This window comes from Paramormyrops kingsleyae, chromosome 13 (genome assembly GCF_048594095.1).
Source record: "Paramormyrops kingsleyae isolate MSU_618 chromosome 13, PKINGS_0.4, whole genome shotgun sequence".
NCBI classification, from domain to species: Eukaryota; Metazoa; Chordata; class Actinopteri; order Osteoglossiformes; family Mormyridae; genus Paramormyrops; species Paramormyrops kingsleyae.
This window is the reverse complement of record NC_132809.1, coordinates 6,056,369-6,128,457: the sequence shown is the minus strand read 5'-3', so window position 1 is coordinate 6,128,457 and position 72,089 is coordinate 6,056,369. Positions and strand designations below refer to the sequence as shown.

At 42.2% G+C, this 72,089-nt stretch overlaps 2 protein-coding genes across 2 annotated transcripts; both read left to right on the top strand.

Moving 5' to 3' along the window:
• Positions 1–37,029: 37,029 nt before the first annotated feature.
• Positions 37,030–39,674, top strand: LOC140578256 (sterile alpha motif domain-containing protein 3-like). The gene is made up of 4 exons (XM_072698680.1): positions 37,030–37,756; positions 37,904–38,062; positions 38,237–38,329; positions 38,795–39,674. The coding sequence occupies exons 1-4, from the start codon at positions 37,196–37,198 to the stop codon at positions 39,116–39,118; spliced, it is 1,137 nt and encodes a 378-aa protein (XP_072554781.1). The 5' UTR covers positions 37,030–37,195; the 3' UTR covers positions 39,119–39,674.
• A 25,877-nt stretch (positions 39,675–65,551) lies between these two features.
• LOC140578142 (uncharacterized) lies at positions 65,552–68,769 on the top strand. Its single transcript, XM_072698087.1, has one exon. The coding sequence runs from the start codon at positions 65,588–65,590 to the stop codon at positions 68,702–68,704; it is 3,117 nt and encodes a 1,038-aa protein (XP_072554188.1). The 5' UTR covers positions 65,552–65,587; the 3' UTR covers positions 68,705–68,769.
• Positions 68,770–72,089: the final 3,320 nt, after the last annotated feature.

Below are 72,089 nucleotides of genomic sequence, written 5' to 3'. Positions count from 1 at the left end.
GTTGTTGTTGTTGTTGTTGTTGTTGTTGTTGTTGTTGTTGTTGTTGTTGTTGTTGTTGTTGTTGTTGTTGTTGTTGTAGATCTGTATTCTGTTTACTCTCCTAGTTTTTGGTATTTAGTTTTTGTTAATTAATCCCTCTTTAGTTTTTGACCCCTCGTGGTCCTTTTTGCTTTTGTAGTTTTTTTTGTTTTATTTAATAAACCCTGTTTTTGAATTCTCGGAGCCACCAGTGGGTCGTCCGCCCCTTTCTGTGCCTGCACCATGCTACGCTCCCGAGCCCGAGCCGCCTGGATCCTTGACCGGAACGACTCCGTATGAATTAGTAGGAAACATAGCAAAAGAACAAGACATGCGATTGTTGTTAATTAATAAATTGAAATGATGGACATGTTCTTTCAAAAAAGACTTTCATTTAGAAAAAGCCACATTGGTCTTATTCATTTGCTATTGCTTTTTCTCACATTTCAATTGCAAACAAGGAAATTTCCAAGTGATCTCAAACATTTGAACAGTAGTGCACTTAAAATACATGTCCCTAAATGCTCACACACCTCCTTACATAAGAGTTAGACATGAATTATCATCACCTTAGCTTGCACTGGTGGTGGTGTGTCGATGTCAGTTGAGACATCGGACTCCTCACCATACTTCTGTGGGGCAACCGCCACCCTCTTTGTCAGTTCTTTTTCCTCCCTCGTCAAGAATGAGCTGAGTTTTTTCAAACCGAGAAGCTAGAGAGGAAATCAAATGGTCATACACCCACAGATGACTCCAAGCCAAATATTCAAGTTGATTGCCTCCTCTCGTTTGTATAGTTCTTATGTTCTACATGGAAACACTCACATGCTCCTCTTTAAGTCAGTTGACAATTATATTTTACAGTCATGTAACTAGCCAATAGATTAAATTCTGCATTATGTTGTTAAAAAAAGAAAATAAAATTTATACTCGTGTACAAAACATCTATAAAGCTCTTACCACTAACAAAAACTACATGACCTCTGTAATGGCCTCCTATTGGCTTCCGACTATGGCGCCACTCGATATAGCAGAATATTTGGCGATGGGGTTTCCATCGTCGTGTCGTCATACCCCTGTATGGCATCCATTTTAACGTCGCTGTACTTCCCCACATCCTCCCCTTCAGTCCACTGTACTTCAGCAAACTTCCTCCCCTCGCTTTCTGAAATAATAAAAAATATATATTACTTTTAACTTAGTAACCTCTCAGTGATCCTCATGCAAAACGTTAACAAGCTAAGGATAGATTTCGACTATTATACCCTGGAGAACTGCAATAAGGGCAAGGGAAAGAGTACAAACCAACAGCACTAACAGATAAAGACCTATAATGAAAAAACGTTTACCTTTTTATGAAGATCGTGTATTCATGCATTGCACATTTGAAAATGACCATGCATGATGCACTGTGTGGCTTAATGTTAACCTTGCTAGCAGCTACCCATCATGTTTTGTAAAACACGCCACTTGAGCCAAAAATAACTTCCAGAATTTCAAGATAACACAGCGAACACTGACTGGCAAGAAAAAATAGATTGAGATAATCGGTTACTAGCCAGAATACCGAAATATGGCACCTTTTTTCTGCTTACCTATACTTTCACCAAACTGCGCCATTGAATGTTGCTGCTTGTACCTGCTCGTGATTATCTTCAGCTGTGATTCAAAACGAAACCAGATCTCGCAATGTTTTAAGAGACGTGGGAACTTGGATGGAGGCTTACGCAGAGCGGTAGAGAAAACCTTACGGTTAAGAATTTTTCATTCATTCTTCTCATTCTCTGGATGTCTCTTCAATATGAAAAGGAAACACTCGAAAATAAATGATTGGGAGAAAGAAAATATTCCACAACGTACTCTATCTCGATGGAAAAAAAGGTGAGTGCCACTAAATAAGCAGCTTTCTAATGTAGGATTAGTTCGTTCTCATTTAATGTTCGGCCTACTGTCCACTTTCTAGGAAGATCAACAAAAGTTTGGCAGAGCTCACCGAATGCTATGTGCAGCAATATGTAAGTTTAAAAGTATTTTGCAAGTTCACGCTTAACATGAGTTAGTTCACTGTTCATTTCATACTGTAAAAATATTAATGATGTCAGTTCACATTAATAGTTCATGTTCAAGTTCATTCAGCCTAACATTCTTTTTGAATAGTAAAAAATAAATAGGATGTCAGTGAATGATTTCTTTGCTTCTCTTTTTAAATAAACCCTCTTCTGCCCATCTCCAACAGTTGAGGATATTATTGTTTCATTCATCATAAGTAAGGTGGTATAAATTTTATCTGGACTTAAACAGTGCTTCAGAATCTCACAAAAATCTGAACTAGTTCAATTTCTTTCATTATAAATGTGTCATGGAAAAATGAAGTTCTGCGATTAGTTCTTGTGAACTAGGTTGTACACAACACTGGCTTACTCTGGCTATCCTTCTTTTCAAGCACTGTGCTCAAGCTGATGGCTATTCTGTTGCTCTAATCAAGTGTGTAATCTGTGTGGTGCGAGTAGCGGCACTGTTTGCGAAATTGGCCTACTCACAAAATGTGAAATTCAATTGAATACTTTGCTTGCAGAAGTGCTTGCAGAGTTTGGTTGAGTGCCCCTCCCTCAGTCCCCCTCAGCATTGACTGAACGCCCACCAGTCAATTTTTTTTTTTTTAATTGATCTAACAGTGAGGACACCAGCCAAATAGAGATCATGCCCCCCTCTCTATCTCTATAGCCTGTCTTTTAAAAAAAATTATCTATCCTTAGGAAAACAGTGAGGATACCAACCAAAGAGAGAAGAATTCAGAGTCACTCACTCCAGTACAGGTGAGACAAAAATAGGCCTATATTCAAGTTAAGTAGCTTACATGTTTTTTGTGTGCCATTAAATGACAGACTTACAAATAGGACAATGATAAAATGTTACATTTCTAAAGTTTGTTCCTGTTCTCTTTTTTGTTTCCTGCATGTTCTTGCTCCATGGATTCTATTTAGAATCTGCAAACGTATCTCAGTGAAATTACTGATTCGTGTCCCCTCCAGGAAAACATATCCAGCCAAAATGCCAGCCATAGAGACGAGGTAGGAGCAGAGCCTTTCACATTGATCCAGGTGAGGCAAAACTTCAACTATCCCATATCCAAAGCTATACACATTATCACATTATCTCTCCCTTTCACTCACTCAGTCCCTGTTTGTCTGTATCTTTCTTTCTCGCGAAAATGTTGTTGCTGTCCTTAGGAAAGCATAGAAGACACCAGACAAGACCAAGCAGAGCCATTTACTCTTGTGCAGGTACAACATATACAAATAGTAAGCTATAAGGGCAGCCAGGGCCTATGTGTCTTTTAAAGATTTTTGTGGTCTATCTTTAGGGAAGCAATGAGGGTACCAGCCAAATAGAAGAAGAGAATGGTTCTTCAGTCCAGCACAGGTGAGACAGAAATACAACTTGCACAATTAGGTTGTAAATATACACTGGTGGCATCAAATTGCCACGAGACAAATAACACATTATACTGCACAAAACAAATTTAGTGTTTTAGTGTACTTGGCACTTTATTGTTTTAACTATACGTTAATTAGATCAACTAAAAGTTTAAATAGGCTATATAAATATACTGGGCTGGAAGTAAAGGAGGGGGTCATAGTGAGTTAGGTAATTATTGGGCCAGCTCAGTGTTGTGTCGGACGTCGTCTGCGAGCGATGTAAGTTAGTGGACTCACTCATGGTCCATGTTCGTGACCTCGAGGAGCAACTGGCTCTCATCCAACATAACAATGAGTTAAAGGAGAGAGTTAACACGCCTTTTAGGGAGACTGTGTGTACGTCACAAGCGGGAAGGGGGGAGAATGATGAACAGGTAGGTCGAGAGAACTGGGTGAACGTAGGTCGTAGAAGTAGAAGAGGGCGTACACAATTCACAGAGGCGGCATCACCTGCAGTGACGGTGTCTAACCACTTTCAGGTGCTTCCAGCTTTAGAGCCGGAAAAGACTGGGGAGGCAGGTGGGCCCTTGGGCACCAAGGAGCCGCCTACCCCCAGGAGGAGGGAGGTTGTGGTAGGGGATTCAATTATCAGAGGTGTAGATACTTATGTGTGCACCCGTGATAGAGGGTCCCGTACGGTGTCTTGCCTGCCTGGTGCCCAGGTAGGGGACCTTCCGAATCGAGTGGACATGCTTTTGGCCCCAGCCGGGGTGGATCAAAATGGTCATGCTGCATGTTGGCACCAATGACATAGGAAAGGGCAGGAGGGCTGTTCTGCGGGATAAATTTATAGAAGTCGCGGATAAGCTTAGAAGCAGAACATCCACAGTGGTATTCTCTGGAATACTTCCAGTGCCACGTGTGAATCAGACTAAGTTAGCTGAGATAAGGGGATTAAATGCATGGCTAAAATGGTGGTGTAAGAAAGAGGGGTTCAGGTTTATGGGGCACTGGAAAACCTTCTGGAACAGGTGGAACCTGTTCAAGCCGGACGGGTTGCATCTGAACCATAGGGGAACCAGTGTATTGGGGAGGCGTATGTGTAGAGTAGTTGAGGAATGTTTAAACTAGGGACTGGGGGGGCAGGGAGGTCAGTTAAGAATTTATGTGGGGAGAGACAGAAAGCCCAGATAAATATTAAAAGTGGGCACTGTAAAAGGCCTACCATTTGTGGTCTGTATTTAAATGCTAGGAGTATTAGAAACAAAATTAATGATTTAGAGGCTTTAATTTCATCGGACACTTACGACATTATAGGAATAACTGAAACATGGAGGAGTGACAATGATGGGGAAGAATATAATATGGATGGTTAAACGTTGTTCTGTAGAGACCGGATAGGCAAGAAGGGAGATGGTGTTGCAGTATACGTAAAAGAAAACTTGCAGGCAAGGGAGCTCACTGATAAAAATAAAAGTACAGAAGCTGTATGGATAAAACTGGATGCTAAAGACTCAAATGGCCTCATTGTCGGGGTTTGTTATAGAGCACCTAATGTAGCTGCAGAGGAAAGCAGAATGTTATATGATGATATCAGGATTATGAGTAATAAAAATGATGTGGTGGTTATGGGTGATTTTAATTTACCTGAGATACAGTGGGACACAGTCTCTGGCTCTTCTGTAAATGAACTTGAGATGGTGGAATTACATAAGACATTACATTAGTACAGGATTGATTTTTTTACTCAGTTTGTTAATACCCATACCAGGGGAGAAGCCCTTCTTTATCTTGTTTTCTCTAATAACCAGGACAGGATTGGAAAATTAGAGGTTTTAGAACCATTGGACGGTAGTGATCATAATATGGTTAAATTTGAGGTTAATTTTAGTGTCAGAAGAGCAAAGTTGAAATTAAAAGTATACAATGTTAGGAAGGATAACTTTAATGGTATGAGACGGAAACTAGAAACTGTAAACTGGACGGAGTTAAATAGCAAAACAAGTTGAAGAGGCATGGGAATTTTTTAAAAGCACATTGTTGCAAGTGCAAGAGGACTTTATACCTCTTTCCAGCAAAACTAAATCTAGGAAATGACAACCAAGGTGGTTTACTAAGGAAATTAAGAATAAAGTCAGGAGGAAAAGGGCTCTGTTCCACAATTGGAAAATAACTAATGATTTCTAAATTAAGCAGGAGTATCTAAGTCTACAGGTAGAGTTAAAAAATAACATTAGACTGTCCAAGAGGAATGTAGAAAGAAAAATTGCATTGGAGGCTAAGGATAACAATAAAAGTTTCTTCCAATACTTTAACTCCAAAAGAGCTCTAAAAGATGAAATCACTAATTTGCAGGATAGTAAGGGCCTTATAATTGAAAATGAAATTAATATAGTAAGTGAAATGGTTTAATGATTATGTTTCATGAGTGTTCACATTACAGAACACAAGTAACTTACCACCAATTAGTACGAATACAGTGTCGTCTATGACCAATATATGTATAACTGAGGCTGATGTGGTACTAAGCCTAGGTAAACTCAAAATAAATAAATCACAGGGCCCTGATGGCATCTTACCTATAGTTTTAAAAGAGATATTATTAGCCAACCTTTAACTTTAATATTCCGGAAATCGTTATCTGCGGGTGTGGTACCTTCAGATTGGAAGCATGCTAATATAACACCCATATTCAAAGAAGGGGATAGAAGTAATCCAGCAAACTATAGGCTAATCAGTTTAACTAGCATTACTGGAAAAATAATGGAAGCTATAATCCAAGTGTAAATGGTAGATTACCGGGATGTAAATAACATTCTGAGGGATAGCCAACATGGATTTAGGAGAGGTATATCCTGTTTAACGAATCTACTTGAGTTCTTTGAGGAAGCTACAAGTGAAATTGATCACAAAAAGGCCTACGATATGATCTACTTAGATTTCCAGAAGGCCTTTGATGTTGTCCCCCACAAGCAGCTCTTGCTAAAGCTCAAAGCTGCAGGGATTTTAGGAACTGTGGCAGCTTGGATCGAAAACTGGTTAACTGACAGGAAGCAGCGAGTAGTTATTAGAGGCATAAAGTCACAGTGGGCCTGCGTTCATAGTGGGGTACCGCAGGGTTCAATTTTAGGACTGTCACTGTCGGGCAAGAACAGGAACGGAGATCCAGGAATGCAGGGAACGAGAGCCTTTATTAAGGTCTGAGACGAGCAGACACAGGTAGGTCGTGACACTGAGCTTGCCAGGTGCGCTGTCCTCTCAGCCGGGACGCAGATGGTAAGCGTCGGCGAGGCAGCGGTGATCCCGATGGATACCAGCCGAGGACGTGGTACCAGAGGGGCGCGCCGAAATCGTAGTCCAGGTTCAGGTCCAGGGGTCTTTATCCGTAGTATCCGTCCGACGAAAGGGCACGAGACTGGGACACACGAGGAGGGGAAGACAGGAGGCGCCGGGCTCAGCAGGACGGGTAGGTTACGGACGGGAGCGGGTCTAAGGAGGGAATGTAAAAAGGTAAGGACCGAACGAAAGGAGGACAAGCAAGGCAGGGATAACGGGACTGACAGGAGACGAGAATAACGCTCAGTATGGCTTCGAAACTGTTGGGTTGAAATTGTATATATATTATTACGTGTATTCTGAAGAATGCATAACTTGTTTCATGAAACCACTGTGTAAGTGTTTACCAGTAATTTTCCATCACGTGCAGCAGATGAGCCCACCTCTGCTGTACGTTCTGTTGTTCCTGTTCCCACTCCCACTTTCCCATTGAATCCTATCCCATTCCAAATGTTGTTCACACCCACAATGTAACCTGATCAGTATGTTTACCTTATAGTATAAATAAACTCTGTCAGGGGCCACACCTTGGAAGCCATCACTGTATCTCACTGTAGAAGGTGTGGCTCCCCTTGTACAAGTAAAACAGCGCGTGTCTCATACTCTGTGGGCCAGCAGCCGGGGGGGGCTGATCACTCTCTCCGACATAAACATAGGCTCAATACTTTGCAAAGGCAGTCTGTGACCACTCAGTTTATGAAGGGCGCTGAATGGCAGACGATGAGCTGCAGCTGTCGGTCCCGCCCCTGTGGGCATGACAAGGACCACTATTGTTCCTAATTTACATTAATGATATCAGTAAACTGTTAAAATTTGCAGACAACACCAAGGTGGGTGGTGTAGCAGATACTGATCTAGCAGCCGAGAGGCTACAATGGGATCTGGATTTAATTAGCGACTGGGCTGATACTTGGCAGATGAAATTTAACACAGATAAATTTAAGGTAATCCATGCAGGGAGCAGAAATATAAAGTACAGATATTTTATGGGTTCCACTGAAATAAAGGTAGCTGATTACGAGAAAGATCTCGGTGTGTATGTTGATGCTTCCATGTCCCACTCTCGCCAGTGTGGGGAAGCAATAAAAAAGGCCAATAGAATGTTGGGTTATATCTCTAGGTGTGTGGAGTTTAAGTCAAGGGAGGTGATGTTACATTTTTATAATTCCTTGGTAAGACCCCACCTAGAATAATGTGTGCAGATTTGATCACCATACAGTACCTTAAGAAGGACATTGCTGCCTTAGAAAAGGTGCAACGGAGGGTTACGAGAATGATTCCTGGTCTTAGAGGAATGTCTTATGAGGAGAGGTTAGCTGAGCTGAATCTGTTTAGCCTTGAGCAAAGGAGACTAAGGGGAGATATGATCCAGGTCTATAAGATTCTAACAGGTCTGGATGCTGTTCAGCCAAATGGCTATTTCAATATTAGTTTAAATACTAGAATTCGTGGCCATAAGTGGAAATTAGCGAGAAAACATTTTAAAACAAATTTGAGGAAGCACTTCTTTACACAGCGTGTAGTTAGAGTATGGAATAGTCTTTCTGCTAGTGTAGCGGAAGCTAAAACCCTGGATTCCTTTACATCAGAGCTAGATAAGATTTTAACAACTCTGAGCTATTAGTTAAGTTCTCCCCAAACGAGCTTGATGGGCCGAATGGCCCCCTCTCGTTTGTAAATTTCTTTTGTTCTTATGGTTTCTTTTCAACCTCTTTGTTCTTCCTTGCATGTTTCTACCTCCTTGTACCCCATGTGTTAAGTAGTAAGTACATGTTTATGCTGTTTAACAGTTCAACCAAGGAGACCTTAGGTAGTTGACATGACTGTTTATTTGGTTAAACATTTTAAATGAGTCTGAGAAGAGTGATTTGGCGAAGCCCGTCTCCTGGTCATTGGTTCTACCAACTCTGAAGCCGACAGATCTGGCTGGGCGACCAGGCAGGAGGCGAAGGAGCCTACCCCCAAAGTTAATATAGTGAAGAAGGTGAGAAGTAGGACAACTGTACCACGTGGGCTATCAGGCGATGCACTAGACCTGTTGGGAAGAAACAGAAAGAAATGTTTAAGCAGTGACGTGGACTAATTGAATGTAGAAATTGATCTTAACCTTTAACAACCGTTGAAGGGCTATTGAAATATGTTATGCGACCTGAAAGAAGTGCAGAGCCGTTGACTTCATGGAGAACCGTATGGGGATGCTGAATGATTTCGAAAGTGGTATGGAGCCACTGGTGTAACAAAAAGGCGTTATGGAGACGGCAAGCGTTTATAGGGGAGGTCGTTGTTGGTATGACGAAGCATTATGGATATGCTTTAGCGCTTTGCCAGCGGTATGGAGCCGCTATGTTACTGCAGGGGCGTTATGGAGACGCCAAGCGCTTTTATAGGGGAGGTCATTGTTGGTACGACGAAGCATTATGGATATGCTTTAGCGCTTTGCCAGCGGTATGGAGCTGCTATGTTACTGCAGGGGCGTTATGGAGACGCCAAGCGCTTGTATAGGGGAGGTTGTTGTTGGTACGACGAAGTGTTATGAATATGCTTAGTGCTTTACCAGCGGTATGGAGCCGCTAAGAATGACGAGGCAAGCATCGAGGAGATGACGATGATCGATGGCAATATAGGTAAGACATAACATTTCCGAAAGGGTATTGCTTAAACCACCACCAACGGCTATCTGAGAGATACTTACATCCGCTGCAGCGATGATTCGCTGAGCCTCGAGGATCATGGAGGTATCAGCACGGACGTATGATGCAAAGGCAGAGGAGGACCATCGTCCTAGGAGTTTCAATATTGATGGCGGAACTCCTTGATGTGATGCAGCAGATGCCGCTCCAATCCGAAAGGAGTGCCCAGAATAATGAGAGTGAGGGAGTCCAGAAATAAATAAGAGGGTCTTTAAATGAGAGGTGAACCAGGGGTAAGACATGGGTGTGCCGTTAGCAGTTATGAAGAGAGAGATTGAGGGAGTTAAACGAGGTCTTAGACGAAGATACTTTATCATGGAGTCAAAGGGACAATATGAAGTCTTGTTGATTGCAATGTAGAGTGTAGAGCCAGCACCACCCGAATTTGATTTAGTACTGCTTAGAAAGACAGAAAAGAATGAGGCTGAAAAAGAAATATCGAAGATGCGAAGAGTACGATTAGGGAGAGATTTGACGTAGGTGAATTCCCCGGGTCGCATAAGACCATAAAAAGCAAGAAGAAAAACAACTTCTAGCAGAGTGTCAGTGAAGAGTGAAAAACATCCATGACGAAGAACGGTGATCATAGATTTTAAAATACCCAAAGTGATAGGAAGTCTTTTATCAATGGGAGTGGGAGAAGATTTCTTAAAGCCTCTTAGTAAGAGACGAACAGAGGGATTTTAAAACAGACTGGGTAAAGAAGGGTTGGAGCATCGGGCGTGGAATTGAATACCTGCCACCAAACCGTGAATTGACGCCGGACTAAGGCATTTGTGCTCAAAAGAGTAAGTAAGAAAGGTGCAAACAACAGATGAGGAAAGAGGGAGTGCGGGTAGGCCAAAGGTGCGGCAGAAAGAAGTGAAAGCCTTCCAGGCGTAGTTGTAAGATTTTAGGGTAGAAGCAGAGAGACCTAATCTGATGTACCTAGTGGTTGAGTTCAGTAGGTGAATGTATTGCGGGTTTAAATTAGTATGAGGTCTGAAAGAGAGGGGCATGAATCTGGAAGGGTGTCGGCGCCTGGGCACAACCGACGGAATTCCTGAAAACGGAAACGCGACAGGGAGTCAGCTATTTGATTCTTAAAACCCGGAATGTATTCGGCCGTAAGAATAAAGTTATGCGAGAGTGAGAGCCAAGTAAGACGTCGTACAAGGGGCATAAAGGAGATGACCTTAGAGCGACCCTTATTAATTATGGAAACAACAGCTTCATTATCGCACAACACTTTTATCCTCCTACGGGACCATTCTTTTCCCCATATAGCACAAGCGACTACAATGGGATACAGTTCATGGATGGCAGAGGACGCTGGCATGGGATATAAAGTTACAAAATCTGCGGGCCAACGCGACGCGAACCAGGAGCCTCGATAATAACCGCCGAAACCGACAGAGGGTGCGGCGTCCGTGTAAAAACATAGAGAGTGAGACGTATCTGTAATTTTGTTGTAAAAAAACGAAATGCCATTCCAGTGATCGAGAAATGCGATCCAGAATTTAAGGTCAGAAACACAGCCGTCGTTTAAAATAAGCATGTCGTGCAACTCGGAAACCAATTTAGCCAGATCGAGTAGACGCGATATAAATGAGCGACCCTGCGGGATGATGCGCATGGCGAAGTTTAAGTGCCCCAAAAGGGAAAGCAATTCGCGTTTGGAGACCGAGGAAGAGTGCAGGAATGAGTGGCAGATTTCACGAATGCGGTTCAATTTGTCTAGTGGTAGAGAAGCTTTCATTTCAATGCTGTCAAGCATGATACCCAAAAATTCCAGGGAAGTGAGCGGATGGTTTTTTTCCTCCGATAAAGGGATGCCTAATTCGGAAAACGTAAGTTTTAATTTGGACAGTGAGGTGCCGGGTTTTGAGGAAGGTGGATCGATCACAAGAAAATCATCAAGGAGGTGCAGGACAAACGTGATCTGTGCTTTATTCAGCAATATCCAGGATAAGGCAGAAGCCAGACAATTAACTCTTTCATTGTCGCCGCCTAGTGGTTCGGACGCATACGTCCAAATTTTCAATAACAAAAAAAAATGACGTTCAATAAAAGAAACAAATGTATCAAATCAACCAAAAACGGCTTGTTACACTACAAAAAACCTTTCAGATAATATCTGTAGAAAGTTGCGCAATTTTTGTGCCATGGTTTTTTTGTAACAAGTAAAAATAAAATGACCATGGTAGCCATCTTTAAACGGGTCGAGTGTCGGGAAGTAAAATATAAGTGTTAATAAAATGAAAACTAAGCACTTCAAACTATTTCTTTCACGGCCAATACTTCATAAACCGTCACAGTATTAAGACAAAACACGCATTTTTCCATAAATATGACTGTAATGCTCTCAAATAGCTTGCTCACTCATCGCGGAAAAATGTCAGTCGGCATTCTGTACATTCGTGCAATGTTTTTTATCTTCGGAGTTTTAGAAGAAAACCAATGAATAAAATGACAAAGTTACCCTCGTTTGAAAGCTTGATCTCTTATGTACATAAATCAATCACTGTAATCCTTCATTGTCAAGTATTTTTTCAGATATATGCTCTGCTTCCCTGCTAGCACATTATTTTTTACGCACTGAACCTTTGCCCATGGTTATGTTTCACCATAATAAACTTTTGACATGAACATCAAATTACAGTGTCATTTGCTTCATCCAATAGAGGTGTGTCTAAGGTTTGCAAAATGGTATGGGATGTGCTGATTGGGCATTGTTTTTCGCGCTGGGGACATGAATGCGCAACTTATTATCTGCAGGTGCAGTATTTGTGGGAGTGTCTCGATTACGCATTGCGCACGTAGTCTCCGTGAGTTTACCCAGTTATTTTCGGACAACAACTTTTTTGACTGAAGAAAAATGGCTCGGATGACTTTCACTGTTGAGAAAGCACAGAAGATGATTTTGAAGAGTGGTTCGGGGGAAGAAAGTGTCGCTTTTATCCATTGATTCGATGGAGGAGGACGCTTTTTTGCGCGGAGAGGATGCAACGCTCGACATAAGTACATTTATTTACAGTTTACTCTTTTATTCTATAGATTTTTATAATTCCGTGATTCAGTAAATTACAATTAACATTTGCTTTGGTAACACTTGTATTGTGGTACATTGGGAAAAGTTCCGCATCGCCTTTGTCAAGCTTTGAAGTGTGCAAAGTAATGCAGCGCTTTTGGCTTTCACTTGGGCAAAGTTACGCGGGGCTTTGTTTGGGCAAAGTTATGCGGGGCACTTGTCGGCCTTGTTTGAGCAAAGTTATGTACAGTACTTGTCGGCTTTGTTTGGGCAACATTATGTACGGTACTTGTCGGCTTTGTTTGGGCAAAGTTATGCGGGGCACTTGTCGGCTTTGTTTGGGCAAAGTTATGCGGGGCACTTGTCGGGTTTTGTTTGGGCAAAGTTATGCGGGGCACTTGTCGGGCTTTGTTTGGGCACAGTTATGCGGGGCACTTGTCGGGCTTTGTTTGGGCACAGTTATGCAGGGTTAGGGTTAGAAACAAAATGTTTCTTATGACCCATAAGTGGTAATGCATTTAGAAAGAAAGACGCTATCCCAAAACACTGCTAGTTACACTGCAGCCATTTTGGATAGGTTTTGGATAGGTTTGGCACAAGTCGTGTGAATAAAATATAGATTTTCCTACAAATGTGTGGTGATTTTGTGTGACAAAATGTTACTTATGACCCATAAGTGGTAATGCATTTAGAAAGAAAGACGCTACCCCAAAAAACACTGCTAGTTACACTGTGGCCAGTTTGGATAGGTTTTGGATAGGTTTTGGATAAGTTTGGCACAAGTCGTGTGAATAAAATATAGATTTTCCTACAAATGTGTGGTGATGATGTGTGACAAATTGTTACTTATGACCTATAAGTGGTAATGCATTTAGAAAGAAAGTTGCTACCCCAAAAAACACTGCTAGTTACACTATTGCCATTTTGGATAAGTTTCAGATTAGTTTAGGTTAGGTTTTGGATAGGAAAGGCTCCCAGTTGCACCATTTGCTCTTTCCTCCGTAAAACCTGTTGGGCTGCATCAAATGATATGAAATTGGGCACACATGTAGAAAACAAGTTTGGGAACCAGATTTTTAAAATCGGACCTATTCCATCATGTAGTTTTTGAAATATTTACAAAAATCCAAGACACAAAGACAGGTTTTTGTATTTTTCCAGCTGTTTTTGTTATATTCGCATGTCCATAAATTATACACAGGTTATTCATTTCGTTATTGAACTTCCTACAATCAATTGTAAAGGGGTCAACTTTGATTTTAGGTATCAGGCATGTGTCTTTGACTTTTATATCTGAAGTTATAAGGTAATTATTCCAAAGAGGGAAGAAATGCCCCCCCATGCAAGGGGCCCCTGGTGCCCTCCATAGAGTTAAATATAGACGGGCTGCTCCGACAACCAAAAACGAGCCGGACCGCAAAATAGAAACGAGATTGCCATTTAACCCCCTGGGGTCGGCGGTCCCGCCGGCGGGATCTGACAGAAATTTCGCAAAACCGTCTAAATAACTCCGCGAGTTTTTGTCATATACACATTTTAAAAATACTCTCAGAAACCTTGGACGGTCTACTTTTCAAATATATATAGGTAGAAACTAAATATATTTTTACAGCTTCGTGATACGAATTGAAAGAACAAGAGTGACTGACTTAAGCGTCTGCGTCTCGAAGCGGCTCTGATCGCCCACCCACTTGCAAATCGCGCTATTCGCATGATAATAACATGATAATCCGACAGTTAGTATTGGGTAAATAAATATGTGAATACGCCCATTGTGACCGAAATAAACAAGAGCACATGTCTGGGTAGTGTTTACACTGATCGGCTACAATATAGCACACGGATACGTCTCTGCCGCTGAAGCTTTGCGCCAGTGTTGCCACTTTCAGCAGCGAAGCTCATACCTGTGTTCATAGCTCAGTGGGCTAAGCCTGTGTGCCTGCAATCACGTGGTCGGCGATTCAAACGCAGCGTATTTAGAACGTGAATAGCGATCTTCCGCTGAGAGCGGTCCTAAACGCTCCCGACGCAAGTAAAACCAAGAAAGGTGACACGATTTGCTTTTTTGCCTATTTAACCTAATTTTAAAAACTTTAATACTTCTGACAATGGAAGTTTTGAAAAGAAGACAGATAACGGATTTAGTCAGTGTTTTTTTCATGATTCTACATAATGATTTCAGCGAGATATAAACTGAAATACACGAGAAAGATACACGGTCGATGATGCCCTCGTCCCCAGAGCATCAATAATAGTCACTGCATCATATTTATCGCTTTCTATATTTATATAATCACAGTTTTTCATTTTTCATTCCATCTATCAATAAACTGTGAAAGGGATTTTATTGTTGCTACTTTTCTTGCGTTTCAAACTGCCTTTCCAAAGTGATGGGTGTGGGGTGCAGTGACATTCCAGACTGATGGGCCATTGACAGTATGCAAACTACTACAGGTGTGAGGACACCTATCTCATCAATATTCATTGTGAAGACCACTGACTTTGAGAAAAAGAGTGTCATTCCAAAGTTCTAACACTTTAGTAATCAAACCATATAAAATTTCTGAATGTCACTTTCACCTATGTGTAGCCAACCTCTGTGTCTATAAGCTTCAGAGCTCAAAAGTCTTACCTAGAAATGTCTATAATGTGATTCTTTACAATTTCTCAGCATGTCTGAAAATAGGTTTTTGAAAAGTATATGTTTAAAGTTGATTTTAACAAAAAATAGAATAATAACATTCTAAGAGGTCTCAGATTATTGGTGCTGAGTTTGTGCTGAATAAAAGCAAATGTATCACTTTGGGATAAATGTTTTTTAGATAGGTGAAATATTTAAAAATGTCAAGGCATGTCAGACTACCTCGAAAGTGGAAAAAAGGCCTCAGGCCCCAGGGGGTTAAGAAGAGAGGAAACTGTTTCAGGGTCTTGCATGGCAGACTGAATATTTCGCGCAACAACAATTTTGGACAGATCAGCAATAACGTCCACTTTAAAGCCTTGAGTTAAACCCGTGAGTAAATAATCCACAAAAACAAAATCAGGGTGAGAGGACAGAGCAGAGGAAAGAGCTTGGACGTGGACAGGAGTAGAAGAATGAATTTTTAGAAGGTCTTTGAATTTGAATTGTTCTTCCCTCCCCGCGAAGGACGGAAACGCGATGGGCGGCGAGGGCAGACCATTTTTGGATGAGGGTCCTGGCACAAACTACAAACATGCAAAAAATGACAGTTACCCCATGAACACACTGCTTCATTAAAATTAAAATAAATGACCTCACGCCCTTTCTTGTCGGTAGCCAAATTTGCGTATGAGGTGGATGAAGGGAATGTTGTGGGTTGGAGAAGACCAGAACTCGTGGCGACAGTCGCGGAGGTGAGGGCAGATTTTGGGCAAAGTTCCGGTGAATGACCCTGATTACGGCAAAGCGAACACAGGATAGCTTTATGTCCACCAAAATGTTGGACAAGAAGGTTGGAGTCCAGGCACGACCAGTCAATATGAGTGTTTGACAATTGAATAAGCAAAGCCGCTTTAGCTGAAAACGATTTGTGATATTCGTAAAATAGGGAGCCCCCATATCGCAAATTCATGTCACAAATCAAAGACAGATAAGTGTCCAGTTCCTTACGTCGATCCGGGAACACAGAGCAAATAACATCTCTATAGATGCCGAAGGCGACGACGAATTCGGAGATGGACAGATTACGGTGAAGCCGGGGATCCGAAGCTTTAAGTAACACGGAAACGTCGCCGCAATCCACAACACGCCTGTCGCACTCGGGCGAAGGTAAAAGCAAAGAAACCAAGTTAATGTCTTTACCTTGGAGGATGCGAGATTGCATACGGGACGGCGGCGGAGGGTGATATGAATGGTCTACCAGAGGGTGCAGCCGGGACAGCGGTGGCCAGGGACAACCTCACAGACGTCGGAGGGGCGACTGGAATGGTGGAGCCGACAGGCGGAATGGGCACCGGATGGGCAGGCACATGCGATGAGGTTTCCAAGGCGCGTAGGCGATCACCGAAGGACTCCATGGTGCGGGTCAGAGAAGAGATTGCAGAATGCACTTGCGAAGCCAAGGCGTCGGAGTCAGCAGGACGGGAGCGCTTCGGGCAAGAGGAGCGAATCCGGGCGGCAGACCTCTTGCATCCACGGGACTGTCGAGCAGGGGGGTCCAGAGAAGCGGGCAGCCTAGTGGGCGAAGAGGGCGCAGACGACGAAGGAACAGCGGGCGCCGGCGGAGAGGAGACGGCCGGTGCGAGCACGGCCAAGGAGGATCCAGGCACCCCTGGGAGGTGAAGGGCTATCTGCAAGATCTCCGAGCGGGAAAGATCGGGAGTGACGGGAATCCCCTCGTCCTCCACAAAACTCCGGAGATGCTGGTCGGACCATAGACGGATGTCCCGACTCAGAGACAGTTGAGATAGCCGCGCGCTTCTCCGCAAGGGACGGGAGGCGCCAAAACCTTCACCAAGAGAAGGTGAAGGAGAAACGAAATCCCCAAAAGGGGGCCGACCGTCGGAGTCAGACATGACCCAGACAGGGAGGAGCCTAGACAGCGGAACACGGAGCAAATCAGCGAACCGAATAGCTGTAATGGCAAAGAAGTGGGTTAGACTTATTCTTTATATAGAACTTGGACCGCTGTGATTGGACATGACGATGTTCATAAGGTCTCCTTGTTTGAACTTTCGTTTTTACTTTCATTAAAACCTAACAGACTCTAATAAGTTTTAATTTCTTTTTCTGTGATTTTAGGAGAGTAGGGAGGTCTTCTTACGTGGACTGACAGAAGGACAAAGTTGTATCTCCATTCTGTCATTTGCATTGAAGCACAACACTACAGGTGTATTGATGACTGACCTGCTCAAACTTCTACACTTATTTTCTGCAGAGACAAGTGCAGTTCCTGCAAGCAAGTCATTTACTGGTGTAGATGAATTACAATGCCATCATTACTGCATAGTATGCACAACCTATCTTGGCATTGCAAAGTCACTAGAGGAAACATTTACATGTGTATCATGTTCTTCATCCATAACATTGAAAAACTGTTTACAGGATGGGCATTACTTCATAAATCTTCCATTGAAGGATCAGCTGAAAGATATTCTTTAGAATCAGGGCATGCATGATGTCTGCTTGTGTGCTGACGACCTCAGTAGGCATGTAATAAATGACATATGTGATGGTACCTTCTATCAAACCCTGAAATCTAGAACTGAAGATGATTTCCTATCGCTTACATTTAATTGTAATGGCGTACCAGTCTTTAAATCGTCAAAATTCAGTATTTGGCCAATACTATGTTGTGTCAATGAAATACCCCCTGAGAGCAGAGATAAGCATATACTCTTGTGTGCATTGTGGTTTGGGTCCAAAAAGCCAGAAATTACCTGTTTCTTCAAACCATTTGTGAAAGAATGTACCAATCTTTCTCAAGATGGGTTTGACTGGAAGCATCCTGTTGATCAGTCAGTGAGGCATATGAAGGTGCATCTATTGTGCTGTGTGTGTGATGCGGCTGCAAGACCACTTCTTCAGAATTTTAAACAGTTCAATGGGGAATATGACTGTGGAACTTGCCTTCACCCTGGTGTGCAAGTTAGGAAAGGAAAAGGAAACTTGAGGGCTTATACATGTTTGCAAGAGGTGCCGGGTGACAGAAAGCATGAAACTACAATTGAAATTGGAACGATTGCTGAAAGAGAAAGGAGAACTATATTGGGCATAAAGGGTCCATCTGCTCTTGTGAACTTACCAGAGTTTTATCTAATAAGTGGGATGGTCCCTGCTTATATGCACTGTGTGTTGCTTGGTGTGTGTAGACAAATGGCATCAGTATGGATGGATTCTAAGAGTTACTCTGAACCATGGTACATTGGCTCACAAATTGCAATCATGGACAGAGATCTTTTATCAATAAAACCTACAGGAACTGTTGCTCGAGTTCCAAGATCAGTCACCCATAGCAAATTCTGGAAAGCCCATGAATGGCAACACTGGCTTTTGTACTATAGCTTGCCAGTTCTGAAAGGCATTCTTCCACAGAAGTATCACTCTCATTGGGCATTACTGATAGAGGGTGTAAGTACTCTGTTGGGGTCTGAGTTAAATCCAGACCAGATAAATCATGCTCATGATGCATTGGTGTACTTTGTTGGAGGTGTGCAGTCACATGACATTCAATGTTCATTCACTTCTGCATTTAAGCCAAAGTGTTGTGAATTTTGATCCTTTATAGGCCCACTCAGCTTTTATGTTAGAAGATTTCAATGGATTTCTCCTGAAACAAATCAAAAGCAGTCAAGCTGTACCACAACAAATATGCAAACAAGTGATGTTATCACGTGCTTTTCCACGCTTGGAAAAGCAGTTCCTCGCAAATGCACCCGCAAAAGTGAAAGATTTTTGTGCTGAAATGAGAACCAAAAGACATGTCAAGAAATGTGCAAAGTTCTCAGAGGTGACTGTCCTTGGTCCTCCCAATGTGACATTAGTCTCTTCATGTGATCAAGCTGCCCTTCACACACTGAGAGAGGTTCCCACAAATTAAGTGCTACAAGAGAATTGTTGTGAATGGAGAAGTTGTTCATGGTTCTACCTACAAGAAAACAAAGCATAGAAACAACTCTGTTGTGGTTCTGAAGGATGGGACTATTTTTAGAGTCTCCCACTTTATTGATACAGGTGATGAGCGTTTATACGCCATTGGAAACTTTGGTAATTGCACAGTGCAGAAGTTAGTCAGAGGTAGTCTTATCAGAACTCCACTGAGCTACACATCAATGGTCCACTTTCCCACTGGCTTTCTTAAAGCCATAAATGCTGCTCAGATAGTCAGACCATGCATGCATATCCATTGTCCACAGTCCAGCTCAATTGTATGTCAGCTACTTGGCAGATACTGTAAATAAAGTCAATATGAATATCACTTACTCCTTTAGGGTTTCCAAGGAAGTGATTATTGTTACTTTAGTTAAACTGTCATTTATGAACAACAGCTATCATCAGTATTTTCAGCTGTAATGAACTAATACAGGTGAACAAAATATTATTTAATTCTTCATACATACCCTGTGATATCAGCATGTACTGTATGTTTGATAAAAAGGTGGTAGTTGGTAGCCTAGTGGTTAGAGCGTTTGCCCTGTGATCAGGAAGTTGTGGGTTTGACTGCTAAGCACCTCTGAGGAACCCAAACACTGTTCCCTGGGTGCTGTGACTCTGGCTGCCTGCTGCTTCACTTGGTGAATGGGTTAAATGCAGAGGAAGAACTGTGTGCTGTGGTGTGTTCATGTATGACAGAATGGTCACTTCCAAGCAGGGACATTTAAATGTTCACATCATGCTATGATGAATATTGTTGTAAGATTGCATCAGTTTTGTAAAGTTAAACAACCAAAAAACATTTTACTTCTGTGAACTGGAAAAAGAAATACAGAATTTAAGATATCTGATGTCTAATTTAAGATGTCTGATGTCTAATCTGTGTATGAAATTTTTGTTCAAAAATAAAATATTTGATGGGGCGGCATGGTGGTGAGTGGTTAGCACTGTTGCCTCGCACCACTGGGATCTGGGTTCGAGTCTCTGCTTGGGTCACATGTGTGTGGAGTACCCTCTGGGTACTCCAGTTTTCCCCCCCACAGTCCAAAGACATGCTGAGGCTAATTGGAGTTGCTAAATTGCCCTTAGGTGTGCATATGTGAGTGTGCCCTTCGATGGGCTGGCCCCCCATCCAGGGTTGTTCCTTGCCTCGTGCCCATTGCTTCCGGGATAGGCAGCAGGCCCCCACAACCCAGTAGGATAAGCAGGTTGGACAATGGATGGATGGACAGAATAAAATATTTGTCACAAGTAACGCATGAGTGGGTCCTTGTCATTTGCTTTGTAAGCAAAACAAAACAACGCGTTACAACATGCAGTCAGTTACCGGGTAACGTTATATGACATAAAAATATATTTCCTAATATTGTGCAATCAGTGCTATCCGCAAGCAAACTTTAGCGATTTTTTTTCAAACGTTTCTTTACAGAACATCACCGTAAACACAAACACAAGATTGATGGTAATATACATGTAATGAAAAAATGTCATAAAAATCCTTATTAATGGCAAAAATTACTTAACATTTATGGGTCTGCTTGCTCGAGTGGGCAGCCATGTTGTAAATTTCTCTTAGCCCTTCGTTTGAAGTGAGGTCCCGAAAAATCTTCGTTTCGAGGGCTATCTAGCCCTTCCCCTTACCCCTACCCCTCCAATCAAAAGAGAATTGAGACACCCCTACCCCTACACGTGAACGCGCCAAACGGAGGGGTAGGGGTAAGTGTAGGGGTAAGGGGTAGAATTGGGATTGGGCCTTACACTCATTGTAGATGCTTAAACTGTCCTTCGCTCATTTGCTGGAACATCATCTCAAGTGGCCAAAAACATCTTGGCATACATGCACAAAATTATACACTGTGAAGTGAGTTTAACCCTTTGTTAACAGCCATTTTTTAATCAAAATTATTGGTGGGACAATCTAGCAATCGTTGGATATTGATGGGAACACATCACCTGAGTCCACCTTGTGTAATTTTCACAAAAATGTTTAATATCTTATTTGTTGGTATGTTTCCTATAATATTTCGGTGTAAATTAATGCTTGGCGAACTGACATTTATTTTCTAAGGATATTGTATGAAGATTTAGTGTTATCTACAGTCCTTATAAGTTACAAATTCATGTAAGTTTCATATTATATGCATTTACTAAGGGTTTTATGTCTGATTTAACTGTCATGTAAGCTGCATATGAGATTCTTATAAAGCGTATTTAAATTTTGTAAAATTTATCTCTCTTTTTTCCATATGGGTGTTAACAGAAGGCTATGAATAGGCAGAGCAGGAATTTAAGGAAGTAAAAAAAAAGAAACTCAAACTATAACTTGATATATGAACAAATCATGCTTAGGCAAATGAACCTACTGAATCAATATTGTTTATAAATGTTTAAAATATTTTTTAAAAGTTGTACCAACATGCAAGTTTTGGATTTGAAAATGAGAGAAAATTTCCGGCACCCACCGCGAGCCATCCCACCACCCCAACCAAGCTCCAGTATCCCTTATGTTTTAAGACAGGTGTACAAGAAGTCTAAAATAACCACTTGTCATTTACATTTTATTTTCATTACACATTTTCTTTTAATTTCTCATGTTCACTCATGTGGCTCTCTGGCATTCACTTTGTTGACTTGTTGCAGACTTTGTATCCCTGTTGAAGTCGTCACAGAAGGTGAAAGCAACATTGTTTTTGGCACACAGCATTGCCATTTTAACCTCCGCATTTATGACCTGGTTAATGTTGTAAATGACCTGCAGACTACTGCAGGTGGCAGTTCTCGCGAGGCTACTGACAGTTCAGTTTGGAGAGGCAGAGGAATTTTTTTAAATGATGATATAATACGGGAGATTTAGGGGAAAATACTAATACGGGAGAACGGCGGGAAAGAGGGGTAAAATATGGTAGTTTCCCCGGCCAAAACGGGAGACTTAACAGCTATGCCAAAATGACATGCTGTTTCTGAATATATATATTTTTTAAATTATTTCTATATTATTATTATAACGGTAGATCCAAAGTGGTAAATAAGCTTTTTATACTATGATTTAAGTACTAAATTTGTAATATCACTATAACCTAGGTTACCCTCACTTTGGATTCCAGATATGTTCTCTTAGAAATATATTCCTTAAAATGCTGGTCTTTGTGTTGATACATATCTCACCTCGAAGATTGTGGGAATACTGACACCCAAAATAACCCTGTGGGAAAACCAGGGCGTCTCAGAGAAGACAGTCATGTGACCAAGCATCTCTTAAAGAACTAGGCTGACCTGTCTACCCCCTATAATGTGATGTTTGTATATGTATGGTCGGGTTGATGGCCTGCTTTTCGCTGGTACTTGTGACTAGTGACATGGTGAATTGCAACAGCAATAAAGGGAATTAATCAATCAATCAATCTATTTTGTGACCCCTTTTGTGCAGGGCTAGATTGGGGCTGGAAGGAATAACTACACGAAAAAGCCTTCTGAGATAAACAAGTGTAATAATTACAGTGTAGCAGAGAATAAAAATGTGACAACCTACAGCATGGACATCCGGAATATAATGACGACATGAGGCTCTGGTTTAGGATGAGTGTCAAACAGAGGAAGAAGGGGCCAGCATATGAGAAAGCACCAAGCTCCTCCTCCCCACACTCATAGCACCTCATATGGTGTGTTCGTTTTTCTCTCGGAACTCGGAAATTCCGAGTTGAGTGACATCACGTCCGAGAATCTCCCGTTCGAGCTACCTACATCTCGGAACAAACATGGCTGCCTCCATGAACACGTTGCTGTGTGTTGTTGCTTTATATTTTAGCAGATTTGGAGTTTTCCAAATGGAGAAAATGGAGATATTTCCGAGAGACAAACAAGAAACACGAACTAGTCAAACCACATTAAAAGCTTTATAAAATATTTTAGTACATTCATAGCGATATTCTTTTTTTGATCGGTAAACAAACTACCAGGGCTGTGGAGTCGGTAGATAAATGCTCCGACTCCTCAGTTTCTAAATCTTCTGACTCCGACTCCCCGACTCCGACTCCTCTGTATGTATATACTATGCTAATGTATTTTCTACATCCATTGAAGGAAAGGAAGGCAACATACATGTCATTTCACCACAGAACTACTGGCTAGGAAGCCAACACTCTACTATAATGCCAGATTAAAGACAAACACAATGAAAACAAGGTTTTCACTAGCGCATAGCGAAGGGAAGCCGACGGAGCTGAGAACACACCAGATGATTTTTCCGGCGTTTGACGCGTGATGACTCGTTGAACGGCCGAAAAATCGGCAGTGCATCTGTAAATGTATGGGGGGCTTAAGGCTAGGTTCACAGTTCCCAGTAACAGTGGAACACGACACAATGGAAAGCGGTGCCGCACCTTACCTGTGCATTACATCCCATATAGTGACGCATACAGTCAATGAAAAGCATGCTTCATGGTTACTTGACATGTTCGTTTTGTGGTAACATTATGCACTGCATGCATTGGGCTTTATTCTTACAGCAGAGAAGTAGTTCATTATGACTGTTTGTGAATTGGGACATTTCAACTTACTTTTTTAATTCCCATTTAAATTTAGTAGGAGTCGGAGTCGGTTAACTTTTTGCCGACTCCGACTCCAGGTACCCAAAATTGTCTCCGACTCCGACTCCACAGCCCTGCAAACTACAAACAAACCAAGTCGCCATGTTGAAATTACGTCACAGGGGCAACTCGGACAACAAAATCTTGTCCGACCTCAATGTCATAAAAGGGGCGTGTTTACGACGGGAAGTGACGTTTTTCGTGACGTTTTCATCCGAGTTCTGACTTGGAGAGAAATAATCGAACGCACCATTATCTCTGACTTTTTCATCACTAGCTCTGCTGAGGGAATGATTTCTGGCCATCACAGGAAGTCCTTTTACTATAAGTGACAATGGATCTTTTCAGACAGTTCCCAAAGTCTCCTGAGACTAATTCCCTTTGAACTTTCTAGCATTTGTGCAGTGATTCTTGTCTATCAGTTATAAATGCATTGCTTCATTGTAAGCATTGTCGATTTTTTATTTTTGTAATGGCTGCTCATTAGGGCGGTCCACGGCACTATGGAAAATTTTTAATTTCATTAAAACCCACCTCCACAAGTTTAAATATGTTCTATCAGATGTAGTAAAGATATGATGTAAATATGGAGCAAATTGAACTACATTTAGAGGTCGCTCAAGGTCCCACAAGTTTGTTGTGGACTCAGATTAAGACAATTTGCCAAAATTCCAGGGTAAAATCAAATGAAAAAATTATCATCTCTTTAATTGCAAGTACTGTCATTAAATGGGAAGATGAAGGCGCAAAATTTCTTGGCTAAGGACCCAAGAGAATGGAATGACGACCCTTCGTACCAGGAACTTCAAATAGCAGCGTCAAAAATGAAGGTCGTGAATGATTGTGCAGAGAGAGCCATTGCATTGATGCAGCAATACAATTCATCCCTGACCAAGAACGAGGAGCAGAAGCAGTATCTCCTACGTTTGGTTGAAAGACACAGAAAGAAATATCCAACCTGCGCCAAGTCTACCCTTCTGAAAACGGAGTCGGGACAGCAACAGTGCGACACTGATGATAAAGAACATTAGAATGTTATGGGACAATATATAACAGTAAGAGTCCAGACAACCTGAATCCAAGATAGTATCAGCTAATTTGACATGTTTCTTCTGTTGTTTTTCACTCATGGAAATTCTAATTCTGTTTACTGCATGTTTTCCTTGTTTTATTGCATACAATTACACAATACAATATAGCTGTTGCAGTGTTGCATTACTACCAGCTTGAGCGACCTCTAAATAATGACCAATCATAATAAAATTTGGCAGACACATTTGTAATAAGGGGAAGAATAAAATTAGGGTTGTGGAGGGAAAGCTGTGTGAAGTTGTTAATTTTGGACCACCCTACTGCTCATTCAGAAACACTTAGTACACAGCAACCATGATCCTAATTAAAATACATAAGATACTCATTGTTTACATTAACTATGGAAAACAACATAAATACACTGCTGTGGGTTTAAGCCCCAATGACAGCTTATACCTTTGCCTCCCAGGAACTGTTTCCTTAGCTTTAGTTGGGTTGAACCTCATCCTTAGTCACAGAGATTACCTCAGTAAAATGCTAGTTTTTGTGGCTGCTATCCAGCTAAAGTACTGTAAATCTCATGTTTTTTAAGTTATGCATTAGTTTATGTACTGCTTATGTAAGTATACCTTTATATTTAATTATATGTATCAATATATATTATACAATATATAATTATATACAATTATAATATTTATTATTATATCATGTCATTATCGTGTTAAGGTATACTTACATGCTGCTTATGAATGCTCTATGAATGCATTATGAATGCAATATGAAGGTGCACTGAATGTTCTACAAAGGCAGTATAAAGGCATTATAAAGTTGCAGTTCATGTAAAGTGTTACCAAATATGTAATACACATGTATATGTAAATGCTAGGAAATTAAATGTCACAAAGGTAAAAATATGATGGATATACACTCACTGGCCATTTCATTAGGCACACCTGTTCAACTGCTCGTTGAAGCAAATACCAAAATCAGCCAATCATATATCAGAAGCAAATATAAAATCATGCAGATACAGATCATGAGCTTCAGTTATGCTCATATCAAACATCAGAATGAGGAAGAAAGGTTTAAATGATTTTGAACGTGGCATGGGTGTCAGACGGGTTGGTGTGAGGATTTCAGAACTGGAATCAACCCGTTCAACTGGGATTTTCATGCAGAATCATCTCTAGCATTTACAGAGAATGGCTCAAAAAAGAAAAATATCCAGTGAGTGGCAGTTGTCTGGGCAAAAATGCGTTGTTGATGGCAGACAGAGAAGAATGGCCAGACTGGTTCATGCTGATAGAAAGGCAACAGTAACTCAAATAACCACATATTACAACCAAGGTATGCAGGACAGCATTTGTGAAAGCATAAAATGTTAAACCTTGAAGCAGATGGGCTACAGCAGCAGCAGACCTCACCGGGTACCATTCCTGTCAGCTAAAAAGGAAACTGAGGCTACAGTGGGCACAGGCTCACCAAAATTGGACAAGGGAAGATTGGGAAAACATTGCCTGGTAAACTGAGTCTGAATTTGGCATAAACAACATGAAAGCATGGATCCATCCTGCCTTGTATCAGCGATTAAGGCTGGTAGTGGAGGTGTAATGGTGTGGGGGATATTTTCTTGGCACACTTTGGGTCCCTTAGTATTAATTGAGTATTGTTAAAATGCCGCAACCTACATGAATCTTGTAGATGACCATGTCCTTCCCTTCATGACCACAATGTACTTAGAATGCAATGGTTACATCCAGCAGGATAACACGCCATGTTACAAAGCTCATATTATCTCAGTTTTTTCATGACAGTCTGACAGTTCACTGTACTCAAATGGCCTACACAGTCATTCAAGGAGGTGCAGCCGATAACTCTGCAGCAACGCTGTGATGCCGTCATGTCAACATGGACCCAAGTCTCTAAGGAATGGTTAATACACCCTGTTCATTCTGTCCTTCAAAGAATTAAAGCCATTCTCAATACAAAATTGCATCCAACCTGTTACTAGCAACGTGTACCTAATAAAGTGACCACTGAGTCTATAGTGGTGTATATTACTAGGGAGTTCAGCTGCATATCTTGAAAATACATAAGAACATAAGAACTATACAAACGAGAGGAGGCCATTCGGCCCATCGAGCTCGCTTGGGGAGAACTTAACTAATAGCTCAGAGTTGTTAAAATCTTATCTAACTCTGATTTAAAGAAACCCAAGGATTCAGCTTGCACTACGTTATCAGGAAGACTATTCCATACTCTGACTACACGCTGTGTAAAGAAGTGCTTCCTTAAATCCAGTTTGAAATGTTCTCCCGCTAATTTCCACCTATGGCCACGAGTTCTTGTATTTGAACTAATGCTGAAGTAACTATTCGGTTGAACAGCATCCAAACCTGTTAGAATCTTATAGACCTGGATCATGTCCCCCCTCAGTCTCCTTTGCTTGAGGCTGAACAGATTTAGCTCAAATAACCGTTCCGCGTATGACATTCCTCTAAGACCAGGAATCATTCTTGTGGCCCTACGCTGCACCTTTTCTAAGGCCGCTATGTCCTTTTTAAGATATGGTGACCAAACCTGTACACAATATTCTAGGTGAGGTCTCACCAAGGAATTGTATAATCTTAGCATTACCTCCCTTGACTTAAACTCCACACACCTGGAGATATACCCCAACATCCTATTGGCCTTTTTTATTGCTTCCCCGCACTGGCGAGAATGAGACATGGAAGCATCAACATACACACCAAGGTCTTTCTCATAATCAGCTACCTTTATTTCAGTAGGTCCCATAAAATACCTGGACTTTATATTTCTGCTCCCTACATGGAGTACCTTACATTTGTCTATGTTAAATTTCATCTGCCAGGTGTCAGCCCAGTCACTAATTAAATTAAGATCCCGCTGTAGCTGCTGAGCCGCTAGTTCAGTATCTGCTACACCACCCACCTTGGTGTCATCTGCAAATTTCACCAGTTTACTGTATATATTGGTGTCTATATCATTTATGTAAATTAGGAACAAAAGTGGTCCTAAAATTGAACCCTGCGGTACCCCACTATGAACGCAGGCCCACTGTGACATTGAGCCTCTTATAACTACTCGCTGCTTCCTATCCGTTAACCAGTTATCAATCCAGGTCGCTACAGTTCCTAAAATACCTGTCGCTTTGAGTTTAAGTGAGAGCCTCTTGTGGGGAACAACATCAAAAGCCTAAATACACTTAAGAATCATGAGGATCTCTCCATATCTAAAGAGACCACTAACGTATATAGTTTTGAGTGACTCAAGTGAAAGGTATGTAAAAGTTATGGGGTGTAGGATCACACATGCACATATCACAGGGCCTAAATTCCAGGTGGCCTGAGACAAGGCCGAGCCTGGTACGAGAGGCACCAAAGGGGGGTTACACACATAAACACACACACACAGATAACCATGGAGGCCAGGACTCCAACTTTTATTGCCCTTGACTTGGCACACAACCCCCCTCCACATACACTCTGCCTTACATCTCACTCACCCAACAGACGAACACCCTAAAGGAAATTTCATTTAAGTTTGGCTTTTGTATACCCTGTATATTGATTTACTCACGACTACTAGTCTCAATATACAGATACGTTATGTTTGTATGTGTCCTTAGACAATCTTAGTGTTTTGTGCTTATAACCATGTTCACGGGGTATCACCTATTTTACCCCTTTGTACTTGAACACATATAAATTTAAATAAATAGATAGGCATAGCTACCATTGTATATATGTTCTCATGGTATACCAGAAGAATCTGGAAAATTAGTGTAACCAATGTGTCCTAACTTTTAGAGAGTCTTCTTTGTTGAAATCCCCCCTTCTCTTCCAACATTCCTTTGTGGTCCTTGTCTGATCTTGGTGGACAGTCACCAAGTTTCTTTGTTTCTACCATGCATGTTAAAAGAACTGAATTTAGGTATATCTTATCCATTCTGGAGAAGATGAATTGGCATAAGCCACACCAAACAAAATATGTTGTTTCCAGATGTGCAACTTATATTGATATTACCACAAACTAACGGCCACGCCTATCTATGGAAAAGATGTGCTGTTTGTAATATGAATATTTGATGTAATATCCGCACAAAGTGTAACATCTGTTGAGGTGCAACCCAAAACACCTGTATCCTATACTGATGTGAATCAGTCACATAGATAAAATAATTAATTGTTTAATCAATTAATACAGATGATATGAGGTATGTACCTGTGAAGCTGGTATGGCATGTTTGGTGTCAAACTGATTGTTAATCAGTGATTACCATAAAAGTGGATGTATCAAAAGTTATAACAGCTTAATGAAAATCATCAGTAAAGGGAGAATCAGTCGGGCCATAAATCCCAAAAGGACTGATACAGACCCCCTTCCAAAAGCCCGCCAAATGGATGGCCAGCCATTGGGCCAGGAGTCGAATTCCTGGTCATCCCTATTCATGAACTTTAGACCATAAAAATCTAGCACCTCAGAACAAAGGTGCGCAGAGAATAACCGCCAGCCCGAAGGAGAACATCAGCCGGGGCAAACAGATCATCAAGCGCAGAAAAGAACATCAGCCCGGGAGACGAGAAGCCCACAAGAAACCCTCCGGTGAAGGCCCAGCTGAACAGAGAACAGCACCCAAGACAAAGCTTCACCAGGAGAGGGAATCCAGAGGGGCTCCACTCCTCCAAACGCCACGCCTTCCTGAGTGCCATCAACTCAGCAGCTCTGCCATCAACTGCCAAGACCCCCCCCCCCCTCTTCAACCAAGTAAAGCAACTTCCTTTCATTCTAACAACTTAAGCTGTTCTGTTAACCTGCTATAAGACTTTAGGGTCGTGTTTCCACAAACTGTGCTTGATTTGCAGAACAGTATTTCCCATTTAAGGTTACTCATTTAAATCCGGTCATTGCATTTTCATAATTACATTGTTTGTTTTATTCTGTTATTTCGTGTTTGTTGTTTGCGTTAGGTGTAATGTCTGTCTTATGTTAGTTGTAGTGTTAACTAGGAATAAATGCATGTCTTTTACACAACTTTAGCCTCCGTCATTGAGTGTTCCACAATAAGTTCCTGGCTTCGCTACCAATCGTTTACATTACCTGGTGATGCAGCTCGCTGGACGAGCCTTCTAACCCAGGTTACTAAGCGATACTGGTAATTAGTGAATCTCATTTAAGTCTCACATTAACAGACTCACAGAGATACCGCAATTGAGTTTGGAGGAGCCGACCATTCGGCATAACGATTGGTTAATAATCAGCATTAAATAATAATTAATTAAACTGTAATTAATTTCAAACATATTAGTGGAGATATTAAAAATTACCTGAGCTAATAATTCCTACAGGGGACTGAACTTAAAATAAATTTATATGCAGGGGCTAATGAAATTTGGATGCTCCATCTAAAAGTTATTTTAGAGAATGAATAATTTATAATAAATGAGTGGTTAAATCTATCCATCCATGTACTGGAGCCTACCCTAGGTAGCAGACAGCAGAAGGACATTGTCCATTTAATGCTCTTCTAATGTAAAACTGCATTTAATTTAGCTACAGGTGGCTGCCCTTCGCGGACAGCTTACTCTACAAAGAGCAAGTTGAGGGAGGCGTAAAAACAATTTCCCCCACGGGGATCAATAAAGTATCAATTAAATTAATTAATTAATTAAAGGTTTACAAGGCAGTCAGTTTTTATTAGTTGTTGTCCTGTACTTTATTTTTCAGTGTGTGGATATTGGCATGGAAGGCTAATTTGGATTAGTTAATCACATTTCTCAGATTCTAGGTGTCTTAGGCCTGTCCTCTCTCAGTACTTGGCATCTTTGCCGTGAAAAGGGAAGATTTTTTTTATATATATACTTGTGTGTAATCAGGGTCCCCAAGAGAAGGTGTTTGTGCACAGGGAGAGTGGAGCCAGAGACAGGCTGGAGACAAGAGATAATTGGGCAGAACATTGTGTCTGGTAACATCCTGGCAGTGTGTCTAAAGGGAGAACAAATCTTTTTCCCTATCCAGAGATTTTTCATAGGGACAAGTTTACTACCGCTACCCTGTCAACAGTTCCAGCCCAGCATACGAGCATGCTGGTGCAAGGGTCTAGGAGCCGTACCTGGGCCTTACACTGTAAATGCAAACATGGTATTTAATTAAAAATAGTAAATTGACCTAAATCAGTTTTTATCAAATTGCTATTAACACTCGTTTTTAGTAAGTTACTTGTAATTTGTGGTTGAAAAATCTCACCAGCTCAGTCTACTTGAGCTGGATTCATTTAGAAAAAGTAAGTTTTTGATAACTGTGCTTTTTTCTGTGTCAGAATGCAGCTATAAGTACATTTACTCAATACTATTGTACAACGTACTTTAATCACTTTACTTACTTTTTTTCTTTTCATATTACTTTCTAATTTTACTCCACTATATATTTCATATACAGTGGTACCTCGGTTCTCGAACTTAATCCGTTCCGGACTCCGGATCGAATCCTAAAAAGTTCGAGTTCCGATCGAATTTTTCCCGTAAGAAATAATGGAAAACCAATTAATTTGTTCCCGGCCCCCCAAAATTACACCTAAATATGTTATTTTTAAAATTTATTTATTTATTTATTTATTTGCATTTAAACACAAAATGAACTGGATAAAACAAGAAGAGCATTTTTTTCTTAATGGCTTCCAAAACAATAAAGATCTTATCCCAACATTACCCCAGTCCTGCCCCGATCGTCCACTCCTTCCGTGTGCCACGCCCCCTCGTTAACCTTGTGTGGGATCCCCATGTGATCAGCTGTTTCTGGTTGTTGTCATTAGTCCTCTGTATTTTAAGTCCGCGTTTCGTTTGTTTCCCCAGCCCGGTCATTGGGTGCGTTCGACTTGCTTACAGCACCGGCTTAAAGCAACGCATTCTGATCCTGACGCAATACATTACGGTTAGATGCATTGCGACCTCTCACCCGGCTGCACAAACTGGAACCGCCTCTGTGATGACACACCTTTGTCTTTATTGGCTGAAGAGTTTAGTTACATTCATGACATTTGTATCCCATGCAGGCAGTTCCGATGCGTAATCTGCTATTTCTCCCGAATATCACGTAAAGCAGTGAGAACTGGTTTTAGTTAATTTACCTGGTAAAATAAAGTTTAAATAAATGACATAAATGCTCTAATTACATAAATGACATCTAATTCTCTAATTACTGTAATGTTGCGCTGCTTTATTTGGTTAATCGTCCAGTCTGTGAAGAAGGCATTCAAGTAAGAATTGCATTGTAGTATGACTCATTTCCTGGCTCGTACAATTTATATTAGGTCAGCGTTCACGGTTCGACTCCTGATATTCAGATCGAGTTCTAGGTCAGACTAGTTTGTTCGACTTTCAAGAAATTCGAGTTCTAGTGAGTTCGAGAACCGAGGTACCACTGTATTATATTCCAATATATATTTCAGAGGGAAATATTGTACTTTTTACATTACTGCGGTTTGAGAGTTTCCATGAACAGGCACGGCATTCACAAGGCAGAACATCAGAACAAGTCTGAATGTATCATTTAATTTAAGTTGGAAAAAAAAAGCAAACACAATGGGTACGAGGACTTGATATCAATGAAGTGCAGAGAAGCTGAATAAGACGTACGGAAATATTATCAAAACGATAATAATAATATTAAAAGGTGGAATTAACCAGCTATCCACGGAGTATAAAGTTTAAAGATAAAGGTAATTGCATAAGAGACAACCAAACTATTTACACAACAGAAAACATCAGTGGACTACTTCCAGCTGCAGAGTATTTTTTGACTGGACCTGACTACCGACTACGTGATTGAAGCGGAGTGCTCCATATCTGATTCGATTTCCCGCCGAATAACAGAGGAAGATAGAAATGTGAGTTCCTAACATTTTAATGTACTTTTGAATTTGTGATAATAAAATGTAATAACATCCTAACTTTCTTGTTTAGTGAAAGGGGGAAAAATCTGCAGACTGCCATTTGCGAAGCTGATTACATCATCCAGTTTATCAAAGCCTCAAATTTGTAAATAATACGTAAGACGCTGCTATTGTAGCCGTTAGTGCGCATTTACAATATAAATGCTTATATATACATTTAAAACGTCTCATGAAAGGTTTGTTTGGCTGGCATTAGCTGACGTAGAAGTTAGCTAGTAAGCGACTCCGTTGACTACTGAGAATGGAGATATGGCATGCACGCGCGAACATCGTCGTTTTTATTAGGCCACTTAAAATTAATAAATTGTTTTACATAGCCGCCCGCCTCAATTTTTTGGTGCCGCCTCGATTTTTTTTATATTTTATATTTGCTGTTTTGCTATTGTCAGGAGGACGCTTTTATTGGGCCATTCTGTGGCAAGACCATTAGACACTTTGTTTTGAAGGTTTCTCTTTTCTTGTAATTGTTTGAACTGTTGAGAGTTTAAAATGTTGAGATACTGACAAATTAAAGTTTAATTTTCTAGTTTTAGTATATCTCTGTTGCCGTTCGTCTTTTCGCTAAAAATATAAAATCCCCGACTCACCAATATTTTAGAAGTTTGAGTCATGTAAAACAATTTATTAATTTTAAGTGGCCTTACCTCAAAACATGAGAGAAACATATACTATAAACATATAGTATGTATGATCTAGACATTTTTTATAATGGTTTATACTGATAATCGAAGTGTTTTGAGTATTTTATTTCTGTTTAAGGCAGGGGTGGGCAACTCTGGGCCTGGAGGGCCGTGGTCCAGCACGTTTTGGCGATTTCCCTGCTCAGAAACGACTGGTTCACCTCGCCAATTAATTGTCAGGTTTAGTGAATGTGTTTGAGGAAACTGTGCTGGACACCGGCCCTCCAAGACCAGAGTCACCCACCCCTGGTTTAAGGACATAACCGGCATTACACAATAAGACTTTTGCGCTGCTCAAGTACACCTTGCTGCAGTCTGCGGGATGGGGCGGGGTGAGGCGAGATGTGGGCGGAGCGAGATGTTACGCAATTACCATATATGGGTGTGATGACGTTGATGGTGGGGCGGGATAGGGCTAGGGCATTTGTATTTATCCTTATATGGTAATTGCGTGACATCTCGCTCCGCCCACATCTCGCCCCGCCCCATCCTTCAGGCTGCAGCTCCATTTTTTTCCTGGAAAATAATTCTCTATAGTGTTTAATTTTTCACATTTTTGAGTATTTAAAAAAAAAATAGAAAACAATTCATTCAGATTTTTAAGATGCAGAATTTAAAAAAACTGAATGAATTGTTTTGTTAGTGTTTTTGTTTTTTCCTTTCTATTTTGCTGGGCTTAATGCTAAAATGATCTTTTCTTTCTTTTCAGATTTTTCGAGAAGACAAAAAGCTTCCTATGCAGTGGACGTGTAAGTACTGCACATTTTGTGCTGAAAAGAGGGGCTTCTTACTTAAGCATTACCGCTTAAAACATGGGTGCTACACTCGAATATCACCTCTACCGTGCCTTCATAATGAGTGCCTGTACACATTTAAATCTTTCAATGCACTAAAAGTTCACGGCACACTCAAAAGGACCTAGGAAACGTGGGTGAAACTGCTTTCCATTGTCAGCTGTGTAACTTTGTGGAGCCTGGCACTGAAGCTGACTTTTTTACCCATTTACGAAGACATTTGAAGCTGAAGCAAAAGGTTTCTTGTCCATATAAAGGCTGTAACTTTCAGAGCAATGTTTATTCAACCTTTAATGCCCATAAAAGCAAAGAACATCAAGACCACAATAAGATGGCATTCAAACCTGAAATTGTGTCACATAATGTACTTGCGGAACCTCCACCTAATATAAGTATTCAACCTGAGGATAGTGCCCCTGAAACTGATGAGGTTGAGTTTGAGGTTACTGAGCTCAATGAAGATGTGGGGGACTTGGAGAGTCAGTTGGAACACAATGTAGCTGCTCTTTTTCTGAAAATGTCATCGATTCTTAACATCTCTGAAAATGCCCTGCAAGAAGTTATTGAGCAGATCAACCAAATTTATGTGCTTTCACAGCCATTGTTGCATACCTCTGTTGGAAATATACTAAATCAACACTGTGGAGATGTTGAGGAGTCTTTAGTGAGTGAGATAGCTAAAGTATTTACTGAGAATAATGTATTCCTGAAATTCACTTCTACTGGGGGGTCATTGTCAACCACTAGCAAGCGAAAATCATACATTTCAAAGGAATTCTCAGTGGTAACACCTGTTGAGTTTGTCCTAAAAAATGACAGACAGACAGTTGTGTATATCCCCGTACTAAAAATGCTGCAGACATTACTAAACAATAAAGAAATTTTAGATAAGGCTATGTCACATGAGATAAATTTGTCACAAGGATACAGATCTCACAGGGATGGTTCCCGGTTTAAAGACAATTCTCTCTTGACAGAGGAAGAATTCAGAATTGCTCTTTGCTTGTACATAGATGATTTTGAGGTGGCTAACCCCTTGGGAACCTCCAGAAAGAAACACAAGCTATGTGCCATCTACTAGATACTTGGAAATCTACACCCTAAATATCGCTCCTCTCTTCATTCCATTCAGCTTGCTTTACTTTGTAAGGTCAGCAGTCTCAAAGACCATGGTTATGGTGAAACTCTCCGCCGTCTCATTCAGGACCTTGTTTCTCTTGAGCAACAGGGTATATATGTTGAACAGTTAGGAGCCAGCATAAAAGGCACAGTATTATTTGTTGCAGCAGACAATTTAGCTGCTCATTCATTAGGAGGGTTCTTTGAAAGCTTTTCAGTGAGTCAGATGTGCCGATTCTGTATGGCCAGACGGGAGGAAATACAACACAAAGAAGTGCGGACAGGCTCATTTCAACCAAGAACGAAAGAAAATCATGACAGACAGGTGCAAGATGTATTGCAGGATCCTACCATGGCTCAACAATATGGCGTGAAACGAAGCTGCCCACTTAGTGAAAGCTTGGAACATTTTCATGTTGTCAATGGTTATCCGCCAGACGTTTTGCATGATCTTCTGGAGGGTGTTGTTCCGTCTGAATTGGCCTTATGCTTGAAGGCACTAATATCAAAGGGATACTTCTCACGTGAAACCCTGAATGTGGCTATTAAACAATTTCCATATACTTTTTCAGACAGAACAAACCAACCTCAGCTCATCCCAAAGAACTTTGCTTCCAAAGCAACAATTGGAGGAAATGGTCATGAAAATTGGACACTCCTCCGCCTTCTGCCACTACTGATAGGTCATCATATTCCTGAGGGGGATGAAACCTGGGAGGTTTTAATGACCTTAAAGGATGTAGTGGAATTGTCAGTGTCTGCAAGTTTCTCAGAGGAGTCAGTGTGCTTTCTTGACTGCAAGATTGCAGAACATAGAGATATATTTCAGAAGGTTTTCCCAAGCGAGAAGCTACGACCAAAGCACCACTACATTGAGCACTACCCTGAACTAATTCAAACTTTTGGTCCATTGTGTGATGTGTGGACAATGCGTTTTGAAGGCAAACACAAGTTCTTCAAGAAAGTTGTGCGTCACATTCACAACTTCAAGAATATACCCCTTACTTTAGCTCTCAGGCACCAGCATATGATAGCCTTCCATTTAGCTGCTACCTCCTTTTTCAAGCCATCTGTTGAAATTAACAGAGTGAAGTCTGTACTGGTTGCTTCATTTCCTGAAAATGTGAAGAACTGTCTCTATCTCAGGAATAACTACCAGAACACAGTCCTTGTAGCAGCTTCTGTTTGCATAGATGGCATTAAGTACAGTGCTGATATGGTCATTTCCATTGGATCGTGCTCAGGGCTACCAGATTTCAGACAAATAGCAAAGATTGTGGTGATCAATACAGACATAATATTTGTCTGCAGACTCATGACATCATGGTATAATGAGCATCTTAGAGCATTCAAGCTCTGTAGTAGCCATTTGCCCACATTCTCTGTTACCCAGTTGTCTGAACTAAATGATGTTATCCCTCTTTCACTTTACAGAGTTGGAGACAAGCAGCTTGTAACACTTAAACGTCACATATTGTGCTAAGTGAATCAAACATCAAAATGGACCAAAGGTTGTTGCTAAGAGTCATCATCACTGAAGACGATATAAGGAAGTTGACTTTGAATAAGAGACCACAGTCCATTGAAGAGTTAAAAGTGCAACTGGTGGATAAACTGTCACTGCAGTATGACTTTAAACTGCAGTATGAAGATCAAGACTTCCATAATGCCCTCTGCAATTTGACTGAAATAACTGATTTACTTGAAAGAGCTACGCTCAAAATCATCCCTCTTGTGACTCTCCATTTAACCGCATTGTCATCACCCACCACAACATCAGACGCTGAGTTCAGCACAGCAGACACTGAAATCCTGTCGACTGGAAGAGCATCACCATTGCTCAGACAACAGTGGCCAGAGTTGTTTGACATACCCAATTTCTCAGTTGATGTTGAGTATAGACTCAGACAGGCAGATCTTGCCTTTATGAAGGATGGAACACGTATGACTCTACAACGAGATCTGAAGCATGACATACTAGAAAAGCTTGCTGAGACGATGTACAGTTTCAAGGCTTACCCTAAAGATGATGACTTCAGCAGTGTTGCTAAAGCACTGATTAGCAAACACCCCTGCCTCACTGAGCCTGGACCACACGGATGGTATGGCTGGAAAAACAGCCTTAAATTCAAGATGGCCAATTATCGCACAAAGCTTCGAAAAGCTGGATTTGAGGATGTAGCAATCAATGGAGGCAAAAGAAGTAAAGGCAATCCAGAAGGAGAATCCTCAAGCAAGAATATCAAACGGCCAAAAAGAGGTGAAGCAAACTACCTGCCTAACTTACCTGAAGGACATGATGAAACAAGCCTTGAAAATGCCAGAAAGGTTCTTGTGGAAGAAATGAAGAAAAAACAACCCAATGGCACTCTCATCTCACAAATGATGGACCAGTCATTCCCACTACGCAGACAAGAAATTATAAAAAAGGAGCCTGCTGTACAGAACATGGTTGAACGATGGCCAGCACTCTTTACAGAGAGACAGGTAAGCTATTTTTGGTCTCAACCAATAAAATAATGCCAATCAAAAAGAAATTTAAGGTGTGTGGCTAGAAATCCAAACACACTTGTTGCAATGTTAACACCTCTGCCATCTCTACATCCCTACCCACCCCTCTCTCTGTTTTTTCAGGTGTTTGCTGAGTTTAATAGAATCGCCAGTAAGAATCTTGAGGGAGACTTCTTTGAGGCTCTGGACCAGTACGTCCCGCGTTTCATTGAACTTTTCAAAACAAAAAAGGGAACTGTTGGCCAGAAACTCAGTGAGCTGATGCAGCACATGAGCTGGATGGTAAGTTTGGTTCATTTTGCTTTTGATCTGTATGATAGTTCATCAATCAAGTTCTAAATGAGATGATCCAGACCAACCTATGATCCAGACCAACCTATTCTATTTCCTGTCTGACTTGTGCCTGTGCCTTGCAAATTACTCTAACTGGTATTTTCTCTCTCTGTGTATCATTAGACACCAGATGTGACAGTACTTCGCTCTGTTGTCCTCAAAGGCATTCCCATTTTACTTGGTGACAACTCCAGTGAATTCTTCAACACATGCTCTGTAAGTACTTGCACATAAGAAAAAGTTTGGTCTGCATTAATATAGAACTATATCTGTGCTGACATAGATGATGTAATTCTGTTTGCACAATATACAATATATATTTTGTACAGTGATTGATGCATTTTGTATAGCAATTCCTCCACAGCTAATCTGAGAGGTATTTAAAAAGGCAGTAAATAAAAATGAAATTTGCAACATACAGTAAACATACACATTAATTCATTTTAAATCTAAGGAGCGGGAGTCTACAGTAGGTTGAAAAGTCAGTGTCATTGTTCAAGAATATATGGACCTTGTGGACCATAGCTTTAGTTTAACCATACCAGATTTATTTTGTTGGCTATATTGTAACAATCCAGTGTGAACACATCCATATTCTCTAGCAAATACTTTCAACACTAAAAATGAATGTTTTAGAAGAGCATAAAGTCCATGCTGAAGAATGTGTGTGCAACTTTGTAGGATACAGCGAAAGTCGAGGCTCTAGAATGCATCACTGTTGGTGTGCTGACAGTTGTCAGTGAAGATAGTCCTCATGAGGGTCCAAGTTCAGTTGACCTCCAGCCCATCTCCACTGCCATCATTCTGGAGGGAGGTATTGTCATGGATCGTATTAAAAACTTGCCTCAGGCAGTTTGTCTGTTATTTGGGCTTACCTATGCTTTGCATTTGGATTACCCACAATGCATGGCAAATACACTCAACTTTATTCAGACCGTGATGCTTGGACTGGGAAAGAAAAACCTCCCACCAAAATTGTTAGCTCTGAAGAACAGTCTGGGTTAGACCAGTAAAGAGCCATCAGCTGTCAGATACGGTACTTTGTAAGCTGCTATTAATGTTCTCCTTTTATCAGAGAAAGTTTGATGCTTTCTTGCAACTGAGCTGGCTTGTTTATGTCATTGTTTATGTCAATTTATCTCAATAAAAAAAAAAAAATCCATTAAAGTCTGTACCATGTTATGCTGGTATGCTAATGGTGGAAATAGCACTACCTTGTGTTGGAAAGACTTGTTGTTAGATAATGTTGTCAGAAAGAAACCTAGCAAGGTTGACCTGTTTACATTTGTGTAACTTTTAATAGTTGTAATGTAGTACAAATACAAAACCCAAGGAGTGATATTTTTCTTTGTGTTGGTTTAAACTTTGGACTGATGCTCACTTTGGGACACACAAGCATTGGTTGTACTTTGTTTTGATCAGAAATGCAATGATTTTGCATGCACTGAATACACTTAATATTGTGAGACTGTTACATGCTTGGAATTAGCTCACGGAAATGTGGTTTTATTTTTGCCTTGTCCATGTCATGTTCTACAGTCAAATCAAACCACAAGTTTGTTGTTTGGCTGCTGTTTGGTACTTGAATGTACAAGAAACCAATACTTGGTAACAGAACACTTGAGGCTGAATAATATATTTAATGCATATTGTTATTACAATAGCCTAACAGACATAGATCACACTGAGCAGTTTTAGAATTAGCTTTAAAATACATATTAAATATGACAAGAGGATGGAGAAAAGTAATTTTATTGATTATCGAAAGGTTATTACATTAGTTATAAAACACATTTTATATTGGAGAATTGTAATCAAAAGTAATAACAATGTCAAACATTTATTGTTCAGCCTAGATCTGTCAATGATGTAATTATAATTTTTTTAAATAAATGTTTTAATGTAGCTGAATCAACCCAGTGAGTGTTCTTTTAAAGTATATTTTTGTGGTGTTTTTGCCTTCATTAGATAGTAATAGCTAAAAGAGATAAGAAATGATAGAGATAGAGATTGGACCCAAACCTGGGCCACTGTAAAAAGGAGCCATTCAGGGAAATTGGTTAGTTTAATTTAAGTGAACTTGAAAAATGATTGAGTAGTAAGTTGTAGGTGTTTAGTAATTCTAAGTAGGGTTAAATTTGTATCAAGCAGTCCACACAAAATTAAAAAATTAGTTAACACTAAGCATAGCTATTAAGTTACATGAACTTAATTTATTTTTTTTTTGGTTGTACTACTTGATTTAGTACTGCACACTTACAATAAGCAAGCTTTTATAACTCACTAATCTTAAGATTACTTTGCTTAATTTTTTTGAGGCAACGAGTTTACATACTTTTTTTAAGTAAGGTGAACTAATTAGATTTTACAGTGTAGGCCAGCTGCTCCTCTCTATATCAGAGCTTCAAATGTACCACACCTTTATTCTTCAGTATGAATTGATCTAGCTACTTTTTCTAAAGATCAAGTCTTGAATGACACTTGAAAGAATTAAGCTCCACACTCCAGGCAACATTTTGTGATGGAAGATTTAGAGACCAAAAGTGGTAGGCTAATGGCTTTTCAAGGAGGATTTTTCTGGAAAAGTCCATTTTGTCAGATCTTCCCAGCAAGAAAATACTGAAGCAAGAGTATCTGTAGAGTTCATTGTTGATGTTGCTCATGTTAAATAATTATGAGATTATTAGAAGATTGATTTAATGTGAAAAAACTATAACTTAAATAACTAAGGTGGCGTGTGTTGTAACGCGAGTCTGGGCAATCCGGCAAGCAGGCAATAGAGCCGTGAATACGGGTAAACAGGATTTATTCGGGGTAATAAGGCAGACAGGGGAGCACACAGCAAACAACGTCAATGACAGACCTAGGGAAACAGACTTTAACGCGGACTAAATACACAAGACAAGCAGAAAATAACAGGCAATAGGTGATCACAATCGGGGTAACACGCGTAGGCAATGAGGGGGCGTGGCACACACGAGGATCGTACGAGCAGGTCATGACAGTGTGTGAGTGTGCCCTGCAATGGGTTGGCACCCCATCCTGGGTTGTTCCCTGCCTTAAGCTCATAGCCTCTGGGATAGGCTCTGGACCCCCCCGCAACCCTGCATAGGATAAACAGCTACAGAAAGTGGACAGATGGATAACTAAGGAAAATGTAATATATATTTCAAACCTTTAACCTAATGTTAGGTACAGAAGTTAAATGCAGAAAAATATTATATTCGACCTTTGACAAAACAAAGACAAACAATATCATAGCGCTAGGCAGACCGAGGTATCGCGTAAGCAGCAAAGGACGAGGGAACTTGATTGCTGGGAAGAACCCGCTCTTTTATTACAGTCCTCATAAGGTCTACAACAGACACCCAATGAGCACTGAGCCCTCAAATACAACAGTGGAAACACAGGGTGGTCAGACGTCGAACTGTAAAGTAGACACACGGTGGGGAATTCATACAAGCTAAGGACATGTGAGGATCGACAGGGTTCAAATAAGACATAAGCAAACACACACGCCACATTCGGTAACACAAGTACAAGAGCTATTTACAATGAGATACATGGGGCTATATATACAGGCCACAAGCATGCCGTGATGCACAGATCTCACTGGTGTAACAATATTAATAAATTTCTCAAAATACTGAGAGTTGAAGTTATGTATTCCTTAAACTCTAATTCTAACTATAACTGCACATAGGAGAACTATGTTTTTCATCCAAAAATATTTTTTCTACTTTAATTTATTTGCGATGGATGCAGTAAATTAGATTACTGATTTTGAGCAGTGTATCTGAGTTAAATGCTTTTTTGCGAAGCAGATGACATCCTTTATGATTTCTAGGGCATAGTTTTATCAGTTCTAAACATGTGGGTAAGAAAGAAAAAAAAATGGATTTTGTCCTATATCACCAGTATAAAACACGAGGAATGTTCACATTTCTTTATTTTTCTATATATTCCAGCAAATCAGGCACTGAATGAATTTTAGGGATGCAAATTGAAGGTGGGTAACAATAATTTGAATGACTAAGCAAAGGGAATAGGTTGAAACTGCAAAACAATTTCCTACAACCAGATTTTATATACAGTTTAGGCTGTTTCAAGGCCTCAATAGTGCTTAATTTCTTTTGCTGATGCATTTTTAGTATGTGTTACTGTTTTGTTTGGTATTTGCAATCTGATTTAAATGCATTGTTTGGTAACACTTCATATAGAAAGACAGTAAGACATTTTAATCAGTGCAAATGAATTAATTTCAAAATAATTCATATATATTAGGGGTGGGACTCGATAAAAAAAAAAAATCTAATTAATTAGAGGTTTTGTAATTAATTAATCTTGATTAATCACATTTAATCGCACAAGAAAATTTGCCCCAAAGCGCAAATGTTTTTTTAATTTAAAATGGTCTTAGTGGGCGACAGAATCAAATAATAGACATGGTGTTACGCCGCGTGAGCGCTTGGAGCGCAGACAAATAGGCAGGATACCAGGGATCAGGAACACGAGGTTTAATTATAGGAATGAAGGCGAAAACACAGAACAACTACACATCAATACGTCAACATATCAATGACCGGACTGGGGAAACAAACAGAAACGCGGACTAAATACAATGAACTAATGACAACAATCAGAAACAGCTGTAAAACATTGGGATTCCACATGAGGTTAACGAGGGGGCGTGGCACACGAGAGGAGCGGACGATCGGGGCATGACACATGGACACAAATATTGCAAACTCAAGCTCTTTTAATTTCTGGAAAAAATGTATTTAAACTGCATTTCAATTCAAAACAGCGAACAAAAATAATATCCCTGGCCAAAATTGGGCAGACTTATAAAGTGCTATTTTAAGTACTTTAAGTACATTTTCAGAATGGTATTGTCTTTAAATAATAATAATAAAAATTTCAACATAAAATGCCTTAACATTTTAAAAAATTTCACCTATCTAAAAAACATTTATCCCAAAGTGTTATATTTGCTTTTATTCAACACAAACTCAGCACCAATAATCTGAGACCACTTAGAATGTTATTATTCTATTTTTTGTTAAAATCAACTTTAAACATATGCTTTTCAAAAACCTATTTTCAGACATGCTGAGAAATTGTAAAAAATCACATTATAGACATTTCTAGCCAAGACGTTTGAGCTCTGAAGCTTATAGACACAGGGGTTGGCTACTCATAGGTGAAAGAGACATTCTGAAATGTTATGTGGTTTGATTACTAAATTGTTAGAACTTTAGAGTGACACTCTTTTTCTCAAAGTCAGTGGCCTGTACAATGAATATTGATGGGATAGGTGTCCCCACACCTGTAGTAGTTTGCATACTGTCAATGGCCCATCAGTCTGGAATGTCACTGCACCCCACACCCATCACCTTGGAAAGGTAGTTTGAAACGCAAGAAAAGTAGCAACAATAAAATCCTTTTCACAGTTTATTGGTAGATGGTATGAAAAATGAAAAACTGTGACCATATAAATATGATGCAGTGCCTATGCAGAGTTGACGTAAATAAAATAATTAACTATTATTAACGCTCTGGGGACGAGGGCATCGTCGACCACGTATCTTTCTTGTGTATTTCAGTTTATATCTCGCAGAAATCATTATGTAGTATCATGAAAAAACACTGACTAAATCCATAATCTATCTTCTTTTCAAAACTTCCATTGTCAGAAGTATTAAAGTTTTTTAAATTAGGTTAAATAGGCAAAAAAGCAAATCATGTCATCTTTCTTTGTTTTATCTGCATGGGGGGCGTATAGCACCACTCTCAGCTGAAGACCACTATTCACGTTCTAAATAGGCTGGGTTTGAACTGACGACTGTATGATTACGGGCATACAGGTTTAGCCCACTGAGCCAAGAACACAGATATGAGAGTTTCTGCTGAAAGTAAGTAAGTGAGTAAGTAAAATTTATTTAACACACATTTAAACAGCTGTTGCTGACCAAAGTGCTGTACATCAATAAAAAATAAAAATAAAATAAAAAGTTGCAAAAAAAAGGCTAATTAAACAAATAAATGCATGGTAAGACAAGCAGAACAGGTCATACAAGAAAAGACAGACTAGGACACAGGAAATGAGAGAATTAGGGCTATAGGAAAGCCTGTGAATAGAGGTGAGATTTTAATCTAGATTTAAAGACGGGGACAGAGGCGGCACATCTAATGTCTGAGGGTAACTGGTTCCATAGGCGAGGAGCAGCCACAGCAAAGGCCCTATCACCTTTCTGTTTCAGACGTGACCGTGGCACATGTAGAAGTCCTGTGTTAGAGGACCTAAGAGACCTAGGGACTAAATACGGCTGGAGAAGGTCAGTAATGTAAACAGGGCCCTGCCTATTTAAAACTTTGAAAACAATGAGTAAAACTTTAAACAGAATTCTAAAATGGATGGGGAGCCAATGCAAGGAAGCCAAAACAGGGGTGATATGTTCCCGCTTCCTTGTTCCAGTCAACATTCTTGCTGCTGCATTTTGGACTAACTGCAGACGCGTCAATGAAGATAAGGGGAGGGAATAGAATAGAGGGAATTGCAGTAAACTAGCTGAGATGTAATGAAGGCATGGATTACTTTTTCCAGGTCATTATAACATAGAAATGATTTGATATGGGAGATGATTCGTAATTGATAAAAACTGTTTTTGACAACAGAGCTTATCTGTCTGTCAAGACAGAGCCCTGAGTCCAGAATGACCCCTAAGTTTCTGGCATGGGATTTAACATATGGGGTAAGGTGACCTAATCTGTCAGCCACAGTGTTAAATGATTTAGGAGAACCAAAGATAATGACTTCAGTTTTATCACTGTTTAACTGGAGATAGTTATTTGACATCCAAACTTTAATGTGTTCAAGACAGTCCAGCAGAGGTTGAACCGAATCAGTGGATTTTAGTGGAAGGTACAATTGAGAGTCATCTGCATAAAAATGAAAAGAGATATTATATTTTCTAATGATGTCACCAAGGGGAAGCATGTACAAGCAGAAAAGCACTGGGCCCAAGATGGACCCCTGGTGGACCCCATAGGTGACAGGAGCGATGAGGAAAACTGGTCAATGGACACAGAAAATGTCCTCTGTTTAAAATAAGAGCTGAACCAGTGAAGTGCTGTCCCCTTGATGCCTACCCAATGTTCTAAGCGAGCGAGAAGAATAGTATGATCCACAGTGTCAAAGGCAGCACTAAGGTCCAATAAAATCAGGACTGCATTATCACCTGAATCTAAGGTGAGCAGTAGATCATTAGTCACCTTGAGTAAGGCTGTTTCTGTACTGTGAAGGGCTCTAAAACCAGATTGAAAGGGGTCCAGAATGTAATGCATGTTTAAAAAGGGGAGCAACTGAGAGAGAACAGCTTTTTCAAGCACCTTAGAAAGAAAGGGAAGCTTGGAGATGGGGCGGTAATTTTGTAGGCAATTAACATCAAGATTATGTTTTTTAAGCAGGGGTTGGACAACCGCATGCTTAAAACATACAGGGACGATGCCAGATACAAGGCATGAATTAATAATCATCTGAATACTGGGGCCAATTGTATCAAATGCATCCTTGATTATATTGGAAGGAACAGCATCATGGGGGGATGAAGTAGGTTTCATAGGCTTCACTAAATCACTAAGCTCAACAAGGGACAAAGGTTGAAATTGGTGGAGTGAGGCAGTTACACCAAGGCCACCTTGAAGATTAGCAGATGAAGGGAGAGGGAACTGTGATCTGATGTTGTCCATTTTGCTAATGAAAAACTTCAAGAATTTCTCACAAACATCAGTGGAGGCTTCAATATCTGGGGAAACTGGGGGCTTGACAACTGAGTTTATGGTACTAAACAAAACCTTGGGCCTGTCAGAATGTTTGCTAATTAAGTCAGAGAGGTGTTTTGCCCTGGCTTTTTTGGCTGCAATTTGGAAAGTTGCCAATAACTTTTTCAAAACTTCAACAAACATGAATATTAAAATCACCCAGAAGCAACAGGCGGTCATGTACTGTAACAAGATGTGAGAGAAGTTCAGAAAATTCAGTTATAAAGTTCTTGTCTAGCTTGGGGGACCTATAAATCAATGCACAGACCAGTGGGGTCGAGGCAGATTCCACTTTTACACATTGCAGTTCGAACAAAGGATAATTCGAAACAGGCAGTTTTTGTATTTTAAAATGATTCTGAAAAACAAGAGCCACTCCGCCACCTCTTCCAAGACGCCTCGGGGTGCTAATGAATGAACAGTCATTTGGACAGAGTTCGCCAAAGACGGATGACTCACCAACTCCCGTGCCAATCCACGTCTCGGTTAAAAACAGTAAATCCAGATCGCGTCGGGAGAAAAAGTCATTTAAAATATAGGTCTTATTTGACACGGACCTGCTGTTAACCAAGGCCACCTTTGCCGTGGAGTGAGCCGCAACCTGGCAGCATCACGAGAATTCCAGTGGGCGGATATTCAGGTGATTCACTCCGCCACTTCAGATGCACAGTATCGGCGCAGCAGTGCAGTCGAACAGTGGGGTCCTGTGCAGAGCAGCGGAAAGGTCTACGTGACATGAGTATCTCAGGTCCCAAGAGCGCCGCACCACGTAGAGATCTCCACGCGCTGGACAGACCACAGACAGTCGCCATGGCCAGGGCTGTGCAGGAGAACCGATTACTTCTCTTCTGATCTTAACTCGGAGGCCTCCACATTTATCCCTCCGTCTACGTCGTTTCTTGCAGTGAGAGGTGCAGCAAGGTAGCCGACGAATACACTCGACAACGGAGTGAATGAACGGGGGGTGGCAACTGCTATGTGGGACAGGATACCCACTAGAGGGCACCAAGGAATAATTGAGATCCAGTAAAACCTGCCGATCATAAATCCATGGAGAAGCATCTGAGCGGTGCCAGATCAGTGCAAATAGAAGCACAAGGAGCCAAAACACAGATCAGACAGGTAAGAACTGACGGGGCTGACGGCTGGCCGACCAACACACTGGCGCCATCTTGGCCAATCCCCAGCTTGGTAAAGGTTGTGAGGTGGCAACACTGACGCAAAGCTTCAGCAGCAGAGACGTATCCGCGTGCCATTTTGTAGCTGTGTAAAACACTACCCAGAAATGTGCTCTTGTTTATTTCAATCACAATGGGCATATTCACATATTTATTTACCCAATACTAACTGTCGGATTATCATGTTATTATCATGCGAATAGCGCGATTTGCAAGTGGGTGGGCGATCAGAGCTGCTTCGAGACGCAGACGCTTAAGTCAGTCACTCTTGTTATTGCTATTCGTATCACGAAGCTGTAAAAATACACTGCTCAAAAAAATTAAAGGAATGCTTTGAAAACACATCAGATCTCAACGGGGGAAAAAATCATGCTGTATATCTATACTGATATGGACTGGGTAATGTGTTAGGAACGAAAGGATCCCACATTGTTTGATGGAAATGAAAATGATAAACCTACAGAGGGCTGAATTCAAAGACACCCCAAAAATCAAAGTGAAAAAATGATCCAGTAGGCTGGTCCATTTTGCTGAAATTTCATTGCAGCAACTCAAAATCGTACTCAGTAGTTTGTATGGCCCCCACGTGCTTGTAGGCATGCCTGATAATGTCGGGGCATGCTCCTAATGAGACGAGGGATGGTGTCCTGGGGGATCTCGTCCCAGATCTGAACCAGGGCATCACTGAGCTCCTGCACAGTGATGGTGCAACCTGGTGGCGTCAGATGAACTGAAACATAATGTCCCAGAGGTGTTCCATTGGACTTAGGTCAGGCGAGCATGGGGGCCAGTCAATGGTATCCATTCCTTCATCCTCCAGGAACTGCCTGCATACTCACGCCACATGAGGCCAGTCATTGTCGTGCACCAGGAGGAACCCAGGACCCACTGCACCAGCGTAGGGTCTGACAATGGGTCCAAGGATTTCATCCTGATACCTAATGGCAGTCAAGGTGTCGTTGTCTAGCCTGTAGAGGTCTGTGTGTCCCTCCATGGATATGCCACCCCAGACCATCACTGACCCACCACCAAAATGGTCTTGCTGAACAATGTCACAGGCAGCATAATGTTCTCCACAGCTTCTCCAGACCCTTTCACTTCTGTCACATGTCCTCAGGGTGAACCTGCTCTCATCTGTGAAAAGCACAGGGCGCCAATGGTGGACCTGCCAATTCTGGTATTCTATGGCAAATGCCCATCGAGCTCCACGGTCCTGGGCAGTGAACACAGGGCCCACTAGAGTATGTCGGGCCCTCAGGCCACCCTCATAAAGTCTGTTTCTGATTGTTTGCTCAGAGACATGCACACCAGTGACCTGCTGGAGGTCATTATGTAGGGTTCTGGCAGTGCTCTTCCTGTTCCTCCTTGCACAAAGAAGCAGATACTGGTCCTACTTAAGGGTTAACCCCCTGGGGCCTGAGGCCTCTTTTCCACTTTCGAGGTAGTCTGACATGCCTTGACATTTTAAAATATTTCACCTATCTAAAAAACATTTATCCCAAAGTGATACATTTGCTTTTATTCAGCAAAAACTCAGCACCAATAATCTGAGACCTCTTAGAATGTTATTATTCTATTTTTTGTTAAAATCAACTTTAAACATATACTTTTCAAAAACCTATTTTCAGACATGCTGAGAAATTGTAAAAAATCACATTATAGACATTTCTAGGTAAGACTTTTGAAAACTTATAGACACAGGGGTTGGCTACACATAGGTGAAAGTGACATTCTGAAATTTTATGTAGTTTGATTACTAAAGTGTTAGTACCTTAGAGTGACACTCTTTTTCTCAAAGTCAGTGGCCTTCAAAATGAATATTGATGAGATAGGTGTCCTCACACCTGTAGTAGTTTGCATGCTGTCAATGGCCCATCAGTCTGGAATGTCACTGCACCCCACACCCATCACTTTGGAAAGGCAGTTTGAAACGCAAGAAAAGTAGCAACAATAAAATCCCTTTCACAGTTTATTGGTAGATGGAATGAAAAATGAAAAACTGTCACTATATAAATATAGAAAGCGATAAATATGATGCAGTGACTATTATTAACGCTCTGGGGACGAGGGCATCGTCGACCGCGTATCTTTCTCGTGTATTTCAGTTTATATCTCGCTGAAATCATTATGTAAAATCATGAAAAAAACACTGACTAAATCTGTTATCTGTCTTCTTTTCAAAACTTCCATTGTCAGAAGTATTAAAGTTTTTAAAATTAGGTTAAATAGGCAAAAAAGCAAATCGTGTCACCTTTCTTTGTTTTACTTGTATCGCGAGCGTTTAGGACCGCTCTCAGCGGAAGATCGCTATTCACGTTCTAAATACGCTGCGTTTGAATCGGCGACCACGTGATTGCAGGCACACAGGCTTAGCCCACTGAGCCATGAACGCAGGTATGAGCTTCGCTGCTGAAAGTGGCAACACTGGCGCAAAGCTTCAGCGGCAGAGACGTATCCGTGTGCTATATTGTAGCCGATCAGTGTAAACACTACCCAGACATGTGCTCTTGTTTATTTCGGTCACAATGGGCGTATTCACATATTTCTTTACCCAATACTAACTGTCGGATTATCATGTTATTATCATGCGAATAGCGCGATTTGCAAGTGGGTGGGCGATCAGAGCCGCTTCAAGACGCAGACGCTTAAGTCAGTCACTCTTGTTCTTTCAATTCGTATCACGAAGCTGTAAAAATATATTTAGTTTCTACCTATATATATTTGAAAAGTAGACCGTCCAAGGTTTCTGAGAGTATTTTTAAAATGTGTATATGACAAAAAATCGCGGAGTTATTTAAACGGTTTTGCGAAATTTCTGTCAGATCCCGCCGGCGGGACCGCCGACCCCAGGGGGTTAAATGGCAATCTCGTTTCTATTTTGCGGTCCGGCTCGTTTTCGGTTGTCGGAGCAGCCCGTCTATATTTAATTGTCTGGCTTCTGCCTTATCCTGGATTTTGCTGCATAAGGCACAGATCACGTTTGCTGCATAAGGCACAGATCACCTCCTTGATGATTTTCTTGTGATCGATCCACCTTCCTCAAAACCCGGCACCTCACTGTCCAAATTAAAACTTACGTTTTCCGAATTAGGCATCCCTTTATCGGAGGAAAAAAACCATCCGCTCACTTCCCTGGAATTTTTGGGTATCATGCTTGACAGCATTGAAATGAAAGCTTCTCTACCACTAGACAAATTGAACCGCATTCGCGAAATCTGCCACTCATTCCTGCACTCTTCCTCGGTCTCCAAACGCGAATTGCTTTCCCTTTTGGGGCACTTAAACTTCGCCATGCGCATCATCCCGCAGGGTCGCTCATTTATATTGCGTCTACTCGATCTGGCTAAATTGGTTTCGAAGTTGCACGACATGCTTATTTTAAACGACGGCTGTCTTTTTGACCTTAAATTCTGGATCGCATTTCTCGATCACTGGAATGGCATTTCGTTTTTTTACAATAAAATTACAGATACGTCTCACTCTCTATGTTTTTACACGGACGCCGCACCCTCTGTCGGTTTCGGCGGTTATTATCGAGGCTCCTGGTTCGCGTCGCGTTGGCCCGCAGATTTTGTAACTTTATATCCCATGCCAGCGTCCTCTGCCATCCATGAACTGTATCCCATTGTAGTCGCTTGTGCTATATGGGGAAAAGAATGGTCCCGTAGGAGGATAAAAGTGTTGTGCGATAATGAAGCTGTTGTTTCCATAATTAATAAGGGTCGCTCTAAGGTCATCTCCTTTATGCCCCTTGTACGACGTCTTACTTGGCTCTCACTCTCGCATAACTTTATTCTTACGGCCGAATACATTCCGGGTTTTAAGAATCAAATAGCTGACTCCCTGTCGCGTTTCCGTTTTCAGGAATTCCGTCGGTTGTGCCCAGGCGCCAACACCCTTCCAGATTCATGCCCCTCTCTTTCAGACCTCATACTAATTTAAACCCGCAATACATTCACCTACTGAACTCAACCACTAGGTACATCAGATTAGGTCTCTCTGCTTCTACCCTAAAATCTTACAACTCCGCCTGGAAGGCTTTTACTTCTTTCTGCCGCACCTTTGGCCTACCCGCACTCCCTCTTTCCTCATCTGTTGTTTGCACCTTTCTTACTTACTCTTTTGAGCACAAATGCCTTAGTCCGGCGTCAATTCACGGTTTGGTGGCAGGTATTCAATTCCACGCCCGATGCTCCAACCCTTCTTTACCCAGTCTGTTTTAAAACCCCTCTGTTCGTCTCTTACTAAGAGGCTTTAAGAAATCTTCTCCCACTCCCATTGATAAAAGACTTCCTATCACTTTGGGTATTTTAAAATCTATGATCACCGTTCTTCGTCATGGATGTTTTTCACTCTTCACTGACACTCTGCTAGAAGCTGTTTTTCTTCTTGCTTTTTATGGTCTTATGCGACCCGGGGACCCGGGGAAATGCGACCCAGGTATGAGCTTCGCTGCTGAAAGTGGCAACACTGGCGCAAAGCTTCAGCGGCAGAGACGTATCCGTGTGCTATATTGTAGCCGATCAGTGTAAACACTACCCAGACATGTGCTCTTGTTTATTTCAGTCACAATGGGCGTATTCACATATTTCTTTACCCAATACTAACTGTCGGATTATCATGTTATTATCATGCGAATAGCGCGATTTGCAAGTGGGTGGGCGATCAGAGCCGCTTCGAGACGCAGACGCTTAAGCCAGTCACTCTTGTTCTTTCAATTCGTATCACGAAGCTGTAAAAATATATTTAGTTTCTACCCATATATATTTGAAAAGTAGACCATCCAAGGTTTCTGAGAGTATTTTTAAAATGTGTATATGGCAAAAACTCGCGGAGTTTCTGTCAGATCCCGCCGGCGGGACCGCCGACCCCAAGGGGTTAAGGACCTTCTACGGCCCTGTCCATCTCTCCTAGAGTAATCTCCTGGAATGTCCTCCATGGCCTTGAGACTGGGCTGGGAGACACAGTAAACCTTCTGGCAATGGCACATATTGATGCACCATCCTGGAGGAGTTGGACTACCTGTGCAACCTCTGTAGGGTCCAGGTATCAGCTCATGCTACCAGTAGTGACACTGACTGTAGCCAAATGCAAAATTAGTGAAAAAAAACTGTCAGAAAAGATGAGGAGGGAAAAATGTCAGTGGCCTCCACCTGTTAAACCACTACTGTTTTGGGGGTCATCTCATTGTTGCCCCTCTAGTGCACCTGTTGTTAACTTCTTTAACCCTATGGAGTGAACCAGGGGCCCCTTGCATGGGGGGGGCATTTCTTCCCTCTTTGGAATAATTACCTTATAACTTCAGATATAAAAGTCACAGACACATGCCTGATACCTAAAATCAAAGTTGACCCCTTTACAATTGATTGTAGGAAGTTCAATAACGAAATGAATAACCTGTGTATAATTTATGGACATGCGAATATAACAAAAACAGTTGGAAAAATACAAAATCTTTCTTTGTGTCTTGGATTTTTGTAAATATTTCAAAAACTACATGATGGAATAGGTCCAATTTTAAAAATCTGGTTCCCAAACTTGTTTTCTACATGTGTGCCCAATTTCATATCATTTGATGCAGCCCAACAGCTTTTACGGAGGAAAGAGCAAATGGTGCAACTGGGAGACTTTCCTATCCAAAACCTAACCTAAACTAATCTGAAACCTATCCAAAATGGCAATAGTGTAACTAGCAGTGTTTTTTGGGGTAGCAACTTTCTTTCTAAATGCATTACCACTTATAGGTCATAAGTAACAATTTGTCACACATCATCACCACACATTTGTAGGAAAATCTATATTTTATTCACACGACTTGTGCCAAACCTATCCAAAACCTATCCAAACTGGCCACAGTGTAACTAGTAGTGTTTTTTGGGGTAGCGTCTTTCTTTCGAAGTGCATTACCACTTATGGGTCATAAGTAACATTTTGTCACACAACATCACCACACATTTGTAGGAAAATCTATATTTTATTCACACGACTTGTGCCAAACCTATCCAAAACCTATCCAAAATGGCCGCAGTGTAACTAGCAGTGTTTTGGGATAGCGTCTTTCTTTCTAAATGCATTACCACTTATGGGTCATAAGAAACATTTTGTTTCTAACCCTAACCCTGTGCCCAAACAAAGCCCGACAAGTGCCCCGCATAACTTTGCCCAAAAAAAGCAGACAAGTGCCCCGCATAACTTTGCCCAAACAAAGTCGACAAGTACCGTACATAATGTTGCCCAAACAAAGCCGACAAGTACTATACATAACTTTGCTCAAACAAGGCCGACAAGTGCCCCGCATAACTTTGCCCAAACAAAGCCCCGCGTAACTTTGCCCAAGTGAAAGCCAAAAGCGCTGCATTATTTTGCACACTTCAAAGCTTGACAAAGGCGATGCGGAACTTTTCCCAATGTACCACAATACAAGTGTTACCAAAGCAAATGTTAATTGTAATTTGCTGAATCACGGAATTATAAAAATCATAGAATAAAAGAGTAAAATGTAAACTGTAAATAAATGTACTTATGTCGAGCGTTGCATCCTCTCCGCGCAAAAAAGCGTCCTCCTCCATCGAATCAATGGATAAAAGCGACACTTTCTTCCCCCGAACCACTCTTCAAAATCATCTTCTGTGCTTTCTCAACAGTGAAAGTCATCCGAGCCATTTTTCTTCAGTCAAAAAAGTTGTTGTCCGAAAATAACTGGGTAAACTCACGGAGACTACGTGCGCAATGTGTACTCGAGACACTCCCACAAATACTGCACCTGCAGATAATAAGTTGCGCATTCATGTCCCCAGCGTGAAAAACAATGCCCAATCAGCACATCCCATACCATTTTGCAAACCTTAGACACACCTCTATTGGATGAAGCAAATGACACTGTAATTTGATGTTCATGTAAAAAGTTTATTATGGTGAAACATAACCATGGGCAAAGGTTCAGTGCGTAAAAAATAATGTGCTAGCAGGGAAGCAGAGCATATATCTGAAAAAATACTTGACAATGAAGGATTACAGTGATTGATTTATGTACATAAGAGATCAAGCTTTCAAACAAGGGTAACTTTGTCATTTTATTCATTGGTTTTCTTCTAAAACTCCGAAGATAAAAAACATCGCACGAATGTACAGAATGCCGACTGACATTTTTCCGCGATGAGTGAGCAAGCTATTTGAGAGCATTACAGTCATATTTATGGAAAAATGCATGTTTTGTCTTAATACTGTGACGATTTATGAAGTATTGGCCGTGAAAGAAATAGTTTGAAGTGCTTAGTTTTCATTTTATTAACACTTATATTTTACTTCCTGACACTCGACCCGTTTAAAGATGGCTGCCATGGTCATTTTATTTTTACTTGTTACAAAAAAACCATGGCACAAAAATTGCGCAACTTTCTACAGATATTATCTGAAAGGTTTTTTTGTAAGTGTAACAAGCCGTTTTTGGTTGATTTGATACATTTGTTTCTTTTATTGAACGTCATTTTTTTTTGTTATTGAAAATTTGGACGTATGCGTCCGAACCACTAGGCGGCGACAGTGAAAGAGTTAACACCAAAGCAGCTGAAACCGATGAACAACCCCCATTGCTACTTAAGGGACTAGATCAATATCCCAGAAGTTAAATTGACTCGATGCTATGCTCTGATTAAAAAGTGTTCCTTTAATTTTTTTGAGCAGTGTATATTTAGTTTCTACCTACACTCACCTAAAGGAATATTCTGTTTACTCTATTCTGTTTACGCCAAATTCTGACTCTACCATTTGAATGTCTCAACAGAAATCGAGACTCATCAGACCAGGCAACATTTTTCCAGTCTTCAACTGTCCAATTTTGGTGAGCTCGTGCAAATTGTAGCCTCTTTTTCCTATTTGTAGTGGAGATGAGTGGTACCCGGTGGGGTCTTCTGCTGTTGTAGCCCATCCGCCTCACGGTTGTGCGTTTTGTGGCTTCACAAATGCTTTGCTGCATACCTCGGTTGTAACGAGTGGTTATTTCAGCCAAAGTTGCTCTTCTATCAGCTTGAATCAGTCGGACCATTCTCCTCTGACCTCTAGCATCAACAAGGCATTTTCGCCCACAGGACTGCCGCATACTGGATGTTTTTCCCTTTGCACACCATTCTTTGTAAACCCTAGAAATGGTTGTGCGTGAAAATCCCAGTAACTGAGCAGATTGTGAAATACTCAGACCGGCCCGTCTGGCACCAACAACTATGCCACGCTCAAAATTGCTTAAATCACCTTTCTTTCCCATTCTGACATTCAGTTTGGAGTTCAGGAGATTGTCTTGACCAGGACCACACCCCTAAATGCATTGAAGCAACTGCCATGTGATTGGTTGATTAGATAATTGCATTAATGAGAAATTGAACAGGTTCCTAATAATCCTTTAGGTGAGTGTATATATATATATATATTTTTATTTCTTTTCTTCAAACATTATGCAGACAATGTAAATGCTATATGATCTTACACCACAGTTAAGACTTGCACAGGTGTGTGTGTGTGTGTGTGTGTGTGGGGGGGGGGGGGGGTGCGTTCTTTATTCTGCCCTAGAACCTGAGAAAAAGACAGGTGGAATGTAGGCATCATTCAGGCACCCGGGATCAATTTAAAGGTTGTACAAATAAGGCCCAGTGCATAAGGTGCTGGTTTGGGTTCTGGAGCATCTGTTGGAAAGTTAACGAGCTGTGATCTTGTTTCCCCTCCCCGGCTGACGTCACCTCTATTTGGAGAAAATGAGCAGACAGAGACGTTCAGGTTAGCCACAGTCTTAATCTGCGGTTTCCGCCTCTGCGCATACGTTTCTCCATAGCCTGGCGTCCTCTAGTGGAAGGGAGCAAACTGACTCCAATATCATTAGTGTCACACCCACGAGGGCAGGACCGAGCACCGGCAGGCAATCGGTAGCTAATTTCTCCACTTCTTAAAGCTGTCGATGACCAGGCTCATTGCGAAGTATTGTTGCCATTGTTCGAATGTGCCATACTAAGCGATTCTATGTCTCTTGTATTCCCCGAATGCCCTGCCTGCTGTGTCCTGCCCTGCCCTGCTATTTCATCTGACCTGCCTGTCTCGCCTGTTCCATCCACCCGCCTTCTCCTACCTGCCTGCTCCCTCCTGCCCTGCTCCTCCATCGGCTTCGTGTGTCCCTTCCCCTCGTCGTCTTGTCCTGTCACTGCGTGTAGGACTGACTTCTCTGGACATCGACACTTTGCCTGCTCTACAACCACGATCTCGCCTGCTCCCTCTAACTTTAATTGCTGCCTGTTGGAGTAACCTGTTGCATACTGCATTCCGGGGTCTGTCACAACTGCCACAGAATACTTCGCCTCAGAATGGATCCCGCGGAGTCGCAACGCCTTCAGCAGCAGATTGACCAGCTAACCACGCTTGTCACCCAGCTCCTGGAAACGCAAGCTAACCGTACTCAGCTGCCTGACTCGCCTCCTCGAGCGTCCGCCTCTGTTCTGGTTGCCTTACCAGAAAAATATGACGGCAACCCTGATCACTGCAAAGCCTTTCTGTTGCAGTGTGGGTTATATATAGAAGATCACCCGGATCGCTTTGTGGAAGAGACGGCTCGCATCCGTTTTGTCATCTCCCTGCTTACCGAACAAGCACGCGACTGGGCAACTGTACTCTGGGCAGATGACAGCCCGCTCCTGGATTCCGCCTAGGATTTCCAGTCGGCATTTAAAGCGATCTTCGATCACCCCGCTGTGGGACGCAGCTTGGGGGAACGACATGTAGATCTCAAGCAGGGCTCCAGAACCATTGCAGAATTCTCCCTGGAATTCCGCACCATCGCTGCTGGACTGTGCTGGCCAGAGGACTGCTTAAGGATCCTTTATCAACGCGCTTTAAACCCGGAAATACAAGACGAGCTCATGTCCCGGGGCGGATCTCTGTCATTTGAGGATTTCATCAGCTTGTCCGTTACATTGGATAACATCCTTCGAGAACGTTGTCGGCGACGAACTCGCCTGCCTGCAGTAACCCCTGCAGCCGCGTGTAGGAATTGAACAGCTCAAATGGGGGTGGTTTTCCACCAATGTTCAGGGGAATTGATTATGAATTAATTAATGATTAATTCATCCACAATTAAATAGGGAATATTAGGTTTGAGTTGTTGTTCCGATATCACAGTCTTTATATTAGTCCCACTTGGTAAAGAGCTGGATGATTTAAGTCCAGAATGTGAATGGAATTCATTCGTTGGTATCACTACTCAGTCTAAGATAACTGCCCGTCCACCGGGTTAGCTTCTCTCTGTAACCTAGCGACTCAGCTCTTGGCCAAAGAGAGAGTCTCGCGATACTTGAGGACGCGAGTGGGACTTCAAAGCTCAGTAACGGGATTCAGACCAATAAAGTGACTTATTGTAAGCACAGAGAGGGAGATTTAAAATGTGAACAGCATGCGTTTATTCTAATACTACACTAAAACAGGACAAACATTAAACATAACATAATACATACAAACACAATAACGAAATTACGGAAAATGGATTTACAGTAGGAAACAGTGATCAGCTTTGATTAAATACTGTTCTGCAACGGCAAGCCTAGGATCTAAACAGGCAACCCAGATTTCAGTGTAAATCAGCCGGTACTAGTTGCCTATGAGAGAGTTGACGGTGAGTTTACGTGATTGCTCAGCTTTATCTTTTGTTGAAACTCGCGGCGAAGAGGCTTCGTAGTTTCGATGGTAGATTTAATCTTCTCCGCGCGTAGTTTCTCCCGCAGTCTTGGATTGGAGGCTTCGCGTTTTCTTCTTTTCTTTTTGATGTTTTCTCCTCCTTCTCCTTTTTTGATTCTCTGGGTGTGAGGTTTTTATGCCCCATGGGTCCCATGAATATTCATGACCCAGGGTCCAACTCATACCCAATGAGAATTGGTACCTGGATCCGAGGGGCCGGTTGCAGGCTCCCCGAATGTCCCCATAGATTTATGGTGGTCTTTGGCCAACTTTTGTGCTGATTTTAATTAAGTAATTTAGCTTTGGATAGGTTCAATTGTGTAATAATCCGTCCCCGGATTCACATTCGGACATAATTTAGGATGACATTGATACCAAACATGATATTCCACCTTTGATCCAAACCTTTGCTAATTTTCATTGATTGATTTATAATTCCTCTTATGAGGTGCATGCTTATTATTGCCATCAATGTACAGAATACATGGCTAGGTGGCATATCTCACAGCTGTGACTAGTTCAGGTATATTTTACTGAAGCTGTACCCCATTGCATAGAGTGTGTCCTAATTAAGGATGGCTTGGGTAACTTTCTTTACTTCAGTAAAAGAACAGGGTTGATTATACATTGCCAACTTATAAAATGTAGCAAATCGGGCTATTAAAAAAAAGGGTTCAGTACACAAGTTTTCACATACATTGCATAGTCTCTTTCAGACAAAGGGAGGCAGGAAAAGAGCGCGAATCTCTGATTTACGACTGTAAGGCATAGATAAGCAACCGCATTTCTACCCCTTCCCCCCCCCTTTTGGTGAGGGGTGGGGGCCTTCCTTAGTTCTATTAACTAAATAACTATGTGCTCAAACATTTCTACCTACTTGGTTACACCACTTAAACTCATTTCCCCTATTCTCTGAGAGAGGTGTGAGCACGTGGTTGGATAACCCCAGTGTTTACCTATCTGTGCATATTAATATATATATATATATAATTGTCCAAGTGGTGAAGATACAACGGGACATTCATAAGAGGAATAGAAGACAATGGTGACTGACACATACACATCCACCAAGTTTACAGTAATGAAGCCAAATAATAGTGAGGATAACACACAATCAAATACACAATAGATGGCATATGATTTTAGCTTTGTCCCACTCCAGAGAGATGCAGGATCTCCCCCCCTTTCCACTATCTGGGTCCTCCGTTTGAGGGCCATAAACATTGGAATGCGGGCTTCGGCTTCCTGGAGAGGGGCCCTGGGTCAAAGAGGTACGGAGGGAGATCTTGACATGGCCGACTCACTCCCTCAGCGGCCATAAAATACTGGCTGCGGGGCCTGCGTGATCCTACATGCGGAAGATCACCCCGAACCCATGCAGCTGGGACGATCACCGCTCACTGAGACAGAAAGGCGCCGACGCTCCAGGGACATTCCCTTCATACCTGTCCCATTCGTCCCCCTCATCTGGGAACCTCCACTAAGGTAAGCCTCTTTGTTTTCCTGGGTGCTTCCCAAGCTCAACTAACTGTACCAGTAGATATAACGTTTGCTGGGGAACAGAGGTCTACCCAAGCTCTCCTAGATTCAGGGGTAGCTGGAAACTTCATAGATCAGGCTCTAGCACAGAGATTACAGCTTCCTTTACAGGCTCTCTGTAATCCCATTTCAGTGTTAGGGGTGAGTGGTACCCCTCTACAGGGGGGTAAAATCACCCATCGGACGGTCCCTGTTGTTCTCCGGGTAGGCATTTTTCATGTGGAGACTCTAACCTTCTTGGTTCTACCCAGAAACAAGGACCCTATTATCCTACGTCTCCCATGGTTGCAGGAACACAACCCACAAATCCACTGGACCTCGGGTGAGCTCGCTTCCTGGTCGACGTGGTGTTTTTCTCACTGTATCCTGTTGCGCTTCCTTGGTGGAAAGCCCTGAACCGGAGGATCTCTCCATCATCCCGGCTGAATACACAGATTTCCATGACGTTTTCAGTAAGTCACTCACCTTCCAACTCCCCCCTCACCGAGATTGCGCCATCGACCTCCAGGAGGGGGCGCCACTTCCTAAGGGTCGGATCCACCCCCTCTCCATCACCGAGGAACCAGCCATGGAGGACTATATACGAGAAGGACTGAAGCAAGGTATCATCCGTCCGTCGACCTCCCCTAGGACGGCTTGTTTATTCTTTGTGAAGAAGAAGGATGGGGGGCTGCGTCCATGTATTGATTATAGGGCCCTTAAGGCTATCACAATTAAGCGACGGGAACCTTTACCCTTAATCCCTTCTGCACTGGAGCAGCTCCGTGAAGCGAAGATCTTCACTAAACTAGATCTCCGTAGTGCGTATAACCTGGTACATGTCCGTCAAGGAGATGAATGGAAAACCTCCTTTACAACTCACACAGGTCAATATGAATATCTGGTTATGCCTTATGTTTTGGCTAATAGCCCATCAATCTTCCAGGCATTTATGTATGCTGTCTTTTGAGACATGGTGAATCAGTTTGTCATCGTGTATATAGATGATATTTTGATCTACTCGTCTTCCCTCTCCCAGCATATAAACCCTGTTCGTCAGGTTCTTCAGCGGCTTCGCTAATACCGGCTGTTCGTGAAGGGGGAGAAGAGTGAGTTTTATCGAAATCAGGTACAGTTCTTAGGGTGATCTGGCCGGGGGCTGTAGTGATGGATGAACGTAAGGTGGTCGCCATCCAAGAATGGTTGCGGCCTCGCACCATCAAAGAACTGCAACGGTTTCTGGGATTCGCCAATTTCTACCGCCGGTTCATAAGGTCTTTCAACCGGATTGCCGCGGCTCTCACCTCCCTTACCCGCGGAAAGGGTACTCGTCTCCAGTGGAATCCTGAGGCTGACATCAGCTTCCAGAAGCTGAAGCAGGCCTTCTGTTCGGGTCCTGTCCTCCACCAACCACGTCCAGAGGACCTCTTTGAAGTGGAGGTCGACGCATCGGAGGCTGTAGTTGGAGCCGTGCTCATACAGAGAGACCCGGTAACTGGTCGCCGACATCCTTGCACCTATTACTCCAAAAAACTTACCTCAGCAGAATGTAATTACGACATGGGAGACCGGGAGCTTCTAGCTATCAAACTGTCGTTGGAGTAGTGGAGACACTGATTAGAGGGGCCTAAACGCCCTTTCCAGGTCTTCACCGACCACCATAATCTTGAATACATACAGAGGGAAAAAAGGCTTAACCCCAGACAGGCCCGGTGGGCCATGTTTTTTGCCCGTTTTCATTTTATAGTCACCTACCTCACAGGATCAAAAAATGTGAAGGTGGATACCCTTTCCCGGCAGTACGAAACCCCAGCGGCAGTAGATCGAACCTCCTCCATCCTGGCCCCATCTTGCTTCGTGGCCTCCATCTCATGGTCCCTAGAAGAGACCCTGCGCACTGCGAATGAGCATTCCATTCCTCCTATTGGCTGCCCCCCAGGCAGACTGTATGTACCTGGGCCGTAATAAGGTGGGTGCATACATCTCGCAGTACAGGACTCCCGGGGGCCGCCACTACCATCCGGCTGGTGGCACGAAAATACTGGTGGCCCGGATGGAGGTGGAACAATATGTGGCCTCGTGTCCGGAATGTGCTCAACTCAAGCTTTCACACCAACCACCCGCTGGGTTGCTTCATCCTCTACCAATCCCTTCGCGACCCTGGTCACACATTGCCATGGATTTTATAACCAACCTTCCCGTCTCGAAGGGGAACACCATAATTCTCACCATTGTGGATCGCTTCTTGATGATGTGCCGACTCATCGCTCTGCCTAAACTGCCCAACGCGGCGGACCTAGCCGAGTTGTTAATCACCTGGTTGTTTAGGTATTACGGGTTACCGGAGGATGTGGTTTCAGACCGAGGTCCCCTGTTTTTTTCTCAGGTGTTTTGTGCATTCTGTGGTAAATTGAACATCTCCCTCAGTCTGACCTCCGCCTACCATCCCCAATCTAAGGACTAATCAGGAGGTCTCCAAAGCTCTGTGGTTGCTTTGTAAAGACAGACCCACCGAGTGGGCTACCCACTTTCTGTGGGCAGAATATGGTTTGAACAACCAAGTCAATCCTGCAACTAACCTCTCGCCTTTTCAGTATGTGTTAGGTTATCACTCACAGTTCTTCCCCTGGGACCCACGAGCAACGTTCCTTGAGTGGATGATTGGTTCCAGGGAGCCCGGGACACGTGGCGTCGAACACAGCAAGCCCTCTCCAGACAATCCTCTAAACAAAAGGCCCAAGCTGACAAACATCGACGTGCTGCTCTCCCCTATCATGTGGGACAAATGGTATGGCTTTCTACCTGTAATCTGAAGCTCCCAGCCTGCCGTAAATTGTCAGCCCGTTATATTGGACCTTTCTGGATTGGGAAACCCGACTCCTTCCGGTTACAGCTGCCCAAGATATACCGAATATGTCCCACCTTCCATGCTTCTCTCCTAAAACCGGTGCGGTACGGCCCGGCACATCCCTCAACTACAGTGGCGATACCTCCTACATGCACCTTGCAAGACGGCTCCCAAATATACCAGGTCCGTGCCCTCCTGGACTCCCGATGCAGGGCCGGACAACTGCAATACCTGGTAGATTGGGATGGGTTTGGTCCTGAAGAGCGCTCCTGGGTGCTCGCGGCGGACGTTCTGGACCTCACGCTGATCGCTGATTTCCACGCTGCCCATCCGTCCAAACCCGCGCCCTGGCCACGGGGTCGTCTGCGTCGCCACTCTCGGCCTCTGGGAGGCGGCCGTCAGAGGGGGGATATTGGGAATCCCAAGGCGTTCCCAGGTCAGCCGAGAGACATAGTCCCCCCAGCGTGTTCTGGGTCTTCCCCGGGGCCTCCTCCCAGTGGGACATGCCCGGAACACCTCACCAGGGAGGCGTCCAGGAGGCATCCTAATCAGATGCCCGAGCCACCTCATCTGGCTCCTCTCGATGCGGAGGAGCAGCGGCTCTACTCTGAGTCCCTCCCGAATGACCGAGCTCCTTACCCTATCTCTAAGGGAGAGCCCAGCCACCCTGCGGAGGAAACTCATTTTCATCTTTCGAGATCTAAATAAATCTTTTAAAAATTCTACAAGCTTTTATGTTTGTTTATTTTTACTACTTTAAGAAATTATTTTTCTGCTATAAGCCTTAACCGTTTACAATCGCAGTAATCTATGACTGGAGCATCCTCCCATATGCATCTAAAAATACTTAGGGGCCAAACTTCTGCCAGGTCCTCTTTTTCTATAGTGGAATAGTTCAGTTGGTAGGCATTATATTTTTTTGAAAAGAAACAAACAGGTCAATCTATGTGCTGGTAGTCCACCTGCAGCAACATGGCCCCAGCTCCTACTTTGCTGGCATCCATCGGGACCTTAAATGGCTGATCTGCTTTACGGGCTGCTAGCACACTAAGCTTAGTAGTGCTTTGTGGTCAAAGGCACTTTGACACAAGGGGAACTAAAGAAACAATCTGGTTAAGTCAGTCTTTTATTGGCACAACTAAGGAAGAGTTCTTTTTACAGAAGCTCCGGTACTAACTGGCTATTTCCAAGAAACACAAGAGTTCCTTTTTTGTGGTGAGTGGAGAGGACTGATATATCACTCCTATTTTCATGCACAGGGATCGTCCCTTGTCCGACCACCTATCCCAGATAATTAACTCACACTTGGCGAGGTTCATGGTAAGGTTAGCTTCAGCAAGCTGAAGGAACAGAGCTCAAATGCAATGCAAGTATTACGGCAGCACCTTCCAACTCAATCACGTTTAGGATGGGACGTCAGCAAACAACCTGAGAAACTTTCTTATGAGAACAATGAACTCCCGTTGCTTATCAGCAGGCAAGTGGCTTACCGTAACAGGCAGATTGTTGAGAAATTCTGACTTACGCAGCTAAGACCACTGAACCCTGTTGTTGGTATACTCTTCTGGTTGCCATGCCTGGAAGACGGCAACATGGACTCTACATGCTCCGTGCTCGGATAAAATCGGACGTATGATGCAAAGGCGGAGGAGGACCATCGTCCTAGGAGTTTCAATATTGATGGTGGAACTCCCTGATGAGATGCAGCGGAAGCCGCTCCAATCCAAAAGGAGTGCCCAGAATAATGAGTGTGAGGGATCCCACAAATAAATGAGAGTCTTTAGATGAGAGGTGAACTAGGGGTAAGACATGGGTGTGCCGTTAGTAGTTAGGAAGAGTGAGTCTGAGGGAGTTAAACGAGGCCTTAGCCGAAGATATTTCATCATGGATTCAAAGGAACAATACGAAGTATTGTTGCGTGCAATGTAGAGCGTAGACCCAGCACCACCTGAATTTGATTTGGTACTGCTTAGAAAGATAGAAAAGAATGAGGCTGAAAAAGAAATATCGGAGATGCGAAGGGTCTGATTAGGGAGAGATTTGACGTAGGTGAATTCCCCGGGCCGCATAAGACCGTAAAAAGCAAGAAGAAAAGCAGTTTCCAGCAGAGTGTCAGTGAAGAGAGAAAAACATCCGCGACAGAGAACGGTGATCATTGATTTTAAAATACCCAAAGTGATGGGAAGTCTTTTATTGACGGAAGTGGGAGAAGATTTCTTAAAGCCTCTGAGTAAGAGACGAACAAAGGGATTAGAAAACAGACTGGGTAAGGAAGGGTTAGTACATCTGGCGTGAAATTGAATACCTGCCACCAAACCGTGAATTGACACCAGACTAAGGCGTTTGTGCTCAAAAGAGTAAGTAAGAAAAGTGCAAACAACAGATGAGGAAAGAGGGAGTACAGGTAGGACAAAGGTGTGGCAGAAAGAAGTGAAAGCTCTCCAGGCAGAGTCATAAGATTTTAAGGTAGAAGCAGAGAGACCTAATCTAATGTACTTAGTGGTTGAGTTAAGTAGGTGCATGAATTGTGGGTTTAAATTAATATGAGGTCCGAATGAGCAGGGCATTGATCTGGAAGAGTGTTGGTGCCTGAAAATGGAAACGTGACAGGGAGTCAGCTATTTGATTCTTAAAACCTGGAATGTATTCGGCCATAAGAATAAAGTTATGAGAGAGAGAGAGCCAAATAAGACGCCGTACAAGGGGCATAAAGGAGATGAGTTTGGAGCGAACCTTATTAATTATAGACACAACAGCTTCATTATCACAGAACACTTTTATCCTTCTACGGGACCATTCTTTTCCTCATATAGCACAAGCGACTACAACACATAAAGTCAGCAATGAAATGCTCGTTTAAAAAGGTGGGTCTTTAGGCCACATTTAAAAGTCAAATTTGGGGTGGAAAGGGAGAGGGAGGACGCTGGCGTGTTTTGTCGCCGCTTCCCTTTTATGCTTTTATGCTTCCCTTTTATGCTTTTATGCTTTTTGTTTTATGCTTTACGCTCTCCCCTAGGTAGTTTGACTGCTACCTAGTTGTTTTATGGTTTGTAATCTACAAACTACAAGCCATTATTTATTGAACTGAACTGGCTCTGTCGAGCTCCATGTAGCCCCCGATCTTCACCGCAGTCGATTCCCGTACCTCGTAAGCCGACTTCCACTCACCATCTGGCGTTCTCAACATCTGTCTGCCTGACTCTCGGCCACTCGATGACGGGAAAGAAGCTGCTGGGCTGTGGCTACAAGTTTTTCTGCTGCGGGTTTGTCCTGGTCTCCATTACCTTTCTGGCTTTCTCATCCAGTCGCCGGCGGACCTCTTCAGCGGCTGGCGGCATGACGCTCACGTACACCGCCGCACAGCTACTTAGCCTCGATACATACACTCGCCCAGTGTGTATGTCCACCATCGGGGAACATGGACTTCTACGCCGACCTCGTTACATCCATAGAAGCTCCCGGAGAAAATTCATCTATCATCGTCACTCCAACCACTGTGCTCCATATCCACGCTTCGCTTCGAAAATCCCGGCTCTCTGGTCAGTAACCGGCGCACATTGGCGACGTCATCAGAACACTGTCGCGCTTGATACATGTAACACGGCGGAGTGTGGGTTTCGCGGAGCGGACTGGACTGTACTGCGCCCCCTACAGAGACATGTTGTTCCTCCAATGGTCAAAATTGAACTATTCAATACACAGTCCATGTCAAAAAAGGCATCCTCTTTACAGGAGCATATCCTTGAAAATGGATTAGATCTCCTGTGCCTTACGGAAACATGGCATGAGCCAGAAGTGTTTTATACCTTAAATGAATCCTGCCCCCCTGGCTACTCTTACTTTGAGAAGGCACGCAGCACTGGTCGTGGTGGTGGCCTTGCTGCAATACATAGTCAGGACTTGGAGCTATCTTCCATTCCACTACCTGTACTCTCAACATTTGAATGCCTTGCATTCAAATGCAAGCCTCCTTTATCTTTAACATTTCTTCTTGTTTATCGCCCTCCAAAACCCAACTCAGCTTTCCTCCTGGAGTTTCAGGACCTTCTCAGCACACTCTACACAACCTCTGCCAACATTATGATACTCGGTGACTTTAACATTCATGTTGACACCCCCTCCTGCCACTCTGCTGCTGAGTTCCTCCATCTACTCGACTCTTTAAATCTGCAGCAACATGTTGATGCCCCCACTCACTCCAAGGGACACACACTTGACCTGGTAATATCAAGCTATGTTCCCATTAAAAAGTTACAGGTACGTGATCTAGGGCTGTCGGACCACAAAGCCATCTACATGGAGCTGCCTTTCTCCTACTCATCACACTGTAAACCGGAGCGGCAAATCAACTTTAGGTCTATTAAAAACATTGACCCTGACGCCCTAGCTCTAGACCTGCAACACATATCCTGTGACCCTACCACTTTTTCCTCAGTTACTGAAACAGTGGATTTTTACAATCATTCTCTGTCCAGCCTCCTAGACCACCATGCCCCCATCAGAACCCGCACGGTGACCTTCGCACGTTCAGCCCCCTGGTACACCAGTGAGCTGCGGAGGATGAAATCTGCTGGACGTATCCTTGAACGGTGCTTCAAGGCTTCTGGACTCACCGTTCATATGCAGGCCTATAGGGAACATCAAAAGGCCTATGCCAAATCCCTCAAAGATGCACGGTCCCGGTTTTATTCCAGTATCATCAACAGCAACCCTAGGAACTCGAGACAACTTTTTTCCACCATTAATCACCTTCTCCAGCCACAAACGACCTCTCCCTCGGATGCCACTGTGGAAAATTGCAATAACTTCATGAACTTCTTCAGAGATAAAATAATAACCATCCGCTCCCTTCTCTCCAGTCCTCCTAGCCCATCAGCCACTTTCACCACTTTATCTGAGTCACTGCCGGGACCTTCCAGACCTCTCAGACACTTCTCCACCGTTACTCTGCAAGAGGTTGAGGCAATCATCACTAAGATGAAACCATCCACTTGCGTGTTGGACCCCCTCCCCACAGTTCTGGTAAAATCCCATCTTGCAATCCTCAGCCCCCTCATTACCCAAGTGATAAACCTTTCCCTTCAAGCTGGTCATGTTCCACCAGCACTCAAAAATGCTGTCATTAGGCCACTTCTTAAAAAACACACACTAGATCCTGATCAATTTATTAACTACAGACCCATATCTAACCTCCCATTTCTCTCAAAGGTGCTGGAAAAAGTAGTGGCTTCCCAACTTCATAACCATCTGAAACTAAATAGTTTATATGAAACATTTCAGTCTGGTTTCCGTCAGGGCCACAGCACGGAAACAGCGCTGGTTAGAGTGACCAATGACCTGCTCATGACAGCTGACGCTGGTTCCCCATCCATTCTCATTCTTCTGGATCTGTCCGCCGCTTTTGACACCGTCGACCACAATATCCTATTGCACCGCCTTCATACCACCTTCGGCCTCTCCAACTCCGTCTACGACTGGTTCTCTTCCTTTCTCTCGGGAAGAACTGAGTACGTTGCCCTGGGGAAAGCCAAATCAGATACCCACATTGTCACCTGTGGGGTTCCCCAGGGCTCGGTACTAGGACCTACTCTTTTCACCCTTTATCTGCTCCCTCTTGGTCGTGTTATCAGCACACATGGACTATCATTCCACTGCTACGCTGACGACACACAGCTTTACTTAAAAATGGATTTTAATCACCCCAACCACTCTGCACTTTCGTATTCTGCCGCTCTCACCACCTGCCTGGAGGACATAAAGGCGTGGATGAAGCTCAACTTTTTGCAGCTAAACAGCTCCAAAACTGAGGCCATCCTAGTCGGCACTCCACACCAAGTTTCCACTACCACCATCACCAGCATCTCTTTTTCAGATCAGGACATTCCATTATCTTCATTTGTCACCAACCTCGGTGTAAAAATGGACCCCCATCTCACCTACGATACTCACATCCAACAGCTGTGCAAAGCCTCTTTTTACCACCTCAGGAACATCGCCAAACTCCGTCCATTACTCACCCTGGCAGATGCAGAAAAGCTGGTGCACGCCTTTGTCTCCTCCAGGCTGGACTATTGCAATGCGCTCCTCATCGGGATCCCTAGCAAGAGCATTCAAAAACTTCAATACGTGCAGAACAGCGCTGCTAGGATCCTGATGAGGGTGCGAAAATTCAACCACATCACTCCCATTCTTAAAACACTCCATTGGCTCCCTGTTTCACTCCGCATAGAGTATAAGGTCTCCCTCCTCACCCACCAATGTCTCCACGGAACTGCTCCTACATACCTCAAAGATCTCCTCACTCCTCAGACATCCGTGCGTTCCCTCCGCTCCTCCTCCACCTTCCTTCTTAAAACCCAAAGGACAAAACTGCGCACAATGGGGGATCGGGCCTTTTGCTCTGCGGCCCCTCGTCTTTGGAATGCCCTCCCAGACCATCTGAGGGCACCACAGAATGTAGCCACTTTTAAATGTGGCCTAAAGACCCACCTTTTTAAACGAGCATTTCATTGCTGACTTTATGTGTTTTTATGTGCTGATTTTACTTTGTAGCACTTTGAGATTTGTTTTAATGAAAAGTGCGTTAGAAATAAAATTTATTATTATTTATTATTATTACAATAGGGTACAGTTCATGGATGGCTGAGGACGCTAGCATGGGATGTAAAGCCACAAAATCTGCGGGCCAACGCGACGCAAACCAAGAGCCTCGATAATATCTGCCGAAACCGACAGATGGTGCGGCATCTGTGTAGAAACATAGAGAGTAGGACATTTCTGTAAATGTATTGTAAAAAAATGAAATGCCATTCCAATGATCAAGAAACGCGAACCAAAATATAAGGTCAGAAAAACAGCCGTCATCTAAAATAAGCATATCATGCAACTTGGAAACCGATTTAGATAGATCAAGTAGACAACAAATAACAACAAATTTATTTTTGTATAGCGCATTATCACAACATTACATTGTCTCAAAGCGATTTACAGCATCCCCACCCAAAGCCTCCAGTGAGTAAGCCATAGGCGACAATGGCAAGGAAAAACTCCCTAGAAGGAAGAAACCTTGGGAGGGACCAGACTCAAAGGGGGAGCCCATCCTCCAGGGGCCGGCAGGGAGAGTGAAATACAGTTAACTCTCTGGGGTCGAGTATGTCGTCGCGACATCGCGTACTTTTCGCGTCTATTTCAGTTTATATCTCGCTGAAATCTTAATGTAGAATCGTGAAAAAAACGCTGAATCCGTAATCTGTCTTCTTTTCAAAACGTCCATTGTCGGAAGTATTAAAGTTTTTTTAATTAGGTTAAATCGGCAGAAAAGTAAACCATGTCATCTTACTTTGTTTTACCTGCATCGGGGGCGTGTAGTGCCGCTCTCACCTGAAGATCGCTATTCACATTATAAATAGCCGCATTAGCGCGTATTCAAATCGCATTCGCATGGTAATTTGATTAACAGCGCAACAGTGAAACGCGATCCAGATACATCCCCTTCAGCGCCATAAAAGGGGGTTGGGGACGTGGCCAGGTGACAATGGCTCATTCATACACATGAAAGTTGCTACATATTCAATGAAAGGAGCCAGAAGTAGTCACATGTGTTAGGTTTTTCTTATTTATTTATCCAAATGAATGTTGCATCTACACCATTTAGTCATCTTCATGTAGCCAAGACTTTGGTGATCAGATATCTGGGATCAAAACAAACTGCCAGCATTGCTTACTATGTACTTTTATAATGTTTCTGCAAGTGTTCCAAACTGCATTTTGCAATGTCTATACTTTGATGTCAAATTTCAAACTTAACAAAAATCTGACATATTTACAATATATATTAAAATAAAGATGTGTAATGGCAAAACAAATATATAAGAAATAATTTATTTGCCATGAATTAAGTTTATGATATTTGAAGAAATGTGTGATCATGCCCCAGTCAGTGAAAGTGTGTTTCCTACCCCTAGACCCCAAAGGGTTAAGAAAGACGCAATATAAATGAGTGACCTTGCAGGATAATATGCATGGCGAAGTTTAAGTGCCCCAAAAGAGAAAGCAATTCGCGTTTGAAGACCAAGAACGAGTGCATGAACGAGTGGCAGATTTCGCGAATGCGATTCAATTTGTCCATCGGTAGATAAGCTTTCATTTCATTATTAACACAGTTATTCCAGGGAAGTGAGCGGACCGATGGTTTTCTCCTCCGATAAGGGGATGCCTAATGCTGAAAACGTAATTTTTAATTTGGACAGCGAGGTGCCAGGTTGTGAGGAAGGTGGATCGATCACGAGAAAATCATCAAGTAATTTTAAAAGTAACATTTTAAAATATTTCACCTATCTAAAAAACATTTATCCCAAAGTGATACATTTGCTTTTATTCAGCACAAACTCAGCACCAATAATCTGAGACCTCTTAGAATGTTATTATTCTATTTTTTGTTAAAATCAACTTTAAACATATACTTTTCAAAAACCTATTTTCAGATATGCTGAGAAATTGTAAAAAATCACATCATAGACATTTCTAGGTAAGACTTTTGAGCTCTGAAACTTATAGACACAGGGGTTGGCTACACATACACTCACCTAAAAGATTATTAGGAACACCTGTTCAATTTCTCATTAATGCAATTATCTAATCAACCAATCACATGGCAGTTGCTTCAATGCATTTAGGGGTGTGGTCCTGGTCAAGACAATCTCCTGAACTCCAAACTGAATGTCAGAATGGGAAAGAAAGGTGATTTAAGCAATTTTGAGCGTGGCATGGTTGTTGGTGCCAGACGGGCCGGTCTGAGTATTTCACAATCTGCTCAGTTACTGGGATTTTCACGCACAACCATTTCTAGGGTTTACAAAGAATGGTGTGCAAAGGGAAAAACATCCAGTATGCGGCAGTCCTGTGGGCGAAAATGCCTTGTTGATGCTAGATGTCAGAGGAGAATGGGCCGACTGATTCAAGCTGATAGAAGAGCAACTTTGACTGAAATAACCACTCGTTACAACCGAGGTATGCAGCAAAGCATTTGTGAAGCCACAACACGCACAACCAGGGCTTGTCCTTTGAAAAATGCAGGCGCACACAAATTTGTGCACCTAAAAAGTGCTAGGTGCACAATTTTTTTTGTGCACCCTAAAAGTGCTAGGTGCACAATTTTACCTTTTTTGTGCGCCTAAAATGTGGTTGGCCTTTGGTGCAATGGGTCAAAATGTACTTGTATTTGTACATATTTCTGTTTTTTGTAGTCCTAGTGTTAGTTGAGAATTTTGTCCTAGTTTTAATGCTTTAACATATTTTGTAGAAACCCATTTAAAGTGAATCACTTTTTATTGGTGAATAAAATTTGCAATTCAGAATTTAGTCTTTTTTGTATCAATACTTTGGAGATTGTCCTCAATTTGCATAACACTTGCTGCAGAAGGCTCAGAGAGGAAGAGCACCATAATATTAAGATTATATGGGCCAAAACTTAGATATGGCATCCAATAATTTGTATGAGCCAAATTCTGTTTCTCCACTGAAATTGCATTTGTTAGCCAGTGTCTTCTCTGAAAACTTCATTCTTGGATGAAGAACACATCAGCAGTCGATCCCAGCAGCAGCCAATCCTTAACATGTATACAGCTAATACTAACTAGTTTTGAGTAGGTTGCCTTCCAGGATAGAATCTGCAACTAGACCACAGGGTGAGTAATGACAGTAGCCAAGGATATTGCTGTTGGACTAGGACTAGGAGTGAGGATAGGTCAATATTAAGAGTTGGACAATAGGGTTGGGTCGATAGACGATGCCATCGTCCATCGCCGATGGCCGATAGACATCACGATGCTGAGCCGACATCGCGATCCTCCGCCCAGGGTTGCCAGGTCCCAGAAATATTTCCAGCCCAATGACAACTCAA

What these genes read in the sequence shown, in the direction of transcription:
- LOC140578256 (XM_072698680.1), top strand. Translation starts at nt 37,196, where the DNA reads ATGAAGGATGGAACACGTATGACTCTACAACGAGATCTGAAGCATGAC. An exon ending in CACTCTTTACAGAGAGACAG is followed by an intron (nt 37,757 to 37,903) that starts GTAAGCTATTTT and finishes CTGTTTTTTCAG; the next exon opens with GTGTTTGCTGAGTTTAATAG. An exon ending in AATTCTTCAACACATGCTCT is followed by an intron (nt 38,330 to 38,794) that starts GTAAGTACTTGC and finishes GCAACTTTGTAG; the next exon opens with GATACAGCGAAAGTCGAGGC.
- LOC140578142 (XM_072698087.1), top strand. Translation starts at nt 65,588, where the DNA reads ATGTCCACCATCGGGGAACATGGACTTCTACGCCGACCTCGTTACATC.